At 29.8% G+C, this 72089-nt stretch overlaps 8 non-coding genes across 8 annotated transcripts; all 8 read right to left on the reverse strand.

Moving 5' to 3' along the window:
- Positions 1–33188: 33188 nt before the first annotated feature.
- TRNAR-UCU (transfer RNA arginine (anticodon UCU)) lies at positions 33189–33261 on the reverse strand. Its single transcript has one exon. It is a non-coding gene; the product is annotated as a tRNA-Arg (tRNA).
- A 1663-nt stretch (positions 33262–34924) lies between these two features.
- TRNAR-UCU (transfer RNA arginine (anticodon UCU)) lies at positions 34925–34997 on the reverse strand. Its single transcript has one exon. It is a non-coding gene; the product is annotated as a tRNA-Arg (tRNA).
- Positions 34998–40072: 5075 nt separating this feature from the next.
- On the reverse strand, positions 40073–40145 carry TRNAR-UCG (transfer RNA arginine (anticodon UCG)). Its single transcript has one exon. It is a non-coding gene; the product is annotated as a tRNA-Arg (tRNA).
- Positions 40146–42022: 1877 nt separating this feature from the next.
- On the reverse strand, positions 42023–42095 carry TRNAR-UCG (transfer RNA arginine (anticodon UCG)). The gene has a single exon. It is a non-coding gene; the product is annotated as a tRNA-Arg (tRNA).
- Positions 42096–46899: 4804 nt separating this feature from the next.
- On the reverse strand, positions 46900–46972 carry TRNAR-UCG (transfer RNA arginine (anticodon UCG)). The gene has a single exon. It is a non-coding gene; the product is annotated as a tRNA-Arg (tRNA).
- Positions 46973–59154: 12182 nt separating this feature from the next.
- On the reverse strand, positions 59155–59227 carry TRNAR-UCG (transfer RNA arginine (anticodon UCG)). Its single transcript has one exon. It is a non-coding gene; the product is annotated as a tRNA-Arg (tRNA).
- Positions 59228–61845: 2618 nt separating this feature from the next.
- Positions 61846–61918, reverse strand: TRNAR-UCG (transfer RNA arginine (anticodon UCG)). The gene has a single exon. It is a non-coding gene; the product is annotated as a tRNA-Arg (tRNA).
- Positions 61919–66056: 4138 nt separating this feature from the next.
- On the reverse strand, positions 66057–66129 carry TRNAR-UCG (transfer RNA arginine (anticodon UCG)). Its single transcript has one exon. It is a non-coding gene; the product is annotated as a tRNA-Arg (tRNA).
- Between the last annotated feature and the right edge of the window lie 5960 nt (positions 66130–72089).

Here is a 72089-nt window from a genome sequence, read left to right on the forward strand (position 1 = left end):
AGATGTTATTTTTATATGCAAATATGCAAATAACCATTATAGTATCAATTTGGTCAAAGAATTGCTTTGCAAAACAGATTACCAAAATCGAACAAGTTAATAGGTAAACACTTACATTTTCCAAAAGGATTTTGAAGTTTTATGAAAATATTAGGGATGTAGGCTTTATAGCAATTTCTCATTGGACTATGGGTGTTCTGATTTCATTGATTCCTTTTAAACATGTGAGAAGTTTTTTCTAGAGGTATGTTTTGGAAAAACTTGCATATGAATTACAAAATGAAATCCAACAACATATTTTAATGATTTATTTTGAGTGAACATTACAAAGTATAACTTTCACATAGCCTAGATTTTGTTAAATCCTTAACTTAGCTGAGAAATGACTTAAATTTTCTATAGGCATGCTATAAAGTTTTATGAAAAGATTAGGGATGTAGGCTTTAGAGCAATTTCTCATTGAACTATGGGTGTTCTGATTTCATTGATTCCTTCTAAACATGTGAGATGTAATTTTTATATGCAAATATGCAAATAACCATTATAGTATCAATTTGGTCAAAGAATTGTTTTTAACACAGATTACCAAAATTGAACAAGTTAACAGGTAAATACTTACCTTTTCCAAAAGGATACCTTTTACTATCCACCAAAAACCTAAAAAAACTGTAACTATGTGTACGTCATACACATCATTGTTTATGTTGTATTTATTTTCCTATAGGAATTACATTTAGAAATGTACATTCTTTACAACTTTGTCATCCATTGAATTCATGCAGAGTTTGAAGATTTCAAATAGTGACAGAAAGATAACTTGGACCACGAAGGGACTCGAACCCTCAATCTTCTGATCTGAAGTCAGACGCCTCATCCATTAGACCACGTGGTCATCTATGTAGAAGTTCTCAAACCTGTGGAAGGTGTGGTAATAGAAACCTCAAGTATAACATTCAAAATTTAGAAGTTTTTTCTAGAGGTAAGATTTGGAAAAACTTTCATATGAATTACAAAATGAAATCCAACAATATATTTTAATGATATATTTTGAGTGAACATTACAAAGTATACCTTTCACATAGCCTAGATTTTGTAAAATCCTTAACTTAGCAGAGAAATAACATAACTTTTCTATAGGCATGCTATAAAGTTTTACAAAAAGATTAGGGATGTAGGCATTAGAGCAATTTCTCATTGAACTATGGGTGTTCTGATTTCATTGATTCCTTCTAAACATGTGAGATGTAATTTTTATATGCAGATATGCAAATAACCATTATAGTATCAATTTGGTCAAAGAATTGCTTTGCAACACAGATTACCAAAATCAAACAAGTTAACAGGTAAACACTTACATTTTCCAAAAGGATTTTTAAGTTTTATGAAAATATTAGGGATGTAGGCTTTATAGCAATTTCTCATTGGACTATGGGTGTTCTGATTTCATTGATTCCTTTAAACATGTGAGAAGTTTTTTCTAGAAGTATGTTTTGGAAAAACTTGCATATGAATTACAAAATGAAATCCAACAACATATTTTAATGATTTATTTTGAGTGAACATTACAAAGTATAACTTTCACATAGCCTAGATTTTGTTAAATCCTTAACTTAGCTGAGAGATAACTTATTTTTTCTATATGCATGCTATAAAGTTTTACGAAAAGATTAGGGATGTAGGCTTTAGAGCAATTTCTCATTGGACTATGGGTGTTCTGATTTCATTGATTCCTTTTAAACATGTGAGATATAATTTTTATATGCAGATATGCAAATATCCTTTATTGTATCAATTTGGTCAAAGAATTTTTTGCAACACAGATTACCAAAATTGAACAAGTTAACAGGTAAATACTTATCTTTTCCAAAAGGATAACTTTTACTATCCACCTAAAATCTAAAAAAACTGTAACTATATGTACATCATACACATCATTGTTTATGTTGTATTTATTTTCCTATAGGAATTACATTTAGAAATGTACATTCTTTACAACATTGTCATCCATTTATTTCATGAATAGTTTAAATAGTGATCGAAATGAAAACCTCGACCACGAAGGGACTCGATGCCTCAATCTTCTGATCCGAAGTCAGAGGCCTTATCCATTAGGCCACGCAGTCAACTATGTAGAAGATGTCGAACCTGTGGAAGGTGTGGTAATAGCAACCTCAAGTATAACATTCAAAATTTGGAAGTTTTTTCTAGAGGAATGTTTTGGAAAAACTTGCATATGAATTAAAAAATGAAATCCAACAACATATTTTAATGATTTATTTTGAGTGAACATTACAAAGTATACCTTTCACATAGCCTAAATTTTGTTAAATCCTTAACTTAGCTGAGAAATAACTTAACTTTTCTATATGCATGCTATAAAGTTTTATGAAAAGATTAGGGATGTAGGCATTAGAGCAATTTCTAATTGAACTATGGGTATTCTGATTTCATTGATTCCTTCTAAACATGTGAGATGTTATTTTTATATGCAAATATGCAAATAACCATTATAGTATCAATTTGGTCAATGAATTGCTTTGCAACACAGATTACCAAAATCGAACAAGTTAACAGGTAAACACTTACATTTTCCAAAAGGTTTTTGAAGTTTTATGAAAATATTAGGGATGTAGTCCTTATAGCAATTTCTCATTGGACTATGGGTGTTCTGATTTCATTGATTCCTTTTAAACATGTGAGAAGTTTTTTCTAGAGGTATGTTTTGGAAAAACTTGCATATGAATTACAAAATGAAATCCAACAACATATTTTAATGATTTATTTTCAGTGAACATTACAAAGTATACCTTTCACATAGCCTAGATTTTGTTAAATCCTTAATTTAGCTGAGAAATAACTTAACTTTTCTATAGCCATGCTATAAAGTTTTATGAAAAGAATAGGGATGTAGGCTTTAGAGCAATTTCTCATTGAACTATGGGTGTTCTGATTTCAGTGATTACTTATAAACATGTGAGATGTTATTTTTATATGCAAATATGCAAATAACCATTATAGTATCAATTTGGTCAAAGAATTGCTTTGCAAAACAGTTTACCAAAATCGAACAAGTTAATAGATAAACACTTACATTTTCCAAAAGGATTTTGAAGTTTTATGAAAATATTAGGGATGTAGGCTTTATAGCAATTTCTCATTGGACTATGGGTGTTCTGATTTCATTGATTCCTTTTAAACATGTGAGAAGTTTTTTCTAGAGGTATGTTTTGGAAAAACTTGCATATGAATTACAAAATGAAATCCAACAACATATTTTAATGATTTATTTTGAGTGAACATTACACAGTATACCTTTCACATAGCCTAGATTTTGTTAAATCCTTAATTTAGCTGAGAAATAACATAACTTTTTTATAGCCATGCTATAAAGTTTTATGAAAAGATTAGGGATGTAGGCTTTAGAGCAATTTCTCATTGAACTATGGGTGTTTTGATTTCATTGATTACTTCTAAACATGTGAGATGTTATTTTTATATGCAAATATGCAAATAACCATTATAGTATCAAGTTGGTCAAAGAATTGCTTTGCAAAACAGATTACCAAAATCGAACAAGTTAATAGGTAAACACTTACATTTTCCAAAAGGATTTTGAAGTTTTATGAAAATATTAGGGATGTAGGCTTTATAGCAATTTCTCATTGGACTATGGGTGTTCTGATTTCATTGATTCCTTTTAAACATGTGAGAAGTTTTTTCTAGAGGTATGTTTTGGAAAAACTTGCATATGAATTACAAAATGAAATCCAACAACATATTTTAATGATTTATTTTGAGTGAACATTACAAAGTATAACTTTTACATAGCCTAGATTTTGTTAAATCCTTAATTTAGCTGAGAAATAACATAACTTTTTTATAGCCATGCTATAAAGTTTTATGAAAAGATTAGGGATGTAGGCTTTAGAGCAATTTCTCATTGAACTATGGGTGTTTTGATTTCATTGATTACTTCTAAACATGTGAGATGTTATTTTTATATGCAAATATGCAAATAACCATTATAGTATCAATTTGGTCAAAGAATTGCTTTGCAAAACAGATTACCAAAATCGAACAAGTTAATAGGTAAACACTTACATTTTCCAAAAGGATTTTGAAGTTTTATGAAAATATTAGGGATGTAGGCTTTATAGCAATTTCTCATTGGACTATGGGTGTTCTGATTTCATTGATTCCTTTAAACATGTGAGAAGTTTTTTCTAGAAGTATATTTTGGAAAAACTTGCATATGAATTACAAAATGAAATCCAACAACATATTTTAATGATTTATTTTGAGTGAACATTACAAAGTATAACTTTCACATAGCCTAGATTTTGTTATAACCTTAACTTAGCTGAGAGATAACTTATTTTTTCTATATGCATGCTATAAAGTTTTACGAAAAGATTAGGGATGTAGGCTTTAGAGCAATTTCTCATTGCACTATGGGTGTTCTGATTTCATTGATTCCTTTTAAACATGTGAGATATAATTTTTATATGCAGATATGCAAATATCCTTTATTGTATCAATTTGGTCAAAGAATTTTTTGCAACACAGATTACCAAAATTGAACAAGTTAACAGGTAAATACTTATCTTTTCCAAAAGGATAACTTTTACTATCCACCTAAAATCTAAAAAAACTGTAACTATATGTACATCATACACATCATTGTTTATGTTGTATTTATTTTCCTATAGGAATTACATTTAGAAATGTACATTCTTAACAACATTGTCATCCATTTATTTCATGAATAGTTTAAATAGTGATCGAAATGAAAACCTCGACCACGAAGGGACTCGAAGCCTCAAGCTTCTGATCCGAAGTCAGACGCCTTATCCATTAGGCCACGCAGTCAACTATGTAGAAGATGTCGAACCTGTGGAAGGTGTGGTAATAGCAACCTCAAGTATAACATTCAAAATTTAGACGTTTTTTCTAGAGGAATGTTTTGGAAAAATTTGCATATGAATTACAAAATGAAATCCAACAACATATTTTAATGATTTCTTTTGAGTGAACATTACAAAGTATACCTTTCACATAGCCTAGATTTTGTTAAATCCTTAACTTAGCTGAGAAATAACTTAACTTTTCTATATGCATGCTATAAAGTTTTATGAAAAGATTAGGGATGTAGGCATTAGAGCAATTTCTCATTGAACTATGGGTGTTCTGATTTCATTGATTCCTTCTAAACATGTGAGATGTTATTTTTATATGCAAATATGCAAATAACCATTATAGTATCAATTTGGTCAAAGAATTGCTTTGCAAAACAGTTTACCAAAATCGAACAAGTTAATAGATAAACACTTACATTTTCCAAAAGGATTTTGAAGTTTTATGAAAATATTAGGGATGTAGGCTTTATAGCAATTTCTCATTGGACTATGGGTGTTCTGATTTCATTGATTCCTTTTAAACATGTGAGAAGTTTTTTCTAGAGGTATGTTTTGGAAAAACTTGCATATGAATTACAAAATGAAATCCAACAACATATTTTAATGATTTATTTTGAGTGAACATTACACAGTATACCTTTCACATAGCCTAGATTTTGTTAAATCCTTAATTTAGCTGAGAAATAACATAACTTTTTTATAGCCATGCTATAAAGTTTTATGAAAAGATTAGGGATGTAGGCTTTAGAGCAATTTCTCATTGAACTATGGGTGTTTTGATTTCATTGATTACTTCTAAACATGTGAGATGTTATTTTTATATGCAAATATGCAAATAACCATTATAGTATCAAGTTGGTCAAAGAATTGCTTTGCAAAACAGATTACCAAAATCGAACAAGTTAATAGGTAAACACTTACATTTTCCAAAAGGATTTTGAAGTTTTATGAAAATATTAGGGATGTAGGCTTTATAGCAATTTCTCATTGGACTATGGGTGTTCTGATTTCATTGATTCCTTTTAAACATGTGAGAAGTTTTTTCTAGAGGTATGTTTTGGAAAAACTTGCATATGAATTACAAAATGAAATCCAACAACATATTTTAATGATTTATTTTGAGTGAACATTACAAAGTATAACTTTTACATAGCCTAGATTTTGTTAAATCCTTAATTTAGCTGAGAAATAACATAACTTTTTTATAGCCATGCTATAAAGTTTTATGAAAAGATTAGGGATGTAGGCTTTAGAGCAATTTCTCATTGAACTATGGGTGTTTTGATTTCATTGATTACTTCTAAACATGTGAGATGTTATTTTTATATGCAAATATGCAAATAACCATTATAGTATCAATTTGGTCAAAGAATTGCTTTGCAAAACAGATTACCAAAATCGAACAAGTTAATAGGTAAACACTTACATTTTCCAAAAGGATTTTGAAGTTTTATGAAAATATTAGGGATGTAGGCTTTATAGCAATTTCTCATTGGACTATGGGTGTTCTGATTTCATTGATTCCTTTAAACATGTGAGAAGTTTTTTCTAGAAGTATATTTTGGAAAAACTTGCATATGAATTACAAAATGAAATCCAACAACATATTTTAATGATTTATTTTGAGTGAACATTACAAAGTATAACTTTCACATAGCCTAGATTTTGTTATAACCTTAACTTAGCTGAGAGATAACTTATTTTTTCTATATGCATGCTATAAAGTTTTACGAAAAGATTAGGGATGTAGGCTTTAGAGCAATTTCTCATTGCACTATGGGTGTTCTGATTTCATTGATTCCTTTTAAACATGTGAGATATAATTTTTATATGCAGATATGCAAATATCCTTTATTGTATCAATTTGGTCAAAGAATTTTTTGCAACACAGATTACCAAAATTGAACAAGTTAACAGGTAAATACTTATCTTTTCCAAAAGGATAACTTTTACTATCCACCTAAAATCTAAAAAAACTGTAACTATATGTACATCATACACATCATTGTTTATGTTGTATTTATTTTCCTATAGGAATTACATTTAGAAATGTACATTCTTAACAACATTGTCATCCATTTATTTCATGAATAGTTTAAATAGTGATCGAAATGAAAACCTCGACCACGAAGGGACTCGAAGCCTCAAGCTTCTGATCCGAAGTCAGACGCCTTATCCATTAGGCCACGCAGTCAACTATGTAGAAGATGTCGAACCTGTGGAAGGTGTGGTAATAGCAACCTCAAGTATAACATTCAAAATTTAGACATTTTTTCTAGAGGAATGTTTTGGAAAAATTTGCATATGAATTACAAAATGAAATCCAACAACATATTTTAATGATTTCTTTTGAGTGAACATTACAAAGTATACCTTTCACATAGCCTAGATTTTGTTAAATCCTTAACTTAGCTGAGAAATAACTTAACTTTTCTATATGCATGCTATAAAGTTTTATGAAAAGATTAGGGATGTAGGCATTAGAGCAATTTCTCATTGAACTATGGGTGTTCTGATTTCATTGATTCCTTCTAAACATGTGAGATGTTATTTTTATATGCAAATATGCAAATAACCATTATAGTATGAATTTGGTCAATGAATTGGTTTGCAACACAGATTACCAAAATCAAACAAGTTAACAGGTAAACACTTACATTTTCCAAAAGGATTTTGAAGTTTTATGAAAATATTAGGGATGTAGTCCTTATAGCAATTTCTCATTGGACTATGGGTGTTCTGATTTCATTGATTCCTTTTAAACATGTGAGAAGTTTTTTCTAGAGGTATGTTTTAGAAAAACTTGCATATGAATTACAAAATGAAATCCAACAACATATTTTAATGATTTATTTTGAGTGAACATTACAAAGTATACCTTTCACATAGCCTAGATTTTGTTAAATCCTTAATTTAGCTGAGAAATAACATAACTTTTCTATAGCCATGCTATAAAGTTTTATGAAAAGATTAGGGATGTAGGCATTAGAGCAATTTCTCATTGAACTATGGGTGTTCTGATTTCATTGATTCCTTCTAAACATGTGAGATGTAATTTTTATATGCAAATATGCAAATAACCATTATAGTATCAATTTGGTCAAAGAATTGCTTTGCAACACAGATTACCAAAATCAAACAAGTTAACAGGTAAACACTTACATTTTCCAAAAGGATTTTTAAGTTTTATGAAAATATTAGGGAGGTAGGCTTTATAGCAATTTCTCATTGGACTATGGGTGTTCAGATTTCATTGATTCCTTTTAAACATGTGAGATGTAATTTTTATATGCAGATATGCAAATATCCTTTATTGTATCAATTTGGTCAAAGAATTTTTTGCAACACAGATTACTAAAATTGAACAAGTTAACAGGTAAACATTTACCTTTTCCAAAAGAATAACTTTTACTATCCACCTAAAACCTAAAAAAACTGTAACTATGTGTACATCATACACATCATTGTTTATGTTGTATTTATATTCCTATAGTATTACATTCTTTACAACATTGTCATCCATTTCTTTCATGAAGAGTTCAAATAGTGATCAAAAAGGAGACCTCGACCATAAAGGGACTCGAACCCCCAATCTTCTGATCTGAAGTCAGATGCCTTATCCATTAGGCCAAGCAGTCAACTATGTAGGAGTTGTCGAACCTGTGGAAGGTGTGGTAATAGTAACCTCATGTATAGCATTCAAAATGTAGAAGTTTTTTCTAGAGGTATGTTTTGGAAAAACTTGCATATGAATTACAAAATGAAATCCAACAACATATTTTAATGATTTGTTTTGAGTGAACATTACAAAGTATACCTTTCACATAGCCTAGATTTTGTTAAATCCTTAACTTAGCTGAGAAATAACTTAACTTATCTATATGCATGCTATAAAGTTTTATGAAAAGATTAGGGATGTAGGCATTAGAGCAATTTCTCATTGGACTATGGGTGTTCGGATTTCATTGATTCCTTCTAAACATGTGAGATGTATTTTTTATATGCAGATATGCAAATAACCAATATAGTATCAATTTGGTCAAAGAATTGCTTTGCAACACACATTACCAAAATCCAACAAGTTAACAGGTAAACACTTACTTTTTCCAAAAGGATTTTTAAGTTTTATGAAAATATTAGGGATGTAGGCTTTATAGCAATTTCTCATTGGACTATGGGTGTTCTGATTTCATTGATTCCTTTAAACATGTGAGAAGTTTTTTCTAGAAGTATGTTTTGGAAAAACTTGCATATGAATTACAAAATGAAATCCAACAACATATTTTAATGATTTATTTTGAGTGAACATTACAAAGTATAACTTTCACATAGTCTAGATTTTGTTATATCCTTAACTTAGCTGAGAGATAACTTATTTTTTCTATATGCATGCTATAAAGTTTTACGAAAAGATTAGGGATGTAGGCTTTAGAGCAATTTCTCATTGGACTATGGGTGTTCTGATTTCATTGATTCCTTTTAAACATGTGAGATATAATTTTTATATGCAGATATGCAAATATCCTTTATTGTATCAATTTGGTCAAAGAATTTTTTGCAACACAGATTACCAAAATTGAACAAGTTAACAGGTAAATACTTATCTTTTCCAAAAGGATAACTTTTACTATCCATCTAAAATCTAAAAAAACTGTAACTATATGTACATCATACACATCATTGTTTATGTTGTATTTATTTTCCTATAGGAATTACATTTAGAAATGTACATTCTTTACAACATTGTTATCCATTTATTTCATGAATAGTTTAAATAGTGATTGAAATGAAAACCTCGACCACGAAGGGACTCGAAGCCTAAATCTTCTGATCCGAAGTCAGACGCCTTATTCATTAGGCCACGCAGTCAACTATGTAGAAGATGTCGAACCTGTGGAAGGTGTGGTAATAGCAAACTCAAGTATAACATTCAAAATTTAGAAGTTTTTTCTAGAGGAATGTTTTGGAAAAACTTGCATATGAATTACAAAATGAAATCCAACAACATATTTTAATGATATATTTTGAGTGAACATTACAAAGTATACCTTTCAAATAGCCTAGATTTTGTTAAATCCTTAACTTAGCTGAGAAATAACTTAACTTTTCTATATGCATGCTATAAAGTTTTATGAAAAGATTAGGGATGTAGGCATTAGAGCAATTTCTCATTGAACTATGGGTATTCTGATTTCATTGATTCCTTCTAAACATGTGAGATGTTATTTTTATATGCAAATATGCAAATAACCATTATAGTATCAATTTGGTCAATGAATTGCTTTGCAACACAGATTACCAAAATCGAACAAGTTAACAGGTAAACACTTACATTTTCCAAAAGGATTTTGAAGTTTTATGAAAATATTAGGGATGTAGTCCTTATAGCAATTTCTCATTGGACTATGGGTGTTCTGATTTCATTGATTCCTTTTAAACATGTGAGAAGTTTTTTCTAGAGGTATGTTTTAGAAAAACTTGCATATGAATTACAAAATGAAATCCAACAACATATTTTAATGATTTATTTTGAGTGAACATTACAAAGTATACCTTTCACATAGCCTAGATTTTGTTAAATCCTTAATTTAGCTGAGAAATAACATAACTTTTTTATAGCCATGCTATAAAGTTTTATGAAAAGAATAGGGATGTAGGCTTTAGAGCAATTTCTCATTGAACTATGGGTGTTCTGATTTCAGTGATTACTTATAAACATGTGAGATGTTATTTTTATATGCAAATATGCAAATAACCATTATAGTATCAATTTGGTCAAAGAATTGCTTTGCAAAACAGATTACCAAAATCGAACAAGTTAATAGGTAAACACTTACATTTTCCAAAAGGATTTTGAAGTTTTATGAAAATATTAGGGATGTAGGCTTTATAGCAATTTCTCATTGGACTATGGGTGTTCTGATTTCATTGATTCCTTTTAAACATGTGAGAAGTTTTTTCTAGAGGTATGTTTTGGAAAAACTTGCATATGAATTACAAAATGAAATCCAACAACATATTTTAATGATTTATTTTGAGTGAACATTACAAAGTATAACTTTCACATAGCCTAGATTTTGTTAAATCCTTAACTTAGCTGAGAAATGACTTAACTTTTCTATAGGCATGCTATAAAGTTTTATGAAAAGATTAGGGATGTAGGCTTTAGAGCAATTTCTCATTGAACTATGGGTGTTCTGATTTCATTGATTCCTTCTAAACATGTGAGATGTAATTTTTATATGCAAATATGCAAATAACCATTATAGTATCAATTTGGTCAAAGAATTGTTTTTAACACAGATTACCAAAATTGAACAAGTTAACAGGTAAATACTTACCTTTTCCAAAAGGATACCTTTTACTATCCACCAAAAACCTAAAAAAACTGTAACTATGTGTACGTCATACACATCATTGTTTATGTTGTATTTATTTTCCTATAGGAATTACATTTAGAAATGTACATTCTTTACAACATTGTCATCCATTGAATTCATGCAGAGTTTGAAGATTTCAAATAGTGACAGAAAGATAACTTCGACCACGAAGGGACTCGAACCCTCAATCTTCTGATCTGAAGTCAGACGCCTTATCCATTAGGCCACGCAGTCAACTATGTAGAAGATGTCGAACCTGTGGAAGGTGTGGTAATAGCAACCTCAAGTATAACATTCAAAATTTAGAAGTTTTTTCTAGAGGAATGTTTTGGAAAAACTTGCATATGAATTAAAAAATGAAATCCAACAACATATTTTAATGATTTGTTTTGAGTGAACATTACAAAGTATACCTTTCACATAGCCTAGATTTTGTTAAATCCTTAACTTAGCTGAGAAATAACTTAACTTATCTATATGCATGCTATAAAGTTTTATGAAAAGATTAGGGATGTAGGCATTAGAGCAATTTCTCATTGGACTATGGGTGTTCGGATTTCATTGATTCCTTCTAAACATGTGAGATGTATTTTTTATATGCAGATATGCAAATAACCAATATAGTATCAATTTGGTCAAAGAATTGCTTTGCAACACACATTACCAAAATCCAACAAGTTAACAGGTAAACACTTACATTTTCCAAAAGGATTTTTAAGTTTTATGAAAATATTAGGGATGTAGGCTTTATAGCAATTTCTCATTGGACTATGGGTGTTCTGATTTCATTGATTCCTTTAAACATGTGAGAAGTTTTTTCTAGAAGTATGTTTTGGAAAAACTTGCATATGAATTACAAAATGAAATCCAACAACATATTTTAATGATTTATTTTGAGTGAACATTACAAAGTATAACTTTCACATAGTCTAGATTTTGTTATATCCTTAACTTAGCTGAGAGATAACTTATTTTTTCTATATGCATGCTATAAAGTTTTACGAAAAGATTAGGGATGTAGGCTTTAGAGCAATTTCTCATTGGACTATGGGTGTTCTGATTTCATTGATTCCTTTTAAACATGTGAGATATAATTTTTATATGCAGATATGCAAATATCCTTTATTGTATCAATTTGGTCAAAGAATTTTTTGCAACACAGATTACCAAAATTGAACAAGTTAACAGGTAAATACTTATCTTTTCCAAAAGGATAACTTTTACTATCCACCTAAAATCTAAAAAAACTGTAACTATATGTACATCATACACATCATTGTTTATGTTGTATTTATTTTCCTATAGGAATTACATTTAGAAATGTACATTCTTTACAACATTGTCATCCATTTATTTCATGAATAGTTTAAATAGTGATCGAAATGAAAACCTCGACCACGAAGGGACTCGAAGCCTAAATCTTCTGATCCGAAGTCAGACGCCTTATTCATTAGGCCACGCAGTCAACTATGTAGAAGATGTCGAACCTGTGGAAGGTGTGGTAATAGCAACCTCAAGTATAACATTCAAAATTTAGAAGTTTTTTCTAGAGGAATGTTTTGGAAAAACTTGCATATGAATTACAAAATGAAATCCAACAACATATTTTAATGATTTATTTTGAGTGAACATTACAAAGTATACCTTTCACATAGCCTAGATTTTGTTAAATCCTTAACTTAGCTGAGAAATAACTTAACATTTCTATATGCATGCTATAAAGTTTTATGAAAAGATTAGGGATGTAGGCATTAGAGCAATTTCTCATTGAACTATGGGTGTTCTGATTTCATTGATTCCTTCTAAACATGTGAGATGTTATTTTTATATGCAAATATGCAAATAACCATTATAGTATCAATTTGGTCAAAGAATTGCTTTGCAAAACAGATTACCAAAATCGAACAAGTTAATAGGTAAACACTTACATTTTCCAAAAGGATTTTGAAGTTTTATGAAAATATTAGGGATGTAGGCTTTATAGCAATTTCTCATTGGACTATGGGTGTTCTGATTTCATTGATTCCTTTTAAACATGTGAGAAGTTTTTTCTAGAGGTATGTTTTGGAAAAACTTGCATATGAATTACAAAATGAAATCCAACAACATATTTTAATGATTTATTTTGAGTGAACATTACAAAGTATAACTTTCACATAGCCTAGATTTTGTTAAATCCTTAACTTAGCTGAGAAATGACTTAACTTTTCTATAGGCATGCTATAAAGTTTTATGAAAAGATTAGGGATGTAGGCTTTAGAGCAATTTCTCATTGAACTATGGGTGTTCTGATTTCATTGATTCCTTCTAAACATGTGAGATGTAATTTTTATATGCAAATATGCAAATAACCATTATAGTATCAATTTGGTCAAAGAATTGTTTTTAACACAGATTACCAAAATTGAACAAGTTAACAGGTAAATACTTACCTTTTCCAAAAGGATACCTTTTACTATCCACCAAAAACCTAAAAAAACTGTAACTATGTGTATGTCATACACATCATTGTTTATGTTGTATTTATTTTCCTATAGGAATTACATTTAGAAATGTACATTCTTTACAACTTTGTCATCCATTGAATTCATGCAGAGTTTGAAGATTTCAAATAGTGACAGAAAGATAACTTCGACCACGAAGGGACTCGAACCCTCAATCTTCTGATCTGAAGTCAGACGCCTTATCCATTAGGCCACGCAGTCAACTATGTAGAAGATGTCGAACCTGTGGAAGGTGTGGTAATAGCAACCTCAAGTATAACATTCAAAATTTAGAAGTTTTTTCTAGAGGAATGTTTTGGAAAAACTTGCATATGAATTACAAAATGAAATCCAACAACATATTTTAATGATTTATTTTGAGTGAACATTACAAAGTATAACTTTCACATAGTCTAGATTTTGTTATATCCTTAACTTAGCTGAGAGATAACTTATTTTTTCTATATGCATGCTATAAAGTTTTACGAAAAGATTAGGGATGTAGGCTTTAGAGCAATTTCTCATTGGACTATGGGTGTTCTGATTTCATTGATTCCTTTTAAACATGTGAGATATAATTTTTATATGCAGATATGCAAATATCCTTTATTGTATCAATTTGGTCAAAGAATTTTTTGCAACACAGATTACCAAAATTGAACAAGTTAACAGGTAAATACTTATCTTTTCCAAAAGGATAACTTTTACTATCCACCTAAAATCTAAAAAAACTGTAACTATATGTACATCATACACATCATTGTTTATGTTGTATTTATTTTCCTATAGGAATTACATTTAGAAATGTACATTCTTTACAACATTGTTATCCATTTATTTCATGAATAGTTTAAATAGTGATTGAAATGAAAACCTCGACCACGAAGGGACTCGAAGCCTAAATCTTCTGATCCGAAGTCAGACGCCTTATTCATTAGGCCACGCAGTCAACTATGTAGAAGATGTCGAACCTGTGGAAGGTGTGGTAATAGCAAACTCAAGTATAACATTCAAAATTTAGAAGTTTTTTCTAGAGGAATGTTTTGGAAAAACTTGCATATGAATTACAAAATGAAATCCAACAACATATTTTAATGATATATTTTGAGTGAACATTACAAAGTATACCTTTCAAATAGCCTAGATTTTGTTAAATCCTTAACTTAGCTGAGAAATAACTTAACTTTTCTATATGCATGCTATAAAGTTTTATGAAAAGATTAGGGATGTAGGCATTAGAGCAATTTCTCATTGAACTATGGGTATTCTGATTTCATTGATTCCTTCTAAACATGTGAGATGTTATTTTTATATGCAAATATGCAAATAACCATTATAGTATCAATTTGGTCAATGAATTGCTTTGCAACACAGATTACCAAAATCGAACAAGTTAACAGGTAAACACTTACATTTTCCAAAAGGATTTTGAAGTTTTATGAAAATATTAGGGATGTAGTCCTTATAGCAATTTCTCATTGGACTATGGGTGTTCTGATTTCATTGATTCCTTTTAAACATGTGAGAAGTTTTTTCTAGAGGTATGTTTTAGAAAAACTTGCATATGAATTACAAAATGAAATCCAACAACATATTTTAATGATTTATTTTGAGTGAACATTACAAAGTATACCTTTCACATAGCCTAGATTTTGTTAAATCCTTAATTTAGCTGAGAAATAACATAACTTTTTTATAGCCATGCTATAAAGTTTTATGAAAAGAATAGGGATGTAGGCTTTAGAGCAATTTCTCATTGAACTATGGGTGTTCTGATTTCAGTGATTACTTATAAACATGTGAGATGTTATTTTTATATGCAAATATGCAAATAACCATTATAGTATCAATTTGGTCAAAGAATTGCTTTGCAAAACAGATTACCAAAATCGAACAAGTTAATAGGTAAACACTTACATTTTCCAAAAGGATTTTGAAGTTTTATGAAAATATTAGGGATGTAGGCTTTATAGCAATTTCTCATTGGACTATGGGTGTTCTGATTTCATTGATTCCTTTTAAACATGTGAGAAGTTTTTTCTAGAGGTATGTTTTGGAAAAACTTGCATATGAATTACAAAATGAAATCCAACAACATATTTTAATGATTTATTTTGAGTGAACATTACAAAGTATAACTTTCACATAGCCTAGATTTTGTTAAATCCTTAACTTAGCTGAGAAATGACTTAACTTTTCTATAGGCATGCTATAAAGTTTTATGAAAAGATTAGGGATGTAGGCTTTAGAGCAATTTCTCATTGAACTATGGGTGTTCTGATTTCATTGATTCCTTCTAAACATGTGAGATGTAATTTTTATATGCAAATATGCAAATAACCATTATAGTATCAATTTGGTCAAAGAATTGTTTTTAACACAGATTACCAAAATTGAACAAGTTAACAGGTAAATACTTACCTTTTCCAAAAGGATACCTTTTACTATCCACCAAAAACCTAAAAAAACTGTAACTATGTGTACGTCATACACATCATTGTTTATGTTGTATTTATTTTCCTATAGGAATTACATTTAGAAATGTACATTCTTTACAACATTGTCATCCATTGAATTCATGCAGAGTTTGAAGATTTCAAATAGTGACAGAAAGATAACTTCGACCACGAAGGGACTCGAACCCTCAATCTTCTGATCTGAAGTCAGACGCCTTATCCATTAGGCCACGCAGTCAACTATGTAGAAGATGTCGAACCTGTGGAAGGTGTGGTAATAGCAACCTCAAGTATAACATTCAAAATTTAGAAGTTTTTTCTAGAGGAATGTTTTGGAAAAACTTGCATATGAATTAAAAAATGAAATCCAACAACATATTTTAATGATTTGTTTTGAGTGAACATTACAAAGTATACCTTTCACATAGCCTAGATTTTGTTAAATCCTTAACTTAGCTGAGAAATAACTTAACTTATCTATATGCATGCTATAAAGTTTTATGAAAAGATTAGGGATGTAGGCATTAGAGCAATTTCTCATTGGACTATGGGTGTTCGGATTTCATTGATTCCTTCTAAACATGTGAGATGTATTTTTTATATGCAGATATGCAAATAACCAATATAGTATCAATTTGGTCAAAGAATTGCTTTGCAACACACATTACCAAAATCCAACAAGTTAAAAGGTAAACACTTACATTTTCCAAAAGGATTTTTAAGTTTTATGAAAATATTAGGGATGTAGGCTTTATAGCAATTTCTCATTGGACTATGGGTGTTCTGATTTCATTGATTCCTTTAAACATGTGAGAAGTTTTTTCTAGAAGTATGTTTTGGAAAAACTTGCATATGAATTACAAAATGAAATCCAACAACATATTTTAATGATTTATTTTGAGTGAACATTACAAAGTATAACTTTCACATAGTCTAGATTTTGTTATATCCTTAACTTAGCTGAGAGATAACTTATTTTTTCTATATGCATGCTATAAAGTTTTACGAAAAGATTAGGGATGTAGGCTTTAGAGCAATTTCTCATTGGACTATGGGTGTTCTGATTTCATTGATTCCTTTTAAACATGTGAGATATAATTTTTATATGCAGATATGCAAATATCCTTTATTGTATCAATTTGGTCAAAGAATTTTTTGCAACACAGATTACCAAAATTGAACAAGTTAACAGGTAAATACTTATCTTTTCCAAAAGGATAACTTTTACTATCCACCTAAAATCTAAAAAAACTGTAACTATATGTACATCATACACATCATTGTTTATGTTGTATTTATTTTCCTATAGGAATTACATTTAGAAATGTACATTCTTTACAACATTGTCATCCATTTATTTCATGAATAGTTTAAATAGTGATCGAAATGAAAACCTCGACCACGAAGGGACTCGAAGCCTAAATCTTCTGATCCGAAGTCAGACGCCTTATTCATTAGGCCACGCAGTCAACTATGTAGAAGATGTCGAACCTGTGGAAGGTGTGGTAATAGCAACCTCAAGTATAACATTCAAAATTTAGAAGTTTTTTCTAGAGGAATGTTTTGGAAAAACTTGCATATGAATTACAAAATGAAATCCAACAACATATTTTAATGATTTATTTTGAGTGAACATTACAAAGTATACCTTTCACATAGCCTAGATTTTGTTAAATCCTTAACTTAGCTGAGAAATAACTTAACATTTCTATATGCATGCTATAAAGTTTTATGAAAAGATTAGGGATGTAGGCATTAGAGCAATTTCTCATTGAACTATGGGTGTTCTGATTTCATTGATTCCTTCTAAACATGTGAGATGTTATTTTTATATGCAAATATGCAAATAACCATTATAGTATCAATTTGGTCAAAGAATTGCTTTGCAAAACAGATTACCAAAATCGAACAAGTTAATAGGTAAACACTTACATTTTCCAAAAGGATTTTGAAGTTTTATGAAAATATTAGGGATGTAGGCTTTATAGCAATTTCTCATTGGACTATGGGTGTTCTGATTTCATTGATTCCTTTTAAACATGTGAGAAGTTTTTTCTAGAGGTATGTTTTGGAAAAACTTGCATATGAATTACAAAATGAAATCCAACAACATATTTTAATGATTTATTTTGAGTGAACATTACAAAGTATAACTTTCACATAGCCTAGATTTTGTTAAATCCTTAACTTAGCTGAGAAATGACTTAACTTTTCTATAGGCATGCTATAAAGTTTTATGAAAAGATTAGGGATGTAGGCTTTAGAGCAATTTCTCATTGAACTATGGGTGTTCTGATTTCATTGATTCCTTCTAAACATGTGAGATGTAATTTTTATATGCAAATATGCAAATAACCATTATAGTATCAATTTGGTCAAAGAATTGTTTTTAACACAGATTACCAAAATTGAACAAGTTAACAGGTAAATACTTACCTTTTCCAAAAGGATACCTTTTACTATCCACCAAAAACCTAAAAAAACTGTAACTATGTGTATGTCATACACATCATTGTTTATGTTGTATTTATTTTCCTATAGGAATTACATTTAGAAATGTACATTCTTTACAACTTTGTCATCCATTGAATTCATGCAGAGTTTGAAGATTTCAAATAGTGACAGAAAGATAACTTCGACCACGAAGGGACTCGAACCCTCAATCTTCTGATCTGAAGTCAGACGCCTTATCCATTAGGCCACGCAGTCAACTATGTAGAAGATGTCGAACCTGTGGAAGGTGTGGTAATAGCAACCTCAAGTATAACATTCAAAATTTAGAAGTTTTTTCTAGAGGAATGTTTTGGAAAAACTTGCATATGAATTACAAAATGAAATCCAACAACATATTTTAATGATTTATTTTGAGTGAACATTACAAAGTATAACTTTCACATAGTCTAGATTTTGTTATATCCTTAACTTAGCTGAGAGATAACTTATTTTTTCTATATGCATGCTATAAAGTTTTACGAAAAGATTAGGGATGTAGGCTTTAGAGCAATTTCTCATTGGACTATGGGTGTTCTGATTTCATTGATTCCTTTTAAACATGTGAGATATAATTTTTATATGCAGATATGCAAATATCCTTTATTGTATCAATTTGGTCAAATAATTTTTTGCAACACAGATTACCAAAATTGAACAAGTTAACAGGTAAATACTTATCTTTTCCAAAAGGATAACTTTTACTATCCACCTAAAATCTAAAAAAACTGTAACTATATGTACATCATACACATCATTGTTTATGTTGTATTTATTTTCCTATAGGAATTACATTTAGAAATGTACATTCTTTACAACATTGTCATCCATTTATTTCATGAATAGTTTAAATAGTGATCGAAATGAAAACCTCGACCACGAAGGGACTCGAAGCCTAAATCTTCTGATCCGAAGTCAGACGCCTTATTCATTAGGCCACGCAGTCAACTATGTAGAAGATGTCGAACCTGTGGAAGGTGTGGTAATAGCAACCTCAAGTATAACATTCAAAATTTAGAAGTTTTTTCTAGAGGAATGTTTTGGAAAAACTTGCATATGAATTACAAAATGAAATCCAACAACATATTTTAATGATTTATTTTGAGTGAACATTACAAAGTATACCTTTCACATAGCCTAGATTTTGTTAAATCCTTAACTTAGCTGAGAAATAACTTAACATTTCTATATGCATGCTATAAAGTTTTATGAAAAGATTAGGGATGTAGGCATTAGAGCAATTTCTCATTGAACTATGGGTGTTCTGATTTCATTGATTCCTTCTAAACATGTGAGATGTTATTTTTATATGCAAATATGCAAATAACCATTATAGTATCAATTTGGTCAAAGAATTGCTTTGCAAAACAGATTACCAAAATCGAACAAGTTAATAGGTAAACACTTACATTTTCCAAAAGGATTTTGAAGTTTTATGAAAATATTAGGGATGTAGGCTTTATAGCAATTTCTCATTGGACTATGGGTGTTCTGATTTCATTGATTCCTTTTAAACATGTGAGAAGTTTTTTCTAGAGGTATGTTTTGGAAAAACTTGCATATGAATTACAAAATGAAATCCAACAACATATTTTAATGATTTATTTTGAGTGAACATTACAAAGTATAACTTTCACATAGCCTAGATTTTGTTAAATCCTTAACTTAGCTGAGAAATGACTTAACTTTTCTATAGGCATGCTATAAAGTTTTATGAAAAGATTAGGGATGTAGGCTTTAGAGCAATTTCTCATTGAACTATGGGTGTTCTGATTTCATTGATTCCTTCTAAACATGTGAGATGTAATTTTTATATGCAAATATGCAAATAACCATTATAGTATCAATTTGGTCAAAGAATTGTTTTTAACACAGATTACCAAAATTGAACAAGTTAACAGGTAAATACTTACCTTTTCCAAAAGGATACCTTTTACTATCCACCAAAAACCTAAAAAAACTGTAACTATGTGTATGTCATACACATCATTGTTTATGTTGTATTTATTTTCCTATAGGAATTACATTTAGAAATGTACATTCTTTACAACTTTGTCATCCATTGAATTCATGCAGAGTTTGAAGATTTCAAATAGTGACAGAAAGATAACTTCGACCACGAAGGGACTCGAACCCTCAATCTTCTGATCTGAAGTCAGACGCCTTATCCATTAGGCCACGCAGTCAACTATGTAGAAGATGTCGAACCTGTGGAAGGTGTGGTAATAGCAACCTCAAGTATAACATTCAAAATTTAGAAGTTTTTTCTAGAGGAATGTTTTGGAAAAACTTGCATATGAATTACAAAATGAAATCCAACAACATATTTTAATGATTTATTTTGAGTGAACATTACAAAGTATAACTTTCACATAGTCTAGATTTTGTTATATCCTTAACTTAGCTGAGAGATAACTTATTTTTTCTATATGCATGCTATAAAGTTTTACGAAAAGATTAGGGATGTAGGCTTTAGAGCAATTTCTCATTGGACTATGGGTGTTCTGATTTCATTGATTCCTTTTAAACATGTGAGATATAATTTTTATATGCAGATATGCAAATATCCTTTATTGTATCAATTTGGTCAAAGAATTTTTTGCAACACAGATTACCAAAATTTAACAAGTTAACAGGTAAATACTTATCTTTTCCAAAAGGATAACTTTTACTATCCACCTAAAATCTAAAAAAACTGTAACTATATGTACATCATACACATCATTGTTTATGTTGTATTTATTTTCCTATAGGAATTACATTTAGAAATGTACATTCTTTACAACATTGTCATCCATTTATTTCATGAATAGTTTAAATAGTGATCGAAATGAAAACCTCGACCACGAAGGGACTCGAAGCCTAAATCTTCTGATCCGAAGTCAGACGCCTTATTCATTAGGCCACGCAGTCAACTATGTAGAAGATGTCGAACCTGTGGAAGGTGTGGTAATAGCAACCTCAAGTATAACATTCAAAATTTAGAAGTTTTTTCTAGAGGAATGTTTTGGAAAAACTTGCATATGAATTACAAAATGAAATCCAACAACATATTTTAATGATTTATTTTGAGTGAACATTACAAAGTATACCTTTCACATAGCCTAGATTTTGTTAAATCCTTAACTTAGCTGAGAAATAACTTAACATTTCTATATGCATGCTATAAAGTTTTATGAAAAGATTAGGGATGTAGGCATTAGAGCAATTTCTCATTGAACTATGGGTGTTCTGATTTCATTGATTCCTTCTAAACATGTGAGATGTTATTTTTATATGCAAATATGCAAATAACCATTATAGTATCAATTTGGTCAAAGAATTGCTTTGCAAAACAGATTACCAAAATCGAACAAGTTAATAGGTAAACACTTACATTTTCCAAAAGGATTTTGAAGTTTTATGAAAATATTAGGGATGTAGGCTTTATAGCAATTTCTCATTGGACTATGGGTGTTCTGATTTCATTGATTCCTTTTAAACATGTGAGAAGTTTTTTCTAGAGGTATGTTTTGGAAAAACTTGCATATGAATTACAAAATGAAATCCAACAACATATTTTAATGATTTATTTTGAGTGAACATTACAAAGTATAACTTTCACATAGCCTAGATTTTGTTAAATCCTTAACTTAGCTGAGAAATGACTTAACTTTTCTATAGGCATGCTATAAAGTTTTATGAAAAGATTAGGGATGTAGGCTTTAGAGCAATTTCTCATTGAACTATGGGTGTTCTGATTTCATTGATTCCTTCTAAACATGTGAGATGTAATTTTTATATGCAAATATGCAAATAACCATTATAGTATCAATTTGGTCAAAGAATTGTTTTTAACACAGATTACCAAAATTGAACAAGTTAACAGGTAAATACTTACCTTTTCCAAAAGGATACCTTTTACTATCCACCAAAAACCTAAAAAAACTGTAACTATGTGTATGTCATACACATCATTGTTTATGTTGTATTTATTTTCCTATAGGAATTACATTTAGAAATGTACATTCTTTACAACATTGTCATCCATTTATTTCATGAATAGTTTAAATAGTGATCGAAATGAAAACCTCGACCACGAAGGGACTCGAAGCCTAAATCTTCTGATCCGAAGTCAGACGCCTTATTCATTAGGCCACGCAGTCAACTATGTAGAAGATGTCGAACCTGTGGAAGGTGTGGTAATAGCAACCTCAAGTATAACATTCAAAATTTAGAAGTTTTTTCTAGAGGAATGTTTTGGAAAAACTTGCATATGAATTACAAAATGAAATCCAACAACATATTTTAATGATTTATTTTGAGTGAACATTACAAAGTATACCTTTCACATAGCCTAGATTTTGTTAAATCCTTAACTTAGCTGAGAAATAACTTAACATTTCTATATGCATGCTATAAAGTTTTATGAAAAGATTAGGGATGTAGGCATTAGAGCAATTTCTCATTGAACTATGGGTGTTCTGATTTCATTGATTCCTTCTAAACATGTGAGATGTTATTTTTATATGCAAATATGCAAATAACCATTATAGTATCAATTTGGTCAAAGAATTGCTTTGCAAAACAGATTACCAAAATCGAACAAGTTAATAGGTAAACACTTACATTTTCCAAAAGGATTTTGAAGTTTTATGAAAATATTAGGGATGTAGGCTTTATAGCAATTTCTCATTGGACTATGGGTGTTCTGATTTCATTGATTCCTTTTAAACATGTGAGAAGTTTTTTCTAGAGGTATGTTTTGGAAAAACTTGCATATGAATTACAAAATGAAATCCAACAACATATTTTAATGATTTATTTTGAGTGAACATTACAAAGTATAACTTTCACATAGCCTAGATTTTGTTAAATCCTTAACTTAGCTGAGAAATGACTTAACTTTTCTATAGGCATGCTATAAAGTTTTATGAAAAGATTAGGGATGTAGGCTTTAGAGCAATTTCTCATTGAACTATGGGTGTTCTGATTTCATTGATTCCTTCTAAACATGTGAGATGTAATTTTTATATGCAAATATGCAAATAACCATTATAGTATCAATTTGGTCAAAGAATTGTTTTTAACACAGATTACCAAAATTGAACAAGTTAACAGGTAAATACTTACCTTTTCCAAAAGGATACCTTTTACTATCCACCAAAAACCTAAAAAAACTGTAACTATGTGTATGTCATACACATCATTGTTTATGTTGTATTTATTTTCCTATAGGAATTACATTTAGAAATGTACATTCTTTACAACTTTGTCATCCATTGAATTCATGCAGAGTTTGAAGATTTCAAATAGTGACAGAAAGATAACTTCGACCACGAAGGGACTCGAACCCTCAATCTTCTGATCTGAAGTCAGACGCCTTATCCATTAGGCCACGCAGTCAACTATGTAGAAGATGTCGAACCTGTGGAAGGTGTGGTAATAGCAACCTCAAGTATAACATTCAAAATTTAGAAGTTTTTTCTAGAGGAATGTTTTGGAAAAACTTGCATATGAATTACAAAATGAAATCCAACAACATATTTTAATGATTTATTTTGAGTGAACATTACAAAGTATAACTTTCACATAGTCTAGATTTTGTTATATCCTTAACTTAGCTGAGAGATAACTTATTTTTTCTATATGCATGCTATAAAGTTTTACGAAAAGATTAGGGATGTAGGCTTTAGAGCAATTTCTCATTGGACTATGGGTGTTCTGATTTCATTGATTCCTTTTAAACATGTCAGATATAATTTTTATATGCAGATATGCAAATATCCTTTATTGTATCAATTTGGTCAAAGAATTTTTTGCAACACAGATTACCAAAATTTAACAAGTTAACAGGTAAATACTTATCTTTTCCAAAAGGATAACTTTTACTATCCACCTAAAATCTAAAAAAACTGTAACTATATGTACATCATACACATCATTGTTTATGTTGTATTTATTTTCCTATAGGAATTACATTTAGAAATGTACATTCTTTACAACATTGTCATCCATTTATTTCATGAATAGTTTAAATAGTGATCGAAATGAAAACCTCGACCACGAAGGGACTCGAAGCCTAAATCTTCTGATCCGAAGTCAGACGCCTTATTCATTAGGCCACGCAGTCAACTATGTAGAAGATGTCGAACCTGTGGAAGGTGTGGTAATAGCAACCTCAAGTATAACATTCAAAATTTAGAAGTTTTTTCTAGAGGAATGTTTTGGAAAAACTTGCATATGAATTACAAAATGAAATCCAACAACATATTTTAATGATTTATTTTGAGTGAACATTACAAAGTATACCTTTCACATAGCCTAGATTTTGTTAAATCCTTAACTTAGCTGAGAAATAACTTAACATTTCTATATGCATGCTATAAAGTTTTATGAAAAGATTAGGGATGTAGGCATTAGAGCAATTTCTCATTGAACTATGGGTGTTCTGATTTCATTGATTCCTTCTAAACATGTGAGATGTTATTTTTATATGCAAATATGCAAATAACCATTATAGTATCAATTTGGTCAATGAATTGCTTTGCAACACAGATTACCAAAATCGAACAAGTTAACAGGTAAACACTTACATTTTCCAAAAGGATTTTGAAGTTTTATGAAAATATTAGGGATGTAGTCCTTATAGCAATTTCTCATTGGACTATGGGTGTTCTGATTTCATTGATTCCTTTTAAACATGTGAGAAGTTTTTTCTAGAGGTATGTTTTAGAAAAACTTGCATATGAATTACAAAATGAAATCCAACAACATATTTTAATGATTTATTTTGAATGAACATTACAAAGTATACCTTTCACATAGCCTAGATTTTGTTAAATCCTTAATTTAGCTGAGAAATAACATAACTTTTTTATAGCCATGCTATAAAGTTTTATGAAAAGAATAGGGATGTAGGCTTTAGAGCAATTTCTCATTGAACTATGGGTGTTCTGATTTCAGTGATTACTTATAAACATGTGAGATGTTATTTTTATATGCAAATATGCAAATAACCATTATAGTATCAATTTGGTCAAAGAATTGCTTTGCAAAACAGATTACCAAAATCGAACAAGTTAATAGGTAAACACTTACATTTTCCAAAAGGATTTTGAAGTTTTATGAAAATATTAGGGATGTAGGCTTTATAGCAATTTCTCATTGGACTATGGGTGTTCTGATTTCATTGATTCCTTTTAAACATGTGAGAAGTTTTTTCTAGAGGTATGTTTTGGAAAAACTTGCATATGAATTACAAAATGAAATCCAACAACATATTTTAATGATTTATTTTGAGTGAACATTACAAAGTATAACTTTCACATAGCCTAGATTTTGTTAAATCCTTAACTTAGCTGAGAAATGACTTAACTTTTCTATAGGCATGCTATAAAGTTTTATGAAAAGATTAGGGATGTAGGCTTTAGAGCAATTTCTCATTGAACTATGGGTGTTCTGATTTCATTGATTCCTTCTAAACATGTGAGATGTAATTTTTATATGCAAATATGCAAATAACCATTATAGTATCAATTTGGTCAAAGAATTGTTTTTAACACAGATTACCAAAATTGAACAAGTTAACAGGTAAATACTTACCTTTTCCAAAAGGATACCTTTTACTATCCACCAAAAACCTAAAAAAACTGTAACTATGTGTACGTCATACACATCATTGTTTATGTTGTATTTATTTTCCTATAGGAATTACATTTAGAAATGTACATTCTTTACAACTTTGTCATCCATTGAATTCATGCAGAGTTTGAAGATTTCAAATAGTGACAGAAAGATAACTTCGACCACGAAGGGACTCGAACCCTCAATCTTCTGATCTGAAGTCAGACGCCTTATCCATTAGGCCACGCAGTCAACTATGTAGAAGATGTCGAACCTGTGGAAGGTGTGGTAATAGCAACCTCAAGTATAACATTCAAAATTTAGAAGTTTTTTCTAGAGGAATGTTTTGGAAAAACTTGCATATGAATTACAAAATGAAATCCAACAACATATTTTAATGATTTATTTTGAGTGAACATTACAAAGTATAACTTTCACATAGTCTAGATTTTGTTATATCCTTAACTTAGCTGAGAGATAACTTATTTTTTCTATATGCATGCTATAAAGTTTTACGAAAAGATTAGGGATGTAGGCTTTAGAGCAATTTCTCATTGGACTATGGGTGTTCTGATTTCATTGATTCCTTTTAAACATGTGAGATATAATTTTTATATGCAGATATGCAAATATCCTTTATTGTATCAATTTGGTCAAAGAATTTTTTGCAACACAGATTACCAAAATTTAACAAGTTAACAGGTAAATACTTATCTTTTCCAAAAGGATAACTTTTACTATCCACCTAAAATCTAAAAAAACTGTAACTATATGTACATCATACACATCATTGTTTATGTTGTATTTATTTTCCTATAGGAATTACATTTAGAAATGTACATTCTTTACAACATTGTCATCCATTTATTTCATGAATAGTTTAAATAGTGATCGAAATGAAAACCTCGACCACGAAGGGACTCGAAGCCTAAATCTTCTGATCCGAAGTCAGACGCCTTATCCATTAGGCCACGCAGTCAACTATGTAGAAGATGTCGAACCTGTGGAAGGTGTGGTAATAGCAACCTCAAGTATAACATTCAAAATTTAGAAGTTTTTTCTGAGGAATGTTTTGGAAAAACTTGCATATGAATTACAAAATGAAATCCAACAACATATTTTAATGATTTATTTTGAGTGAACATTACAAAGTATACCTTTCACATAGCCTAGATTTTGTTAAATCCTTAACTTAGCTGAGAAATAACTTAACATTTCTATATGCATGCTATAAAGTTTTATGAAAAGATTAGGGATGTAGGCATTAGAGCAATTTCTCATTGAACTATGGGTGTTCTGATTTCATTGATTCCTTCTAAACATGTGAGATGTTATTTTTATATGCAAATATGCAAATAACCATTATAGTATCAATTTGGTCAATGAATTGCTTTGCAACACAGATTACCAAAATCGAACAAGTTAACAGGTAAACACTTACATTTTCCAAAAGGATTTTGAAGTTTTATGAAAATATTAGGGATGAAGTCCTTATAGCAATTTCTCATTGGACTACGGGTGTTCTGATTTCATTGATTCCTTTTAAACATGTGAGAAGTTTTTTCTAGAGGTATGTTTTAGAAAAACTTGCATATGAATTACAAAATGAAATCCAACAACATATTTTAATGATTTATTTTGAGTGAACATTACAAAGTATACCTTTCACATAGCCTAGATTTTGTTAAATCCTTAATTTAGCTGAGAAATAACATAACTTTTTTATAGCCATGCTATAAAGTTTTATGAAAAGAATAGGGATGTAGGCTTTAGAGCAATTTCTCATTGAACTATGGGTGTTCTGATTTCAGTGATTACTTATAAACATGTGAGATGTTATTTTTATATGCAAATATGCAAATAACCATTATAGTATCAATTTGGTCAAAGAATTGCTTTGCAAAACAGATTACCAAAATCGAACAAGTTAATAGGTAAACACTTACATTTTCCAAAAGGATTTTGAAGTTTTATGAAAATATTAGGGATGTAGGCTTTATAGCAATTTCTCATTGGACTATGGGTGTTCTGATTTCATTGATTCCTTTTAAACATGTGAGAAGTTTTTTCTAGAGGTATGTTTTGGAAAAACTTGCATATGAATTACAAAATGAAATCCAACAACATATTTTAATGATTTATTTTGAGTGAACATTACAAAGTATAACTTTCACATAGCCTAGATTTTGTTAAATCCTTAACTTAGCTGAGAAATGACTTAACTTTTCTATAGGCATGCTATAAAGTTTTATGAAAAGATTAGGGATGTAGGCTTTAGAGCAATTTCTCATTGAACTATGGGTGTTCTGATTTCATTGATTCCTTCTAAACATGTGAGATGTAATTTTTATATGCAAATATGCAAATAACCATTATAGTATCAATTTGGTCAAAGAATTGTTTTTAACACAGATTACCAAAATTGAACAAGTTAACAGGTAAATACTTACCTTTTCCAAAAGGATACCTTTTACTATCCACCAAAAACCTAAAAAAACTGTAACTATGTGTACGTCATACACATCATTGTTTATGTTGTATTTATTTTCCTATAGGAATTACATTTAGAAATGTACATTCTTTACAACTTTGTCATCCATTGAATTCATGCAGAGTTTGAAGATTTCAAATAGTGACAGAAAGATAACTTCGACCACGAAGGGACTCGAACCCTCAATCTTCTGATCTGAAGTCAGACGCCTTATCCATTAGGCCACGCAGTCAACTATGTAGAAGATGTCGAACCTGTGGAAGGTGTGGTAATAGCAACCTCAAGTATAACATTCAAAATTTAGAAGTTTTTTCTAGAGGAATGTTTTGGAAAAACTTGCATATGAATTACAAAATGAAATCCAACAACATATTTTAATGATTTATTTTGAGTGAACATTACAAAGTATAACTTTCACATAGTCTAGATTTTGTTATATCCTTAACTTAGCTGAGAGATAACTTATTTTTTCTATATGCATGCTATAAAGTTTTACGAAAAGATTAGGGATGTAGGCTTTAGAGCAATTTCTCATTGGACTATGGGTGTTCTGATTTCATTGATTCCTTTTAAACATGTGAGATATAATTTTTATATGCAGATATGCAAATATCCTTTATTGTATCAATTTGGTCAAAGAATTTTTTGCAACACAGATTACCAAAATTTAACAAGTTAACAGGTAAATACTTATCTTTTCCAAAAGGATAACTTTTACTATCCACCTAAAATCTAAAAAAACTGTAACTATATGTACATCATACACATCATTGTTTATGTTGTATTTATTTTCCTATAGGAATTACATTTAGAAATGTACATTCTTTACAACATTGTCATCCATTTATTTCATGAATAGTTTAAATAGTGATCGAAATGAAAACCTCGACCATGAAGGGACTCGAAGCCTAAATCTTCTGATCCGAAGTCAGACGCCTTATCCATTAGGCCACGCAGTCAACTATGTAGAAGATGTCGAACCTGTGGAAGGTGTGGTAATAGCAACCTCAAGTATAACATTCAAAATTTAGAAGTTTTTTCTAGAGGAATGTTTTGGAAAAACTTGCATATGAATTACAAAATGAAATCCAACAACATATTTTAATGATTTATTTTGAGTGAACATTACAAAGTATACCTTTCACATAGCCTAGATTTTGTTAAATCCTTAACTTAGCTGAGAAATAACTTAACATTTCTATATGCATGCTATAAAGTTTTATGAAAAGATTAGGGATGTAGGCATTAGAGCAATTTCTCATTGAACTATGGGTGTTCTGATTTCATTGATTCCTTCTAAACATGTGAGATGTTATTTTTATATGCAAATATGCAAATAACCATTATAGTATCAATTTGGTCAATGAATTGCTTTGCAACACAGATTACCAAAATCGAACAAGTTAACAGGTAAACACTTACATTTTCCAAAAGGATTTTGAAGTTTTATGAAAATATTAGGGATGTAGTCCTTATAGCAATTTCTCATTGGACTACGGGTGTTCTGATTTCATTGATTCCTTTTAAACATGTGAGAAGTTTTTTCTAGAGGTATGTTTTAGAAAAACTTGCATATGAATTACAAAATGAAATCCAACAACATATTTTAATGATTTATTTTGAGTGAACATTACAAAGTATACCTTTCACATAGCCTAGATTTTGTTAAATCCTTAATTTAGCTGAGAAATAACATAACTTTTTTATAGCCATGCTATAAAGTTTTATGAAAAGAATAGGGATGTAGGCTTTAGAGCAATTTCTCATTGAACTATGGGTGTTCTGATTTCAGTGATTACTTATAAACATGTGAGATGTTATTTTTATATGCAAATATGCAAATAACCATTATAGTATCAATTTGGTCAAAGAATTGCTTTGCAAAACAGATTACCAAAATCGAACAAGTTAATAGGTAAACACTTACATTTTCCAAAAGGATTTTGAAGTTTTATGAAAATATTAGGGATGTAGGCTTTATAGCAATTTCTCATTGGACTATGGGTGTTCTGATTTCATTGATTCCTTTTAAACATGTGAGAAGTTTTTTCTAGAGGTATGTTTTGGAAAAACTTGCATATGAATTACAAAATGAAATCCAACAACATATTTTAATGATTTATTTTGAGTGAACATTACAAAGTATAACTTTCACATAGCCTAGATTTTGTTAAATCCTTAACTTAGCTGAGAAATGACTTAACTTTTCTATAGGCATGCTATAAAGTTTTATGAAAAGATTAGGGATGTAGGCTTTAGAGCAATTTCTCATTGAACTATGGGTGTTCTGATTTCATTGATTCCTTCTAAACATGTGAGATGTAATTTTTATATGCAAATATGCAAATAACCATTATAGTATCAATTTGGTCAAAGAATTGTTTTTAACACAGATTACCAAAATTGAACAAGTTAACAGGTAAATACTTACCTTTTCCAAAAGGATACCTTTTACTATCCACCAAAAACCTAAAAAAACTGTAACTATGTGTACGTCATACACATCATTGTTTATGTTGTATTTATTTTCCTATAGGAATTACATTTAGAAATGTACATTCTTTACAACTTTGTCATCCATTGAATTCATGCAGAGTTTGAAGATTTCAAATAGTGACAGAAAGATAACTTCGACCACGAAGGGACTCGAACCCTCAATCTTCTGATCTGAAGTCAGACGCCTTATCCATTAGGCCACGCAGTCAACTATGTAGAAGATGTCGAACCTGTGGAAGGTGTGGTAATAGCAACCTCAAGTATAACATTCAAAATTTAGAAGTTTTTTCTAGAGGAATGTTTTGGAAAAACTTGCATATGAATTACAAAATGAAATCCAACAACATATTTTAATGATTTATTTTGAGTGAACATTACAAAGTATACCTTTCACATAGCCTAGATTTTGTTAAATCCTTAACTTAGCTGAGAAATAACTTAACTTTTCTATATGCATGCTATAAAGTTTTATGAAAAGATTAGGGATGTAGGCATTAGAGCAATTTCTCATTGAACTATGGGTGTTCTGATTTCATTGATTCCTTCTAAACATGTGAGATGTTATTTTTATATGCAAATATGCAAATAACCATTATGGTATCAATTTGGTCAAAGAATTGCTTTGCAACACAGATTACCAAAATCGAACAAGTTAACAGGTAAACACTTACATTTTCCAAAAGGATTTTGAAGTTTTATGAAAATATTAGGGATGTAGTCCTTATAGCAATTTCTCATTGGACTATGGGTGTTCTGATTTCATTGATTCCTTTTAAACATGTGAGAAGTTTTTTCTAGAGGTATGTTTTAGAAAAACTTGCATATGAATTACAAAATGAAATCCAACAACATATTTTAATGATTTATTTTGAGTGAACATTACAAAGTATAACTTTCACATAGCCTAGATTTTGTTAAATCCTTAACTTAGCTGAGAAATAACTTAACTTTTATATATGCATGCTATAAAGTTTTATGAAAAGATTAGGGATGTAGGCATTAGAGCAATTTCTCATTGAACTATGGGTGTTCTGATTTCATTGATTCCTTCTAAACATGTGAGATGTATTTTTTATATGCAGATATGCAAATAACCATTATAGTATCAATTTGGTCAATGAATTGCTTTGCAACACAGATTACCAAAATCGAACATGTTAACAGGTAAACTCTTACATTTTCCAAAAGGATTTTTAAGTTTTATGAAAATATTAGGGATGTAGGCTTTATAGCAAATTCTCATTGGACTATGGGTGTTCTGATTTCATTGATTCCTTTAAACATGTGAGAAGTTTTTTCTAGAAGTATGTTTTGGAAAAACTTGCATATGAATTACAAAATGAAATCCAACAACATATTTTAATGATTTATTTTGAGTGAACATTACAAAGTATAACTTTCACATAGCCTAGATTTTGTTAAATCCTTAACTTAGCTGAGAGATAACTTATTTTTTCTATATGCATGCTATAAAGTTTTACGAAAAAATTAGGGATGTAGGCTTTAGAGCAATTTCTCATTGGACTATGGGTGTTCTGATTTCATTGATTCCTTTTAAACATGTGAGATATAATTTTTATATGCAGATATGCAAATATCCTTTATTGTATCAATTTGGTCAAAGAATTTTTTGCAACACAGATTACCAAAATTGAACAAGTTAACAGGTAAATACTTATCTTTTCCAAAAGGATAACTTTTACTATGCACCTAAAATCTAAAAAAACTGTAACTATATGTATATCATACACATCATTGTTTATGTTGTATTTATTTTCCTATAGGAATTACATTTAGAAATGTACATTCTTTACAACATTGTCATCCATTTATTTCATGAATAGTTTAAATAGTGATTGAAAAGAAAACCTCGACCACGAAGGGACTCGAACCCTCAATCTTCTGATTAGAAGTCAGACGCCTTATCCATTAGGCCACGATGTCAACTATGTAGAAGGTGTCGAACCTGTGGAAGGTGTGGTAATAGCAACTTCAAGTATAACATTCAAAATTTAGAAGATTTTTCTAGAAGAATGTTTTGGAAAAACTTGCATATGAATTACAAAATGAAATCCAACAACATATGTTAATGATTTATTTTGAGTGAACATTACAAAGTATACCTTTCACATAGCCTAGATTTTGTTAAATCCTTAATTTAGCTGAGAAATAACATAACTTTTTTATAGCCATGCTATAAAGTTTTATGAAAAGATTAGGGATGTAGGCTTTAGAGCAATTTCTCATTGAACTATGGGTGTTTTGATTTCATTGATTACTTCTAAACATGTGAGATGTTATTTTTATATGCAAATATGCAAATAACCATTATAGTATCAATTTGGTCAAAGAATTGCTTTGCAAAACAGATTACCAAAATCGAACAAGTTAATAGGTAAACACTTACATTTTCCAAAAGGATGTAGAAGTTTTATGAAAATATTAGGGATGTAGGCTTTATAGCAATTTCTCATTGGACTATGGGTGTTCTGATTTCATTGATTCCTTTTAAACATGTGAGAAGTTTTTTCTAGAGGTATGTTTTGGAAAAACTTGCATATGAATTACAAAATGAAATCCAACAACATATTTTAATGATTTATTTTGAGTGAACATTACAAAGTATAACTTTCACATAGCCTAGATTTTGTTAAATCCTTAACTTAGCTGAGAAATGACTTAACTTTTCTATATGCATGCTATAAAGTTTTATGAAAAGATTAGGGATGTAGGCATTAGAGCAATTTTTCATTGAACTATGGGTGTTCTGATTTCATTGATTCCTTCTAAACATGTGAGATGTATTTTTTATATGCAGATATGCAAATAACCATTATAGTATCAATTTGGTCAATGAATTGCTTTGCAACACAGATTACCAAAATCGAACATGTTAACAGGTAAACTCTTACATTTTCCAAAAGGATTTTTAAGTTTTATGAAAATATTAGGGATGTAGGCTTTATAGCAAATTCTCATTGGACTATGGGTGTTCTGATTTCATTGATTCCTTTAAACATGTGAGAAGTTTTTTCTAGAAGTATGTTTTGGAAAAACTTGCATATGAATTACAAAATGAAATCCAACAACATATTTTAATGATTTATTTTGAGTGAACATTACAAAGTATAACTTTCACATAGCCTAGATTTTGTTAAATCCTTAACTTAGCTGAGAGATAACTTATTTTTTCTATATGCATGCTATAAAGTTTTACGAAAAAATTAGGGATGTAGGCTTTAGAGCAATTTCTCATTGGACTATGGGTGTTCTGATTTCATTGATTCCTTTTAAACATGTGAGATATAATTTTTATATGCAGATATGCAAATATCCTTTATTGTATCAATTTGGTCAAAGAATTTTTTGCAACACAGATTACCAAAATTGAACAAGTTAACAGGTAAATACTTATCTTTTCCAAAAGGATAACTTTTACTATGCACCTAAAATCTAAAAAAACTGTAACTATATGTATATCATACACATCATTGTTTATGTTGTATTTATTTTCCTATAGGAATTACATTTAGAAATGTACATTCTTTACAACATTGTCATCCATTTATTTCATGAATAGTTTAAATAGTGATTGAAAAGAAAACCGAGACCACGAAGGGACTCGAACCCTCAATCTTCTGATTAGAAGTCAGACGCCTTATCCATTAGGCCACGCTGTCAACTATGTAGAAGGTGTCGAACCTGTGGAAGGTGTGGTAATAGCAACTTCAAGTATAACATTCAAAATTTAGAAGATTTTTCTAGAAGAATGTTTTGGAAAAACTTGCATATGAATTACAAAATGAAATCCAACAACATATGTTAATGATTTATTTTGAGTGAACATTACAAAGTATACCTTTCACATAGCCTAGATTTTGTTAAATCCTTAATTTAGCTGAGAAATAACATAACTTTTTTATAGCCATGCTATAAAGTTTTATGAAAAGATTAGGGATGTAGGCTTTAGAGCAATTTCTCATTGAACTATGGGTGTTTTGATTTCATTGATTACTTCTAAACATGTGAGATGTTATTTTTATATGCAAATATGCAAATAACCATTATAGTATCAATTTGGTCAAAGAATTGCTTTGCAAAACAGATTACCAAAATCGAACAAGTTAATAGGTAAACACTTACATTTTCCAAAAGGATTTAGAAGTTTTATGAAAATATTAGGGATGTAGGCTTTATAGCAATTTCTCATTGGACTATGGGTGTTCTGATTTCATTGATTCCTTTTAAACATGTGAGAAGTTTTTTCTAGAGGTATGTTTTGGAAAAACTTGCATATGAATTACAAAATGAAATCCAACAACATATTTTAATGATTTATTTTGAGTGAACATTACAAAGTATAACTTTCACATAGCCTAGATTTTGTTAAATCCTTAACTTAGCTGAGAAATGACTTAACTTTTCTATAGGCATGCTATAAAGTTTTATGAAAAGATTAGGGATGTAGGCTTTAGAGCAATTTCTCATTGAACTATGGGTGTTCTGATTTCATTGATTCCTTCTAAACATGTGAGATGTAATTTTTATATGCAAATATGCAAATAACCATTATAGTATCAATTTGGTCAAAGAATTGTTTTTAACACAGATTACCAAAATTGAACAAGTTAACAGGTAAATACTTACCTTTTCCAAAAGGATACCTTTTACTATCCACCAAAAACCTAAAAAAACTGTAACTATGTGTACGTCATACACATCATTGTTTATGTTGTATTTATTTTCCTATAGGAATTACATTTAGAAATGTACATTCTTTACAACATTGTCATCCATTGAATTCATGCAGAGTTTGAAGATTTCAAATAGTGACAGAAAGATAACTTCAACCACGAAGGGACTCGAACCCTCAATCTTCTGATCTGAGGTCAGACGCCTTATCCATTAGACCATGTGGTCATCTATGAAAAAGTTCTCGAACCTGTGGAAGGTGTGGTAATAGAAACCTCAAGTATAACATTCAAAATTTAGAAGTTTTTTCTAGAGGTAAGTTTTGGAAAAACTTTCATATGAATTACAAAATGAAATCCAACAATATATTTTAATGATATATTTTGAGTGAACATTACAAAGTATACCTTTCACATAGCCTAGATTTTGTAAAATCCTTAACTTAGCAGAGAAATAACTTAACTTTTCTATATGCATGCTATAAAGTTTTATGAAAAGATTAGGGATGTAGGCATTAGAGCAATTTCTCATTGAACTATGGGTGTTCTGATTTCATTGATTCCTTCTAAACATGTGAGATGTAATTTTTATATGCAGATATGCAAATAACCATTATAGTATCAGTTTGGTCAAAGAATTGCTTTGCAACACAGATTACCAAAATCAAACAAGTTAACAGGTAAACACTTACATTTTCCAAAAGAATAACTTTTACTATCCACCTAAAACCTAAAAAAACTGTAACTATGTGTACATCATACACATCATTGTTTATGTTGTATTTATATTCCTATAGTATTACATTCTTTACAACATTGTCATCCTTTTATTTCATGAAGAGTTCAAATAGTGATCAAAAAGAAGACCTCGACCACGAAGGGACTCGAACCCCCAATCTTCTGATCTGAAGTCAGATGCCTTATCCATTAGGCCAAGCAGTCAACTAAGTAGGAGCTGTCGAACCTGTGGAAGGTGTGGTAATAGTAACCTCATGTATAGCATTCAAAATGTAGAAGTTTTTTCTAGAGGTATGTTTTGGAAAAACTTGCATATGAATTACAAAATGAAATCCAACAACATATTTTAATGATTTGTTTTGAGTGAACATTACAAAGTATACCTTTCACATAGCCTAGATTTTGTTAAATCCTTAACTTAGCTGAGAAATAACTTAATTTATCTATATGCATGCTATAAAGTTTTATGAAAAGATTAGGGATGTAGGCATTAGAGCAATTTCTCATTGGACTATGGGTGTTCGGATTTCATTGATTCCTTCTAAACATGTGAGATGTATTTTTTATATGCAGATATGCAAATAACCAATATAGTATCAATTTGGTCAAAGAATTGCTTTGCAACACACATTACCAAAATCCAACAAGTTAACAGGTAAACACTTACATTTTCCAAAAGGATTTTTAAGTTTTATGAAAATATTAGGGATGTAGGCTTTATAGCAATTTCTCATTGGACTATGGGTGTTCTGATTTCATTGATTCCTTTAAACATGTGAGAAGTTTTTTCTAGAAGTATGTTTTGGAAAAACTTGCATATGAATTACAAAATGAAATCCAACAACATATTTTAATGATTTATTTTGAGTGAACATTACAAAGTATACCTTTCACATAGCCTAGATTTTGTTAAATCCTTAACTTAGCTGAGAAATAACTTAACTTTTCTATATGCATGCTATAAAGTTTTATGAAAAGATTAGGGATGTAGGCATTAGAGCAATTTCTCATTGAACTATGGGTATTCTGATTTCATTGATTCCTTCTAAACATGTGAGATGTTATTTTTATATGCAAATATGCAAATAACCATTATAGTATCAATTTGGTCAATGAATTGCTTTGCAACACAGATTACCAAAATCGAACAAGTTAACAGGTAAACACTTACATTTTCCAAAAGGATTTTGAAGTTTTATGAAAATATTAGGGATGTAGTCCTTATAGCAATTTCTCATTGGACTATGGGTGTTCTGATTTCATTGATTCCTTTTAAACATGTGAGAAGTTTTTTCTAGAGGTATGTTTTAGAAAAACTTGCATATGAATTACAAAATGAAATCCAACAACATATTTTAATGATTTATTTTCAGTCAACATTACAAAGTATACCTTTCACATAGCCTAGATTTTGTTAAATCCTTAATTTAGCTGAGAAATAACTTAACTTTTCTTAAGCCATGCTATAAAGTTTTATGAAAAGAATAGGGATGTAGGCTTTAGAGCAATTTCTCATTGAACTATTGGTGTTCTGATTTCAGTGATTACTTATAAACATGTGAGATGTTATTTTTATATGCAAATATGCAAATAACCATTATAGTATCAATTTGGTCAAAGAATTGCTTTGCAAAACAGATTACCAGAATCGAACAAGTTAATAGGTAAACACTTACATTTTCCAAAAGGATTTTGAAGTGTTATGAAAATATTAGGGATGTAGGCTTTATAGCAATTTCTCATTGGACTATGGGTGTTCTGATTTCATTGATTCCTTTTAAACATGTGAGAAGTTTTTTCTAGAGGTATGTTTTGGAAAAACTTGCATATGAATTACAAAATGAAATCCAACAACATATTTTAATGATTTATTTTGAGTGAACATTACAAAGTATAACTTTCACATAGCCTAGATTTTGTTAAATCCTTAACTTAGCTGAGAAATGACTTAACTTTTCTATAGGCATGCTATAAAGTTTTATGAAAAGTTTAGGGATGTAGGCTTTAGAGCAATTTCTCATTGAACTATGGGTGTTCTGATTTCATTGATTCCTTCTAAACATGTGAGATGTAATTTTTATATGCAAATATGCAAATAACCATTATAGTATCAATTTGGTCAAAGAATTGTTTTTAACACAGATTACCAAAATTGAACAAGTTAACAGGTAAATACTTACCTTTTCCAAAAGGATACCTTTTACTATACACCAAAAACCTAAAAAAAACTGTAACTATGTGTACGTCATACACATCATTGTTTATGTTGTATTTATTTTCCTATAGGAATTACATTTAGAAATGTACATTCTTTACAACTTTGTCATTCATTGAATTCATGCAGAGTTTGAAGTCACTATTTCAAATAGTGACAAAAAGATAACTTCGACCACGAAGGGACTCGAACCCTCAATCTTCTGATCTGAAGTCAGACGCCTTATGCATTAGACCACGTGGTCATCTATGTAGAAGTTCTCGAACCTGTGGAAGGTGTGGTAATAGAAACCTCAAGTATAACATTCAAAATTTAGAAGTTTTTTCTAGAGGTAAGTTTTGGAAAAACTTGCATATGAACTACAAAATGAAATCCAACAATATATTTTAATGATATATTTTGAGTGAACATTACAAAGTATACCTTTCACATAGCCTAGATTTTGTTAAATCCTTAACTTAGCAGAGAAATAACATAACTTTTCTATATGCATGCTATAAAGTTTTACAAAAAGATTAGGGATGTAGGCATTAGAGCAATTTCTCATTGAACTATGGGTGTTCTGATTTCATTGATTCCTTCTAAACATGTGAGATGTAATTTTTATATGCAGATATGCAAATAACCATTATAGTATCAATTTGGTCAAAGAATTGCTTTGCAACACAGATTACCAAAATCAAACAAGTTAACAGGTAAACACTTACATTTTCCAAAAGGATTTTTAAGTTTTATGAAAATATTAGGGATGTAGGCTTTATAGCAATTTCTCATTGGACTATGGGTGTTCAGATTTCATTGATTCCTTTTAAACATGTGAGATGTAATTTTTATATGCAGATATGCAAATATCCTTTATTGTATCAATTTGGTCAAAGAATTTTTTGCAACACAGATTACCAAAATTGAACAAGTTAACAGGTAAACATTTACCTTTTCCAAAAGGATTACTTTTACTATCCACCTAAAACCTAAAAAAACTGTAACTATGTGTACATCATACACATCATTGTTTATGTTGTATTTATATTCCTATAGTAATTACATTCTTTACAACATTGTCATCCATTTATTTCATGAAGAGTTCAAATAGTGATCAAAAAGAAGACCTCGACCACGAAGGGAATCGAAGCCTCAATCCTCTGATCCGAAGTCAGACGCCTTATCCATTAGGCCACGCAGTCAACTATGTAGAAGATGTCGAACCTGTGGAAGGTGTGGTCATAGCAACCTCAAGTATAACATTCAAAATTTAGAAGTTTTTTCTAGAAGAATGTTTTGGAAAAACTTGCATATGTATTACAAAATGAAATCCAACAACATATTTTAATGATTTATTTTGAGTGAACATTACAAAGTATACCTTTCACATAGCCTAGATTTTGTTAAATCCTTAACTTAGCTGAGAAATAACTTAACTTTTCTATATGCATGCTATAAAGTTTTATGAAAAGATTAGGGATGTAGGCATTAGAGCAATTTCTCATTGAACTATGGGTGTTCTGATTTCATTGATTCCTTCTAAACATGTGAGATGTTATTTTTATATGCAAATATGCAAATAACCATTATGGTATCAATTTGGTCAAAGAATTGCTTTGCAACACAGATTACCAAAATCGAACAAGTTAACAGGTAAACACTTACATTTTCCAAAAGGATTTTGAAGTTTTATGAAAATATTAGGGATGTAGTCCTTATAGCAATTTCTCATTGGACTATGGGTGTTCTGATTTCATTGATTCCTTTTAAACATGTGAGAAGTTTTTTCTAGAGGTATGTTTTAGAAAAACTTGCATATGAATTACAAAATGAAATCCAACAACATATTTTAATGATTTATTTTGAGTGAACATTACAAAGTATAACTTTCACATAGCCTAGATTTTGTTAAATCCTTAATTTAGCTGAGAAATAACTTAACTTTTCTATAGCCATGCTATAAAGTTTTATGAAAAGAATAGGGATGTAGGCTTTAGAGCAATTTCTCATTGAACTATGGGTGTTCTGATTTCAGTGATTACTTATAAACATATGAGATGTTATTTTTATATGCAAATATGCAAATAACCATTATAGTATCAATTTGGTCAAAGAATTGCTTTGCAAAACAGATTACCAAAATCGATCAAGTTAATAGGTAAACACTTACATTTTCCAAAAGGATTTTGAAGTTTTATGAAAATATTAGGGATGTAGGCTTTATAGCAATTTCTCATTGGACTATGGGTGTTCTGATTTCATTGATTCCTTTTAAACATGTGAGAAGTTTTTTCTAAAGGTATGTTTTGGAAAAACTTGCATATGAATTACAAAATGAAATCCAACAACATATTTTAATGATTTATTTTGAGTGAACATTACAAAGTATAACTTTCACATAGCCTAGATTTTGTTAAATCCTTAACTTAGCTGAGAAATGACTTAACTTTTCTATAGGCATGCTATAAAGTTTTATGAAAAGTTTAGGGATGTAGGCTTTAGCGCAATTTCTCATTGAACTATGGGTGTTCTGATTTCATTGATTCCTTCTAAACATGTGAGATGTAATTTTTATATGCAGATATGCAAATAACCATTATAGTATCAATTTGGTCAAAGAATTGCTTTGCAACACAGATTACCAAAATCAAACAAGTTAACAGGTAAACACTTACATTTTCCAAAAGGATTTTTAAGTTTTATGAAAATATTAGGGATGTAGGCTTTATAGCAATTTCTCATTGGACTATGGGTGTTCAGATTTCATTGATTCCTTTTAAACATGTGAGATGTAATTTTTATATGCAGATATGCAAATATCCTTTATTGTATCAATTTGGTCAAAGAATTTTTTGCAACACAGATTACCAAAATTGAACAAGTTAACAGGTAAACATTTACCTTTTCCAAAAGGATTACTTTTACTATCCACCTAAAACGTAAAAAAACTGTAACTATGTGTACATCATACACATCATTGTTTATGTTGTATTTATATTCCTATAGTAATTACATTCTTTACAACATTGTCATCCATTTATTTCATGAAGAGTTCAAATAGTGATCAAAAAGAAGACCTCGACCACGAAGGGAATCGAAGCCTCAATCCTCTGATCCGAAGTCAGACGCCTTATCCATTAGGCCACGCAGTCAACTATGTAGAAGATGTCGAACCTGTGGAAGGTGTGGTAATAGCAACCTCAAGTATAACATTCAAAATTTAGAAGTTTTTTCTAGAAGAATGTTTTGGAAAAACTTGCATATGAATTACAAAATGAAATCCAACAACATATTTTAATGATTTATTTTGAGTGAACATTACAAAGTATACCTTTCACATAGCCTAGATTTTGTTAAATCCTTAACTTAGCTGAGAAATAACTTAACTTTTCTATATGCATGCTATAAAGTTTTATGAAAAGATTAGGGATGTAGGCATTAGAGCAATTTCTCATTGAACTATGGGTGTTCTGATTTCATTGATTCCTTCTAAACATGTGAGATGTTATTTTTATATGCAAATATGCAAATAACCATTATGGTATCAATTTGGTCAAAGAATTGCTTTGCAAAACAGATTACCAGAATCGAACAAGTTAATAGGTAAACACTTACATTTTCCAAAAGGATTTTGAAGTGTTATGAAAATATTAGGGATGTAGGCTTTATAGCAATTTCTCATTGGACTATGGGTGTTCTGATTTCATTGATTCCTTTTAAACATGTGAGAAGTTTTTTCTAGAGGTATGTTTTGGAAAAACTTGCATATGAATTACAAAATGAAATCCAACAACATATTTTAATGATTTATTTTGAGTGAACATTACAAAGTATAACTTTCACATAGCCTAGATTTTGTTAAATCCTTAACTTAGCTGAGAAATGACTTAACTTTTCTATAGGCATGCTATAAAGTTTTATGAAAAGTTTAGGGATGTAGGCTTTAGCGCAATTTCTCATTGAACTATGGGTGTTCTGATTTCATTGATTCCTTCTTTACATGTGAGATGTAATTTTTATATGCAAATATGCAAATAACCATTATAGTATCAAATTGGTCAAAGAATTGTTTTTAACACAGATTACCAAAATTGAACAAGTTAACAGGTAAATACTTACCTTTTCCAAAAGGATACCTTTTACTATACACCAAAAACCTAAAAAAAACTGTAACTATGTGTACGTCATACACATCATTGTTTATGTTGTATTTATTTTCCTATAGGAATTACATTTAGAAATGTACATTCTTTACAACTTTGTCATCCATTGAATTCATGCAGAGTTTGAAGTCACTATTTCAAATAGTGACAAAAAGATAACTTCGACCACGAAGGGACTCGAACCCTCAATCTTCTGATCTGAAGTCAGACGCCTTATGCATTAGACCACGTGGTCATCTATGTAGAAGTTCTCGAACCTGTGGAAGGTGTGGTAATAGAAACCTCAAGTATAACATTCAAAATTTAGAAGTTTTTTCTAGAGGTAAGTTTTGGAAAAACTTGCATATGAATTACAAAATGAAATCCAACAATATATTTTAATGATATATTTTGAGTGAACATTACAAAGTATACCTTTCACATAGCCTAGATTTTGTTAAATCCTTAACTTAGCAGAGAAATAACATAACTTTTCTATAGGCATGCTATAAAGTTTTACAAAAAGATTAGGGATGTAGGCATTAGAGCAATTTCTCATTGAACTATGGGTGTTCTGATTTCATTGATTCCTTCTAAACATGTGAGATGTAATTTTTATATGCAGATATGCAAATAACCATTATAGTATCAATTTGGTCAAAGAATTGCTTTGCAACACAGATTACCAAAATCAAACAAGCTAACAGGTAAACACTTACATTTTCCAAAAGGATTTTTAAGTTTTATGAAAATATTAGGGATGTAGGCTTTATAGCAATTTCTCATTGGACTATGGGTGTTCAGATTTCATTGATTCCTTTTAAACATGTGAGATGTAATTTTTATATGCAGATATGCAAATATCCTTTATTGTATCAATTTGGTCAAAGAATTTTTTGCAACACAGATTACCAAAATTGAACAAGTTAACAGGTAAACATTTACCTTTTCCAAAAGGATTACTTTTACTATCCACCTAAAACCTAAAAAAATTGTAACTATGTGTACGTCATACACATCATTGTTTATGTTGTATTTATATTCCTATAGTAATTACATTCTTTACAACATTGTCATCCATTTATTTCATGAAGAGTTCAAATAGTGATCAAAAAGAAGACCTCGACCACGAAGGGAATCGAAGCCTCAATCCTCTTATCCGAAGTCAGACGCCTTATCCATTAGGCCACGCAGTCAACTATGTAGAAGATGTCGAACCTGTGGAATGTGTGGTAATAGCAACCTCAAGTATAACATTCAAAATTTAGAAGTTTTTTCTAGAAGAATGTTTTGGAAAAACTTGCATATGAATTACAAAATGAAATCCAACAACATATTTTAATGATTTATTTTGAGTGAACATTACAAAGTATACCTTTCACATAGCCTAGATTTTGTTAAATCCTTAACTTAGCTGAGAAATAACTTAACTTTTCTATATGCATGCTATAAAGTTTTATGAAAAGATTAGGGATGTAGGCATTAGAGCAATTTCTCATTGAACTATGGGTGTTCTGATTTCATTGATTCCTTCTAAACATGTGAGATGTTATTTTTATATGCAAATATGCAAATAACCATTATGGTATCAATTTGGTCAAAGAATTGCTTTGCAACACAGATTACCAAAATCGAACAAGTTAACAGGTAAACACTTACATTTTCCAAAAGGATTTTGAAGTTTTATGAAAATATTAGGGATGTAGTCCTTATAGCAATTTCTCATTGGACTATGGGTGTTCTGATTTCATTGATTCCTTTTAAACATGTGAGAAGTTTTTTCTAGAGGTATGTTTTAGAAAAACTTGCATATGAATTACAAAATGAAATCCAACAACATATTTTAATGATTTATTTTGAGTGAACATTACAAAGTATAACTTTCACATAGCCTAGATTTTGTTAAATCCTTAACTTAGCTGAGAAATAACTTAACTTTTCTATAGCCATGCTATAAAGTTTTATGAAAAGAATAGGGATGTAGGCTTTAGAGCAATTTCTCATTGAACTATGGTTGTTCTGATTTCAGTGATTACTTATAAACATGTGAGATGTTATTTTTATATGCAAATATGCAAATAACCATTATAGTATCAATTTGGTCAAAGAATTGCTTTGCAAAACAGATTACCAGAATCGAACAAGTTAATAGGTAAACACTTACATTTTCCAAAAGGATTTTGAAGTGTTATGAAAATATTAGGGATGTAGGCTTTATAGCAATTTCTCATTGGACTATGGGTGTTCTGATTTCATTGATTCCTTTTAAACATGTGAGAAGTTTTTTCTAGAGGTATGTTTTGGAAAAACTTGCATATGAATTACAAAATGAAATCCAACAACATATTTTAATGATTTATTTTGAGTGAACATTACAAAGTATAACTTTCACATAGCCTAGATTTTGTTAAATCCTTAACTTAGCTGAGAAATGACTTAACTTTTCTATAGGCATGCTATAAAGTTTTATGAAAAGTTTAGGGATGTAGGCTTTAGAGCAATTTCTCATTGAACTATGGGTGTTCTGATTTCATTGATTCCTTCTAAACATGTGAGATGTAATTTTTATATGCAAATATGCAAATAACCATTATAGTATCAATTTGGTCAAAGAATTGTTTTTAACACAGATTACCAAAATTGAACAAGTTAACAGGTAAATACTTACCTTTTCCAAAAGGATACCTTTTACTATACACCAAAAACCTAAAAAAAACTGTAACTATGTGTACGTCATACACATCATTGTTTATGTTGTATTTATTTTCCTATAGGAATTACATTTAGAAATGTACATTCTTTACAACTTTGTCATCCATTGAATTCATGCACAGTTTGAAGTCACTATTTCAAATAGTGACAAAAAGATAACTTCGACCACGAAGGGACTCGAACCCTCAATCTTCTGATCTGAAGTCAGACGCCTTATGCATTAGACCACGTGGTCATCTATGTAGAAGTTCTTGAACCTGTGGAAGGTGTGGTAATAAAAACCTCAAGTATAACATTCAAAATTTAGAAGTTTTTTCTAGAGGTAAGTTTTGGAAAAACTTGCATATGAACTACAAAATGAAATCCAACAATATATTTTAATGATATATTTTGAGTGAACATTACAAAGTATACCTTTCACATAGCCTAGATTTTGTTAAATCCTTAACTTAGCAGAGAAATAACATAACTTTTCTATAGGCATGCTATAAAGTTTTACAAAAAGATTAGGGATGTAGGCATTAGAGCAATTTCTCATTGAACTATGGGTGTTCTGATTTCATTGATTCCTTCTAAACATGTGAGATGTAATTTTTATATGCAGATATGCAAATAACCATTATAGTATCAATTTGGTCAAAGAATTGCTTTGCAACACAGATTACCAAAATCAAACAAGTTAACAGGTAAACACTTACATTTTCCAAAAGGATTTTTAAGTTTTATGAAAATATTAGGGATGTAGGCTTTATAGCAATTTCTCATTGGACTATGGGTGTTCAGATTTCATTGATTCCTTTTAAACATGTGAGATGTAATTTTTATATGCAGATATGCAAATATCCTTTATTGTATCAATTTGGTCAAAGAATTTTTTGCAACACAGATTACCAAAATTGAACAAGTTAACAGGTAAACATTTACCTTTTCCAAAAGGATTACTTTTACTATCCACCTAAAACGTAAAAAAACTGTAACTATGTGTACATCATACACATCATTGTTTATGTTGTATTTATATTCCTATAGTAATTACATTCTTTACAACATTGTCATCCATTTATTTCATGAAGAGTTCAAATAGTGATCAAAAAGAAGACCTCGACCACGAAGGGAATCGAAGCCTCAATCCTCTGATCCGAAGTCAGACGCCTTATCCATTAGGCCACGCAGTCAACTATGTAGAAGATGTCGAACCTGTGGAAGGTGTGGTAATAGCAACCTCAAGTATAACATTCAAAATTTAGAAGTTTTTTCTAGAAGAATGTTTTGGAAAAACTTGCATATGAATTACAAAATGAAATCCAACAACATATTTTAATGATTTATTTTGAGTGAACATTACAAAGTATACCTTTCACATAGCCTAGATTTTGTTAAATCCTTAACTTAGCTGAGAAATAACTTAACTTTTCTATATGCATGCTATAAAGTTTTATGAAAAGATTAGGGATGTAGGCATTAGAGCAATTTCTCATTGAACTATGGGTGTTCTGATTTCATTGATTCCTTCTAAACATGTGAGATGTTATTTTTATATGCAAATATGCAAATAACCATTATGGTATCAATTTGGTCAAAGAATTGCTTTGCAACACAGATTACCAAAATCGAACAAGTTAACAGGTAAACACTTACATTTTCCAAAAGGATTTTGAAGTTTTATGAAAATATTAGGGATGTAGTCCTTATAGCAATTTCTCATTGGACTATGGGTGTTCTGATTTCATTGATTCCTTTTAAACATGTGAGAAGTTTTTTCTAGAGGTATGTTTTAGAAAAACTTGCATATGAATTACAAAATGAAATCCAACAACATATTTTAATGATTTATTTTGAGTGAACATTACAAAGTATAACTTTCACATAGCCTAGATTTTGTTAAATCCTTAATTTAGCTGAGAAATAACTTAACTTTTCTATAGCCATGCTATAAAGTTTTATGAAAAGAATAGGGATGTAGGCTTTAGAGCAATTTCTCATTTAACTATGGGTGTTCTGATTTCAGTGATTACTTATAAACATGTGAGATGTTATTTTTATATGCAAATATGCAAATAACCATTATAGTATCAATTTGGTCAAAGAATTGCTTTGCAAAACAGATTACCAAAATCGAACAAGTTAATAGGTAAACACTTACATTTTCCAAAAGGATTTTGAAGTTTTATGAAAATATTAGGGATGTAGGCTTTATAGCAATTTCTCATTGGACTATGGGTGTTCTGATTTCATTGATTCCTTTTAAACATGTGAGAAGTTTTTTCTAGAGGTATGTTTTGGAAAAACTTGCATATGAATTACAAAATGAAATCCAACAACATATTTTAATGATTTATTTTGAGTGAACATTACAAAGTATAACTTTCACATAGCCTAGATTTTGTTAAATCCTTAACTTAGCTGAGAAATGACTTAACTTTTCTATAGGCATGCTATAAAGTTTTATGAAAAGTTTAGGGATGTAGGCTTTAGCGCAATTTCTCATTGAACTATGGGTGTTCTGATTTCATTGATTCCTTCTAAACATGTGAGATGTAATTTTTATATGCAAATATGCAAATAACCATTATAGTATCAATTTGGTCAAAGAATTGTTTTTAACACAGATTACCAAAATTGAACAAGTTAACAGGTAAATACTTACCTTTTCCAAAAGGATACCTTTTACTATACACCAAAAACCTAAAAAAAACTGTAACTATGTGTACGTCATACACATCATTGTTTATGTTGTATTTATTTTCCTATAGGAATTACATTTAGAAATGTACATTCTTTACAACTTTGTCATCCATTGAATTCATGCAGAGTTTGAAGTCACTATTTCAAATAGTGACAAAAAGATAACTTCGACCACGAAGGGACTCGAACCCTCAATCTTCTGATCTGAAGTCAGACGCCTTATGCATTAGACCACCTGGTCATCTATGTAGAAGTTCTCGAACCTGTGGAAGGTGTGGTAATAGAAACCTCAAGTATAACATTCAAAATTTAGAAGTTTTTTCTAGAGGTAAGTTTTGGAAAAACTTGCATATGAATTACAAAATGAAATCCAACAATATATTTTAATGATATATTTTGAGTGAACATTACAAAGTATACCTTTCACATAGCCTAGATTTTGTTAAATCCTTAACTTAGCAGAGAAATAACATAACTTTTCTATAGGCATGCTATAAAGTTTTACAAAAAGATTAGGGATGTAGGCATTAGAGCAATTTCTCATTGAACTATGGGTGTTCTGATTTCATTGATTCCTTCTAAACATGTGAGATGTAATTTTTATATGCAGATATGCAAATAACCATTATAGTATCAATTTGGTCAAAGAATTGCTTTGCAACACAGATTACCAAAATCAAACAAGTTAACAGGTAAACACTTACATTTTCCAAAAGGATTTTTAAGTTTTATGAAAATATTAGGGATGTAGGCTTTATAGCAATTTCTCATTGGACTATGGGTGTTCAGATTTCATTGATTCCTTTTAAACATGTGAGATGTAATTTTTATATGCAGATATGCAAATATCCTTTATTGTATCAATTTGGTCAAAGAATTTTTTGCAACACAGATTACCAAAATTGAACAAGTTAACAGGTAAACATTTACCTTTTCCAAAAGGATTACTTTTACTATCCACCTAAAACCTAAAAAAACTGTAACTATGTGTACGTCATACACATCATTGTTTATGTTGTATTTATATTCCTATAGTAATTACATTCTTTACAACATTGTCATCCATTTATTTCATGAAGAGTTCAAATAGTGATCAAAAAGAAGACCTCGACCACGAAGAGAATCGAAGCCTCAATCCTCTGATCCGAAGTCAGACGCCTTATCCATTAGGCCACGCAGTCAACTATGTAGAAGATGTCGAACCTGTGGAATGTGTGGTAATAGCAACCTCAAGTATAACATTCAAAATTTAGAAGTTTTTTCTAGAAGAATGTTTTGGAAAAACTTGCATATGAATTACAAAATGAAATCCAACAACATATTTTAATGATTTATTTTGAGTGAACATTACAAAGTATACCTTTCACATAGCCTAGATTTTGTTAAATCCTTAACTTAGCTGAGAAATAACTTAACTTTTCTATATGCATGCTATAAAGTTTTATGAAAAGATTAGGGATGTAGGCATTAGAGCAATTTCTCATTGAACTATGGGTGTTCTGATTTCATTGATTCCTTCTAAACATGTGAGATGTTATTTTTATATGCAAATATGCAAATAACCATTATGGTATCAATTTGGTCAAAGAATTGCTTTGCAACACAGATTACCAAAATCGAACAAGTTAACAGGTAAACACTTACATTTTCCAAAAGGATTTTGAAGTTTTATGAAAATATTAGGGATGTAGTCCTTATAGCAATTTCTCATTGGACTATGGGTGTTCTGATTTCATTGATTCCTTTTAAACATGTGAGAAGTTTTTTCTAGAGGTATGTTTTAGAAAAACTTGCATATGAATTACAAAATGAAATCCAACAACATATTTTAATGATTTATTTTGAGTGAACATTACAAAGTATAACTTTCACATAGCCTAGATTTTGTTAAATCCTTAACTTAGCTTAGAAATAACTTAACTTTTCTATATGCATGCTATAAAGTTTTATGAAAAGATTAGGGATGTAGGCATTAGAGCAATTTCTCATTGAACTATGGGTGTTCTGATTTCATTGATTCCTTCTAAACATGTGAGATGTATTTTTTATATGCAGATATGCAAATAACCATTATAGTATCAATTTGTTCAAAGAATTGCTTTGCAACACAGATTACCAAAATCGAACATGTTAACAGGTAAACTCTTACATTTTCCAAAAGGATTTTTAAGTTTTATGAAAATATTAGGGATGTAGGCTTTATAGCAAATTCTCATTGGACTATGGGTGTTCTGATTTCATTGATTCCTTTAAACATGTGAGAAGTTTTTTCTAGAAGTATGTTTTGGAAAAACTTGCATATGAATTACAAAATGAAATCCAACAACATATTTTAATGATTTATTTTGTGTGAACATTACAAAGTATAATTTTCACATAGCCTAGATTTTGTTAAATCCTTAACTTAGCTGAGAGATAACTTATTTTTTCTATATGCATGCTATAAAGTTTTACGAAAAAATTAGGGATGTAGGCTTTAGAGCAATTTCTCATTGGACTATGGGTGTTCTGATTTCATTGATTCCTTTTAAACATGTGAGATATAATTTTTATATGCAGATATGCAAATATCCTTTATTGTATCAATTTGGTCAAAGAATTTTTTGCAACACAGATTACCAATATTGAACAAGTTAACAGGTAAATACTTATCTTTTCCAAAAGGATAACTTTTACTATGCACCTAAAATCTAAAAAAACTGTAACTATATGTATATCATACACATCATTGTTTATGTTGTATTTATTTTCCTATAGGAATTACATTTAGAAATGTACATTCTTTACAACATTGTCATCCATTTATTTCATGAATAGTTTAAATAGTGATTGAAAAGAAAACCTCGACCACGAAGGGACTCGAACCCTCAATCTTCTGATCCGAAGTCAGATGCCTTATCCATTAGGGCACGCTGTCAACTATGTAGAAGGTGTCGAACCTGTGGAAGGTGTGGTAATAGCAACTTCAAGTATAACATTCAAAATTTAGAAGATTTTTCTAGAAGAATGTTTTGGAAAAACTTGCATATGAATTACAAAATGAAATCCAACAACATATTTTAATGATTTATTTTGAGTGAACATTACAAAGTATACCTTTCACATAGCCTAGATTTTGTTAAATCCTTAATTTAGCTGAGAAATAACATAACTTTTTTATAGCCATGCTATAAAGTTTTATGAAAAGATTAGGGATGTAGGCTTTAGAGCAATTTCTCATTGAACTATGGGTGTTTTGATTTCATTGATTACTTCTAAACATGTGAGATGTTATTTTTATATGCAAATATGCAAATAACCATTATAGTATCAATTTGGTCAAAGAATTGCTTTGCAAAACAGATTACCAAAATCGAACAAGTTAATAGGTAAACACTTACATTTTCCAAAAGGATTTTGAAGTTTTATGAAAATATTAGGGATGTAGGCTTTATAGCAATTTCTCATTGGACTATGGGTGTTCTGATTTCATTGATTCCTTTTAAACATGTGAGAAGTTTTTTCTAGAGGTATGTTTTGGAAAAACTTGCATATGAATTACAAAATGAAATCCAACAACATATTTTAATGATTTATTTTGAGTGAACATTACAAAGTATAACTTTCACATAGCCTAGATTTTGTTAAATCCTTAACTTAGCTGAGAAATGACTTAACTTTTCTATAGGCATACTATAAAGTTTTATGAAAAGATTAGGGATGTAGGCTTTAGAGCAATTTCTCATTGAACTATGGGTGTTCTGATTTCATTGATTCCTTCTAAACATGTGAGATGTAATTTTTATATGCAAATATGCAAATAACCATTATAGTATCAATTTGGTCAAAGAATTGTTTTTAACACAGATTACCAAAATTGAACAAGTTAACAGGTAAATACTTACCTTTTCCAAGAGGATACCTTTTACTATCCACCAAAAACCTAAAAAAACTGTAACTATGTGTACATCATACACATCATTGTTTATGTTGTATTTATTTTCCTATAGGAATTACATTTAGAAATGTACATTCTTTACAACTTTGTCATCCATTGAATTCATGCAGAGTTTGAAGTCACTATTTCAAATAGTGACAAAAAGATAACTTCGACCACGAAGGGACTCGAACCCTCAATCTTCTGATCTGAAGTCAGACGCCTTATGCATTAGACCACCTGGTCATCTATGTAGAAGTTCTCGAACCTGTGGAAGGTGTGGTAATAGAAACCTCAAGTATAACATTCAAAATTTAGAAGTTTTTTCTAGAGGTAAGTTTTGGAAAAACTTGCATATGAATTACAAAATGAAATCCAACAATATATTTTAATGATATATTTTGAGTGAACATTACAAAGTATACCTTTCACATAGCCTAGATTTTGTTAAATCCTTAACTTAGCAGAGAAATAACATAACTTTTCTATAGGCATGCTATAAAGTTTTACAAAAAGATTAGGGATGTAGGCATTAGAGCAATTTCTCATTGAACTATGGGTGTTCTGATTTCATTGATTCCTTCTAAACATGTGAGATGTAATTTTTATATGCAGATATGCAAATAACCATTATAGTATCAATTTGGTCAAAGAATTGCTTTGCAACACAGATTACCAAAATCAAACAAGTTAACAGGTAAACACTTACATTTTCCAAAAGGATTTTTAAGTTTTATGAAAATATTAGGGATGTAGGCTTTATAGCAATTTCTCATTGGACTATGGGTGTTCAGATTTCATTGATTCCTTTTAAACATGTGAGATGTAATTTTTATATGCAGATATGCAAATATCCTTTATTGTATCAATTTGGTCAAAGAATTTTTTGCAACACAGATTACCAAAATTGAACAAGTTAACAGGTAAACATTTACCTTTTCCAAAAGGATTACTTTTACTATCCACCTAAAACCTAAAAAAACTGTAACTATGTGTACGTCATACACATCATTGTTTATGTTGTATTTATATTCCTATAGTAATTACATTCTTTACAAAATTGTAATCCATTTATTTCATGAAGAGTTCAAATAGTGATCAAAAAGAAGACCTCGACCACGAAGAGAATCGAAGCCTCAATCCTCTGATCCGAAGTCAGACGCCTTATCCATTAGGCCACGCAGTCAACTATGTAGAAGATGTCGAACCTGTGGAATGTGTGGTAATAGCAACCTCAAGTATAACATTCAAAATTTAGAAGTTTTTTCTAGAAGAATGTTTTGGAAAAACTTGCATATGAATTACAAAATGAAATCCAACAACATATTTTAATGATTTATTTTGAGTGAACATTACAAAGTATACCTTTCACATAGCCTAGATTTTGTTAAATCCTTAACTTAGCTGAGAAATAACTTAACTTTTCTATATGCATGCTATAAAGTTTTATGAAAAGATTAGGGATGTAGGCATTAGAGCAATTTCTCATTGAACTATGGGTGTTCTGATTTCATTGATTCCTTCTAAACATGTGAGATGTTATTTTTATATGCAAATATGCAAATAACCATTATGGTATCAATTTGGTCAAAGAATTGCTTTGCAACACAGATTACCAAAATCGAACAAGTTAACAGGTAAACACTTACATTTTCCAAAAGGATTTTGAAGTTTTATGAAAATATTAGGGATGTAGTCCTTATAGCAATTTCTCATTGGACTATGGGTGTTCTGATTTCATTGATTCCTTTTAAACATGTGAGAAGTTTTTTCTAGAGGTATGTTTTAGAAAAACTTGCATATGAATTACAAAATGAAATCCAACAACATATTTTAATGATTTATTTTGAGTGAACATTACAAAGTATAACTTTCACATAGCCTAGATTTTGTTAAATCCTTAACTTAGCTTAGAAATAACTTAACTTTTCTATATGCATGCTATAAAGTTTTATGAAAAGATTAGGGATGTAGGCATTAGAGCAATTTCTCATTGAACTATGGGTGTTCTGATTTCATTGATTCCTTCTAAACATGTGAGATGTATTTTTTATATGCAGATATGCAAATAACCATTATAGTATCAATTTGGTCAAAGAATTGCTTTGCAACACAGATTACCAAAATCGAACATGTTAACAGGTAAACTCTTACATTTTCCAAAAGGATTTTTAAGTTTTATGAAAATATTAGGGATGTAGGCTTTATAGCAAATTCTCATTGGACTATGGGTGTTCTGATTTCATTGATTCCTTTAAACATGTGAGAAGTTTTTTCTAGAAGTATGTTTTGGAAAAACTTGCATATGAATTACAAAATGAAATCCAACAACATATTTTAATGATTTATTTTGTGTGAACATTACAAAGTATAATTTTCACATAGCCTAGATTTTGTTAAATCCTTAACTTAGCTGAGAGATAACTTATTTTTTCTATATGCATGCTATAAAGTTTTACGAAAAAATTAGGGATGTAGGCTTTAGAGCAATTTCTCATTGGACTATGGGTGTTCTGATTTCATTGATTCCTTTTAAACATGTGAGATATAATTTTTATATGCAGATATGCAAATATCCTTTATTGTATCAATTTGGTCAAAGAATTTTTTGCAACACAGATTACCAATATTGAACAAGTTAACAGGTAAATACTTATCTTTTCCAAAAGGATAACTTTTACTATGCACCTAAAATCTAAAAAAACTGTAACTATATGTATATCATACACATCATTGTTTATGTTGTATTTATTTTCCTATAGGAATTACATTTAGAAATGTACATTCTTTACAACATTGTCATCCATTTATTTCATGAATAGTTTAAATAGTGATTGAAAAGAAAACCTCGACCACGAAGGGACTCGAACCCTCAATCTTCTGATCTGAAGTCAGACGCCTTATGCATTAGACCACCTGGTCATCTATGTAGAAGTTCTCGAACCTGTGGAAGGTGTGGTAATAGAAACCTCAAGTATAACATTCAAAATTTAGAAGTTTTTTCTAGAGGTAAGTTTTGGAAAAACTTGCATATGAATTACAAAATGAAATCCAACAATATATTTTAATGATATATTTTGAGTGAACATTACAAAGTATACCTTTCACATAGCCTAGATTTTGTTAAATCCTTAACTTAGCAGAGAAATAACATAACTTTTCTATAGGCATGCTATAAAGTTTTACAAAAAGATTAGGGATGTAGGCATTAGAGCAATTTCTCATTGAACTATGGGTGTTCTGATTTCATTGATTCCTTCTAAACATGTGAGATGTAATTTTTATATGCAGATATGCAAATAACCATTATAGTATCAATTTGGTCAAAGAATTGCTTTGCAACACAGATTACCAAAATCAAACAAGTTAACAGGTAAACACTTACATTTTCCAAAAGGATTTTTAAGTTTTATGAAAATATTAGGGATGTAGGCTTTATAGCAATTTCTCATTGGACTATGGGTGTTCAGATTTCATTGATTCCTTTTAAACATGTGAGATGTAATTTTTATATGCAGATATGCAAATATCCTTTATTGTATCAATTTGGTCAAAGAATTTTTTGCAACACAGATTACCAAAATTGAACAAGTTAACAGGTAAACATTTACCTTTTCCAAAAGGATTACTTTTACTATCCACCTAAAACCTAAAAAAACTGTAACTATGTGTACGTCATACACATCATTGTTTATGTTGTATTTATATTCCTATAGTAATTACATTCTTTACAACATTGTAATCCATTTATTTCATGAAGAGTTCAAATAGTGATCAAAAAGAAGACCTCGACCACGAAGAGAATCGAAGCCTCAATCCTCTGATCCGAAGTCAGACGCCTTATCCATTAGGCCACGCAGTCAACTATGTAGAAGATGTCGAACCTGTGGAATGTGTGGTAATAGCAACCTCAAGTATAACATTCAAAATTTAGAAGTTTTTTCTAGAAGAATGTTTTGGAAAAACTTGCATATGAATTACAAAATGAAATCCAACAACATATTTTAATGATTTATTTTGAGTGAACATTACAAAGTATACCTTTCACATAGCCTAGATTTTGTTAAATCCTTAACTTAGCTGAGAAATAACTTAACTTTTCTATATGCATGCTATAAAGTTTTATGAAAAGATTAGGGATGTAGGCATTAGAGCAATTTCTCATTGAACTATGGGTGTTCTGATTTCATTGATTCCTTCTAAACATGTGAGATGTTATTTTTATATGCAAATATGCAAATAACCATTATGGTATCAATTTGGTCAAAGAATTGCTTTGCAACACAGATTACCAAAATCGAACAAGTTAACAGGTAAACACTTACATTTTCCAAAAGGATTTTGAAGTTTTATGAAAATATTAGGGATGTAGTCCTTATAGCAATTTCTCATTGGACTATGGGTGTTCTGATTTCATTGATTCCTTTTAAACATGTGAGAAGTTTTTTCTAGAGGTATGTTTTAGAAAAACTTGCATATGAATTACAAAATGAAATCCAACAACATATTTTAATGATTTATTTTGAGTGAACATTACAAAGTATAACTTTCACATAGCCTAGATTTTGTTAAATCCTTAACTTAGCTTAGAAATAACTTAACTTTTCTATATGCATGCTATAAAGTTTTATGAAAAGATTAGGGATGTAGGCATTAGAGCAATTTCTCATTGAACTATGGGTGTTCTGATTTCATTGATTCCTTCTAAACATGTGAGATGTATTTTTTATATGCAGATATGCAAATAACCATTATAGTATCAATTTGGTCAAAGAATTGCTTTGCAACACAGATTACCAAAATCGAACATGTTAACAGGTAAACTCTTACATTTTCCAAAAGGATTTTTAAGTTTTATGAAAATATTAGGGATGTAGGCTTTATAGCAAATTCTCATTGGACTATGGGTGTTCTGATTTCATTGATTCCTTTAAACATGTGAGAAGTTTTTTCTAGAAGTATGTTTTGGAAAAACTTGCATATGAATTACAAAATGAAATCCAACAACATATTTTAATGATTTATTTTGTGTGAACATTACAAAGTATAATTTTCACATAGCCTAGATTTTGTTAAATCCTTAACTTAGCTGAGAGATAACTTATTTTTTCTATATGCATGCTATAAAGTTTTACGAAAAAATTAGGGATGTAGGCTTTAGAGCAATTTCTCATTGGACTATGGGTGTTCTGATTTCATTGATTCCTTTTAAACATGTGAGATATAATTTTTATATGCAGATATGCAAATATCCTTTATTGTATCAATTTGGTCAAAGAATTTTTTGCAACACAGATTACCAATATTGAACAAGTTAACAGGTAAATACTTATCTTTTCCAAAAGGATAACTTTTACTATGCACCTAAAATCTAAAAAAACTGTAACTATATGTATATCATACACATCATTGTTTATGTTGTATTTATTTTCCTATAGGAATTACATTTAGAAATGTACATTCTTTACAACATTGTCATCCATTTATTTCATGAATAGTTTAAATAGTGATTGAAAAGAAAACCTCGACCACGAAGGGACTCGAACCCTCAATCTTCTGATCCGAAGTCAGACGCCTTATCCATTAGGGCACGCTGTCAACTATGTAGAAGGTGTCGAACCTGTGGAAGGTGTGGTAATAGCAACTTCAAGTATAACATTCAAAATTTAGAAGATTTTTCTAGAAGAATGTTTTGGAAAAACTTGCATATGAATTACAAAATGAAATCCAACAACATATTTTAATGATTTATTTTGAGTGAACATTACAAAGTATACCTTTCACATAGCCTAGATTTTGTTAAATCCTTAATTTAGCTGAGAAATAACATAACTTTTTTATAGCCATGCTATAAAGTTTTATGAAAAGATTAGGGATGTAGGCTTTAGAGCAATTTCTCATTGAACTATGGGTGTTTTGATTTCATTGATTACTTCTAAACATGTGAGATGTTATTTTTATATGCAAATATGCAAATAACCATTATAGTATCAATTTGGTCAAAGAATTGCTTTGCAAAACAGATTACCAAAATCGAACAAGTTAATAGGTAAACACTTACATTTTCCAAAAGGATTTTTAAGTTTTATGAAAATATTAGGGATGTAGGCTTTATAGCAATTTCTCATTGGACTATGGGTGTTCTGATTTCATTGATTCCTTTAAACATGTGAGAAGTTTTTTCTAGAAGTATGTTTTGGAAAAACTTGCATATGAATTACAAAATGAAATCCAACAACATATTTTAATGATTTATTTTGAGTGAACATTACAAAGTATAACTTTCACATAGCCTAGATTTTGTTAAATCCTTAACTTAGCTGAGAGATAACTTATTTTTTCTATATGCATGCTATAAAGTTTTACGAAAAGATTAGGGATGTAGGCTTTAGAGCAATTTCTCATTGGACTATGGGTGTTCTGATTTCATTAATTCCTTTTAAACATGTGAGATATAATTTTTATATGCAGATATGCAAATATCCTTTATTGTATCAATTTGGTCAAAGAATTTTTTGCAACACAGATTACCAAAATTGAACAAGTTAACAGGTAAATACTTATCTTTTCCAAAAGGATAACTTTTACTATCCACCTAAAATCTAAAAAAACTGTAACTATATGTACATCATACACATCATTGTTTATGTTGTATTTATTTTCCTATAGGAATTACATTTAGAAATGTACATTCTTTACAACATTGTCATCCATTTATTTCATGAATAGTTTAAATAGTGATCGAAATGAAAACCTCGACCACGAAGGGATTCGAAGCCTCAATCTTCTGATCCGAAGTCAGACGCCTTATCCATTAGGCCACGCAGTCAACTATGTAGAAGATGTCGAACCTGTGGAAGGTGTGGTAATAGCAACCTCAAGTATAACATTCAAAATTTAGAAGTTTTTTCTAGAGGAATGTTTTGGATAAACGTGCATATGAATTAAAAAATGAAATCCAACAACATATTTTAATGATTTATTTTGAGTGAACATTACAAAGTATACCTTTCACATAGCCTAGATTTTGTTAAATCCTTAACTTAGCTGAGAAATAACTTAACTTTTCTATATGCATGCTATAAAGTTTTATGAAAAGATTAGGGATGTAGGCATTAGAGCAATTTCTCATTGAACTATGGGTATTCTGATTTCATTGATTCCTTCTAAACATGTGAGATGTTATTTTTATATGCAAATATGCAAATAACCATTATAGTATCAATTTGGTCAATGAATTGCTTTGCAACACAGATTACCAAAATCGAACAAGTTAACAGGTAAACACTTACATTTTCCAAAAGGATTTTGAAGTTTTATGAAAATATTAGGGATGTAGTCCTTATAGCAATTTCTCATTGGACTATGGGTGTTCTGATTTCATTGATTCCTTTTAAACATGTGAGAAGTTTTTTCTAGAGGTATGTTTTAGAAAAACTTGCATATGAATTACAAAATGAAATCCAACAACATATTTTAATGATTTATTTTGAGTGAACATTACAAAGTATACCTTTCACATAGCCTAGATTTTGTTAAATCCTTAATTTAGCTGAGAAATAACTTAACTTTTCTATAGCCATGCTATAAAGTTTTATGAAAAGAATAGGGATGTAGGCTTTAGAGCAATTTCTCATTGAACTATGGGTGTTCTGATTTCAGTGATTACTTATAAACATGTGAGATGTTATTTTTATATGCAAATATGCAAATAACCATTATAGTATCAATTTGGTCAAAGAATTGCTTTGCAAAACAGATTACCAAAATCGAACAAGTTAATAGGTAAACACTTACATTTTACAAAAGGATTTTGAAGTTTTATGAAAATATTAGGGATGTAGGCTTTATAGCAATTTCTCATTGGACTATGGGTGTTCTGATTTCATTGATTCCTTTTAAACATGTGAGAAGTTTTTTCTAGAGGTATGTTTTGGAAAAACTTGCATATGAATTACAAAATGAAATCCAACAACATATTTTAATGATTTATTTTGAGTGAACATTACAAAGTATAACTTTCACATAGCCTAGATTTTGTTAATTCCTTAACTTAGCTGAGAAATGACTTAACTTTTCTATAGGCATGCTATAAAGTTTTATGAAAAGTTTAGGGATGTAGGCTTTAGAGCAATTTCTCATTGAACTATGGGTGTTCTGATTTCATTGATTCCTTCTAAACATGTGAGATGTAATTTTTATATGCAAATATGCAAATAACCATTATAGTATCAATTTGGTCAAAGAATTGTTTTTAACACAGATTACCAAAATTGAACAAGTTAACAGGTAAATACTTACCTTTTCCAAAAGGATACCTTTTACTATACACCAAAAACTTAAAAAAAAATGTAACTATGTGTACGTCATACACATCATTGTTTATGTTGTATTTATTTTCCTATAGGAATTACATTTAGAAATGTACATTCTTTACAACTTTGTCATCCATTGAATTCATGCAGAGTTTGAAGTCACTATTTCAAATAGTGACAAAAAGATAACTTCGACCACAAAGGGACTCGAACCCTCAATCTTCTGATCTGAAGTCAGACGCCTTATGCATTAGACCACCTGGTCATCTATGTAGAAGTTCTCGAACCTGTGGAAGGTGTGGTAATAGAAACCTCAAGTATAACATTCAAAATTTAGAAGTTTTTTCTAGAGGTAAGTTTTGGAAAAACTTGCATATGAACTACAAAATGAAATCCAACAATATATTTTAATGATATATTTTGAGTGAACATTACAAAGTATACCTTTCACATAGCCTAGATTTTGTTAAATCCTTAACTTAGCAGAGAAATAACATAACTTTTCTATAGGCATGCTATAAAGTTTTACAAAAAGATTAGGGATGTAGGCATTAGAGCAATTTCTCATTGAACTATGGGTGTTCTGATTTCATTGATTCCTTCTAAACATGTGAGATGTAATTTTTATATGCAGATATGCAAATAACCATTATAGTATCAATTTGGTCAAAGAATTGCTTTGCAACACAGATTACCAAAATCAAACAAGTTAACAGGTAAACACTTACATTTTCCAAAAGGATTTTTAAGTTTTATGAAAATATTAGGGATGTAGGCTTTATAGCAATTTCTCATTGGACTATGGGTGTTCAGATTTCATTGATTCCTTTTAAACATGTGAGATGTAATTTTTATATGCAGATATGCAAATATCCTTTATTGTATCAATTTGGTCAAAGAATTTTTTGCAACACAGATTACCAAACTTGAACAAGTTAACAGGTAAACATTTACCTTTTCCAAAAGGATTACTTTTACTATCCACCTAAAACCTAAAAAAACTGTAACTATGTGTACATCATACACATCATTGTTTATGTTGTATTTATATTCCTATAGTAATTACATTCTTTACAACATTGTCATCCATTTATTTCATGAAGAGTTCAAATAGTGATCAAAAAGAAGACCTCGACCACGAAGGGAATCGAAGCCTCAATCCTCTGATCCGAAGTCAGACGCCTTATCCATTAGGCCACGCAGTCAACTATGTAGAAGATGTCGAACCTGTGGAAGGTGTGGTAATAGCAACCTCAAGTATAACATTCAAAATTTAGAAGTTTTTTCTAGAAGAATGTTTTGGAAAAACTTGCATATGAATTACAAAATGAAATCCAACAACATATTTTAATGATTTATTTTGAGTGAACATTACAAAGTATACCTTTCACATAGCCTAGATTTTGTTAAATCCTTAACTTAGCTGAGAAATAACTTAACTTTTCTATATGCATGCTATAAAGTTTTATGACAAGATTAGGGATGTAGGCATTAGAGCAATTTCTCATTGAACTATGGGTGTTCTGATTTCATTGATTCCTTCTAAACATGTGAGATGTTATTTTTATATGCAAATATGCAAATAACCATTATGGTATCAATTTGGTCAAAGAATTGCTTTGCAACACAGATTACCAAAATCGAACAAGTTAACAGGTAAACACTTACATTTTCCAAAAGGATTTTGAAGTTTTATGAAAATATTAGGGATGTAGTCCTTATAGCAATTTCTCATTGGACTATGGGTGTTCTGATTTCATTGATTCCTTTTAAACATGTGAGAAGTTTTTTCTAGAGGTATGTTTTAGAAAAAATTGCATATGAATTACAAAATGAAATCCAACAACATATTTTAATGATTTATTTTGAGTGAACATTACAAAGTATAACTTTCACATAGCCTAGATTTTGTTAAATCCTTAATTTAGCTGAGAAATAACTTAACTTTTCTATAGCCATGCTATAAAGTTTTATGAAAAGAATAGGGATGTAGGCTTTAGAGCAATTTCTCATTGAACTATGGGTGTTCTGATTTCAGTGATTACTTATAAACATGTGAGATGTTATTTTTATATGCAATATGCAAATAACCATTATAGTATCAATTTGGTCAAAGAATTGCTTTGCAAAACAGATTACCAAAATCGAACAAGTTAATAGGTAAACACTTACATTTTCCAAAAGGATTTTGAAGTTTTATGAAAATATTAGGGATGTAGGCTTTATAGCAATTTCTCATTGGACTATGGGTGTTCTGATTTCATTGATTCCTTTTAAACATGTGAGAAGTTTTTTCTAGAGGTATGTTTTGGAAAAACTTGCATATGAATTACAAAATGAAATCCAACAACATATTTTAATGATTTATTTTGAGTGAACATTACAAAGTATAACTTTCACATAGCCTAGATTTTGTTAAATCCTTAACTTAGCTGAGAAATAACTTAACTTTTCTATAGGCATGCTATAAAGTTTTATGAAAAGTTTAGGGATGTAGGCTTTAGAGCAATTTCTCATTGAACTATGGGTGTTCTGATTTCATTGATTCCTTCTAAACATGTGAGATGTAATTTTTATATGCAAATATGCAAATAACCATTATAGTATCAATTTGGTCAAAGAATTGTTTTTAACACAGATTACCAAAATTGAACAAGTTAACAGGTAAATATTTACCTTTTCCAAAAGGATACCTTTTACTATACACCAAAAACCTAAAAAAAACTGTAACTATGTGTACGTCATACACATCATTGTTTAAGTTGTATTTATTTTCCTATAGGAATTACATTTAGAAATGTACATTCTTTACAACTTTGTCATCCATTGAATTCATGCAGAGTTTGAAGTCACTATTTCAAATAGTGACAAAAAGATAACTTCGACCACGAAGGGACTCGAACCCTCAATCTTCTGATCTGAAGTCAGACGCCTTATGCATTAGACCACGTGGTCATCTATGTAGAAGTTCTCAAACCTGTGGAAGGTGTGGTAATAGAAACCTCAAGTATAACATTCAAAATTTAGAAGTTTTTCTAGAGGTAAGTTTTGGAAAAACTTGCATATGAATTACAAAATGAAATCCAACAATATATTTTAATGATATATTTTGTGTGAACATTACAAAGTATACCTTTCACATAGCCTAGATTTTGTTAAATCCTTAACTTAGCAGAGAAATAACATAACTTTTCTATAGGCATGCTATAAAGTTTTACAAAAAGATTAGGGATGTAGGCATTAGAGCAATTTCTCATTGAACTATGGGTGTTCTGATTTCATTGATTCCTTCTAAACATGTGAGATGTAATTTTTATATGCAGATATGCAAATAACCATTATAGTATCAATTTGGTCAAAGAATTGCTTTGCAACACAGATTACCAAAATCAAACAAGTTAGCAGGTAAACACTTACATTTTCCAAAAGGATTTTTAAGTTTTATGAAAATATTAGGGATGTAGGCTTTATAGCAATTTCTCATTGGACTATGGGTGTTCTGATTTCATTGATTCCTTTAAACATGTGAGAAGTTTTTTCTAGAAGTATGTTTTGGAAAAACTTGCATATGAATTACAAAATGAAATCCAACAACATATTTTAATGATTTATTTTGAGTGAACATTACAAAGTATAACTTTCACATAGCCTAGATTTTGTTAAATCCTTAACTTAGCTGAGAGATAACTTATTTTTTCTATATGCATGCTGTAAAGTTTTACGAAAAGATTAGGGATGTAGGCTTTAGAGCAATTTCTCATTGGACTATGGGTGTTCTGATTTCATTGATTCCTTTTAAACATGTGAGATATAATTTTTATATGCAGATATGCAAATATCCTTTATTGTATCAATTTGGTCAAAGAATTTTTTGCAACACAGATTACCAAAATTGAACAAGTTAACAGGTAAATACTTATCTTTTCCAAAAGGATAACTTTTACTATGCACCTAAAATCTAAAAAAACTGTAACTATATGTATATCATACACATCATTGTTTATGTTGTATTTATTTTCCTATAGGAATTACATTTAGAAATGTACATTCTTTACAACATTGTCATCCATTTATTTCATGAATAGTTTAAATAGTGATTGAAAAGAAAACCTCAACCACATAGGGACTCGAACCCTCAATCTTCTGATTCGAAGTCAGACGCCTTATCCATTAGGCCACACTGTCAACTATGTAGAATGTGTCGAACCTGTGGAAGGTGTGGTAATAGCAACCTCAAGTATAACATTCAAAATTTAGAAGATTTTTCTAGAAGAATGTTTTGGAAAAACTTGCATATGAATTACAAAATGATCTTCCAACAACATATTTTAATGATTTATTTTCAGTGAACATTACAAAGTATACCTTTCACATAGCCTAGATTTTGTTAAATCCTTAACTTAGCTGAGAAATAACTTAACTTTTCTATATGCATGCTATAAAGTTTGATGAAAAGATTAGGGATGTAGGCATTAGAGCAATTTCTCATTGAACTATGGATGTTCTGATTTCATTGATTCCTTCTAAAGATGTGAGATGTATTTTTTATATGCAGATATGCAAATAACCATTATAGTATCAATTTGGTCAAAGAATTGCTTTGCAACACAGATTACCAAAATCGAACAAGTTAACAGGTAAACACTTACATTTTCCAAAAGGATTTTTAAGTTTTATGAAAATATTAGGGATGTAGGCTTTATAGCAATTTCTCATTGGACTATGGGTGTTCTGATTTCAATGATTCCTTTAAACATGTGAGAAGTTTTTTCAAGAAGTATGTTTTGGAAAAACTTGCATATGAATTACAAAATGAAATCCAACAACATATTTTAATGATTTATTTTGAGTGAACATTACAAAGTATAACTTTCACATAGCCTAGATTTTGTTAAATCCTTAACTTAGCTGAGAGATAACTTATTTTTTCAATATGCATGCTATAAAGTTTTATGAAAAGATTAGGGATGTAGGCTTTAGAGCAATTTCTCATTGGACTATGGGTGTTCTAATTTCATTGATTCCTTTTAAACATGTGAGATATAATTTTTATATGCAGATATGCAAATATCCTTTATTGTATCAATTTGGTCAAAGAATATTTGCAACACAGATTACCAAAATTGAACACGTTAACAGGTAAATACTTATCTTTTCCAAAAGGATAACTTTTACTATCCACCTAAAAGCTAAAAAAACTGTAACTATATGTACATCATACACATCATTGTTTATGTTGTATTTATTTTCCTATAGGAATTACATTTAGAAATGTACATTCTTTACAACATTGTCATCCATTTATTTCATGAATAGTTTAAATAGTGATCGAAAAGAAAACCTCGACCACGAAGGGAATCGAAGCCTCAATCCTCTGATCCGAAGTCAGACGCCTTATCCATTAGGCCACGCAGTCAACTATGTAGAAAATGTCGAACCTGTGGAAGGTGTGGTAATAGCAACCTCAAGTATAACATTCAAAATTTAGAAGTTTTTTCTAGAGGAATGTTTTGGAAAAACTTGCATATGAATTACAAAATGAAATCCAACAACATATTTTAATGATTTATTTTGAGTGAACATTACAAAGTATACCTTTCACATAGCCTAGATTTTGTTAAATCCTTAACTTAGCTGAGAAATAACTTAACTTTTCTATATGCATGCTATAAAGTTTGATGAAAAGATTAGGGATGTAGGCATTAGAGCAATTTCTCATTGAACTATGGGTGATCTGATTTCATTGATTCCTTCTAAACATGTGAGATGTTATTTTTATATGCAAATATGCAAATAACCATTATGGTATCAATTTGGTCAAAGAATTGCTTTGCAACACAGATTACCAAAATCGAACAAGTTAACAGGTAAACACTTACATTTTCCAAAAGGATTTTGAAGTTTTATGAAAATATTAGGGATGTACTTCTTATAGCAATTTCTCATTGGACTATGGGTGTTCTGATTTCATTGATTCCTTTTAAACATGTGAGAAGTTTTTTCTAGAGGTATGTTTTAGAAAAACTTGCATATGAATTACAAAATGAAATCCAACAACATATTTTAATGATTTATTTTGAGTGAACATTACAAAGTATACCTTTCACATAGCCTAGATTTTGTTAAATCCTTAACTTAGCTGAGAAATAACTTAACTTTTCTATATGCATGCTATAAAGTTTTATGAAAAGATTAGGGATGTAGGCTTTAGAGCAATTTCTCATTGAACTATGGGTGTTCTGATTTCATTGATTCCTTCTAAACATGTGAGATGTAATTTTTATATGCAAATATGCAAATAACCATTATAGTATCAATTTGGTCAAAGAATTGTTTTTAACACAGATTACCAAAATTGAACAAGTTAACAGGTAAATACTTACCTTTTCCAAAAGGATACCTTTTACTATCCACCAAAAACCTAAAAAAACTGTAACTATGTGTACATCATACACATCATTGTTTATGTTGTATTTATTTTCCTATAGGAATTACATTTAGAAACGTACATTCTTTACAACTTTGTCATCCATTGAATTCATGCAGAGTTTGAAGATTTCAAATAGTGACAAGAAGATAACTTCGACCACGAAGGGACTCGAACCCTCAAACTTCTGATCTGAAGTCAGATGCCTTATCCATTAGACAACGTGGTCATCTATGTAGAAGTTCTCGAACCTGTGGAAGGTGTGGTAATAGAAACCTCAAGTATAACATTCAAAATTTTGAAGTTTTTTCTAGAGGTAAGTTTTGGAAAAACTTTCATATGAATTACAAAATGAAATCCAACAATATATTTTAATGATATATTTTGAGAGAACATTACATAGTATACCTTTCACATAGCCTAGATTTTGTAAAATCCTTAACTTAGCAGAGAAATAACATAACTTTTCTATAGGCATGCTATAAAGTTTTATAAAAAGATTAGGGATGTAGGCATTAGAGCAATTTCTCATTGAACTATGGGTGTTCTGATTTCATTGATTCCTTCTAAACATGTGAGATGTAATTTTTATATGCAGATATGCAAATAACCATTATAGTATCAATTTGGTCAAAGAATTGCTTTGCAACACAGATTACCAAAATCAAACAAGTTAACAGGTAAACACTTACATTTTCCAAAAGGATTTTTAAGTTTTATGAAAATATTGGGGATGTATGCTTTATAGCAATTTCTCATTGGACTATGGGTGTTCAGATTTCATTGATTCCTTTTAAACATGTGAGATGTAATTTTTATATGCAGATATGCAATTATCCTTTATTGTATCAATTTGGTCAAAGAATATTTTGCAACACAGATTACCAAAATTGAACAAGTTAACAGGTAAACATTTACCTTTTCCAAAAGAATAACTTTTACTATCCACCTAAAACCTAAAAAAACTGTAACTATGTGTACATCATACACATCATTGTTTATGCTGTATTTATATTCCTATAGTATTACATTCTTTACAACATTGTCATCCATTTATTTCATGAAGAGTTCAAATAGTGATCAAAAAGAAGACCTCGACCACAAAGGGACTCGAACCCCCAATCTTCAAATCTGAAGTCAGATGCCTTATCCATTAGGCCAAGCAGTCAACTATGTAGGAGTTGTCGAACCTGTGGAAGGTGTGGTAATAGTAACCTCATGTATAGCATTCAAAATGTAGAAGTTTTTTCTAGAGGTATGTTTTGGAAAAACTTGCACATGAATTACAAAATGAAATCCAACAACATATTTTAATGATTTGTTTTGAGTGAACATTACAAAGTATACCTTTCACATAGCCTAGATTTTGTTAAATCCTTAACTTAGCTGAGAAATAACTTAACTTATCTATATGCATGCTATAAAGTTTTATGAAAAGATTAGGGATGTAGGCATTAGAGCAATTTCTCATTGGACTATGGGTGTTCGGATTTCATTGATTCCTTCTAAACATGTGAGATGTATTTGTTATATGCAGATATGCAAATAAGCAATATAGTATCAATTTGGTCAAAGAATAGCTTTGCAACACACATTACCAAAATCCAACAAGTTAACAGGTAAACACTTACATTTTCCAAAAGGATTTTTAAGTTTTATGAAAATATTAGGGATGTAGGCTTTATAGCAATTTCTCATTGGACTATGGGTGTTCTGATTTCATTGATTCCTTTAAACATGTGAGAAGTTTTTTCTAGAAGTATGTTTTGGAAAAACGTGCATATGAATTACAAAATGAAATCCAACAATATATGTTAATGATTTATTTTGAGTGAACATTACAAAGTATAACTTTCACATAGCCTAGATTTTGTTAAATCTTAACTTAGCTGAGAGATAACTTATTTTTTCTATATGCATGCTATAAAGTTTTACGAAAAGATTTGGGATGTAGGCTTTAGAGCAATTTCTCATTGGACTATGGGTGTTCTGATTTCATTGATTCCTTTTAAACATGTGAGATATAATTTTTATATGCAGATATGCAAATATCCTTTATTGTATCAATTTGGTCAAAGAATTTTTTGCAACACAGATTACCAAAATTGAACAAGTTAACAGGTAAATACTTATCTTTTCCAAAAGGATAACTTTTACTATCCACCTAAAATAACTGTAACTATATGTACATCATACACATCATTGTTTATGTTGTATTTATTTTCCTATAGGAATTACATTTAGAAATGTACATTCTTTACAACATTGTCATCCATTTATTTCATGAATAGTTTAAATAGTGATCGAAATGAAAACCTCGACCACGAAGGGACTCGAAGCCTCAAGCTTCTGATCCGAAGTCAGACGCCTTATCCATTAGGCCACGCAGTCAACTATGTAGAAGATGTCGAACCTGTGGAAGGTGTGGTAATAGCAACCTCAAGTATAACATTCAAAATTTAGACGTTTTTTTCTAGAGGAATGTTTTGGAAAAATTTGCATATGAATTACAAAATGAAATCCAACAACATATTTTAATGATTTATTTTGAGTGAACATTACAAAGTATACCTTTCACATAGCCTAGATTTTGTTAAATCCTTAACTTAGCTGAGAAATAACTTAACTTTTCTATAAGCATGCTATAAAGTTTTATGAAAAGTTTAGGGATGTAGGCATTAGAGCAATTTCTCATTGAACTATGGGTGTTCTGATTTCATTGATTCCTTCTAAACATGTGAGATGTTATTTTTATATGCAAATATGCAAATAACCATTATAGTATGAATTTGGTCAATGAATTGCTTTGCAACACAGATTTCCAAAATCGAACAAGTTAACAGGTAAACACTTACATTTTCCAAAAGGATTTTGAAGTTTTATGAAAATATTAGGGATGTAGTCCTTATAGCATTTTCTCATTGGACTATGGGTGTTCTGATTTCATTGATTCCTTTTAAACATGTGAGAAGTTTTTTCTAGAGGTATGTTTTAGAAAAACTTGTATATGAATTACAAAATGAAATCCAACAACATATTTTAATGATTTATTTTGAGTGAACATTACAAAGTATACCTTTCACATAGCCTAGATTTTGTTAAATCCTTAATTTAGCTGAGAAATAACTTAACTTTTCTATAGCCATGCTATAAAGTTTTATGAAAAGATTAGGGATGTAGGCTTTAGAGCAATTTCTCATTGAACTATGGGTGTTCTGATTTCATTGATTCCTTCTAAACATGTGAGATGTAATTTTTATATGCAAATATGCAAATAACCATTATAGTATCAATTTGGTCAAAGAATTGTTTTTAACACAGATTACCAAAATTGAACAAGTTAACAGGTAAATACTTACCTTTTCCAAAAGGATACCTTTTACTATCCACCAAAAACCTAAAAAAACTGTAACTATGTGTACGTCATACACATCATTGTTTATGTTGTATTTATTTTCCTATAGGAACTACATTTAGAAATGTACATTCTTTACAACTTTGTCATCCATTGAATTCATGCAGAGTTTGAAGATTTCAAATAGTGACAAAAAGATAACTTCGACCACGAAGGGACTCGAACCCTCAATCTTCTGATCTGAAGTCAGACGCCTTATCCATTAGACCACGTGGTCATCAATGTAGAAGTTCTCGAACCTGTGGAAGGTGTGGTAATAGAAACCTCAAGTATAACATTCAAAATTTAGAAGTTTTTTCTAGAGGTAAGTTTTGGAAAAATTTTCATATGATTAAGAAAATGAAATCCAACAATATATTTTAATGATATATTTTGAGTGAACATTACAAAGTATACCTTTCACATAGCCTAGATTTTGTAAAATCCTTAACTTAGCAGAGAAATAACATAACTTTTCTATAGGCATGCTATAAAGTTTTACAAAAAGATTAGGGATGTAGGCATTAGAGCAATTTCTCATTGAACTATGGGTGTTCTGATTTCATTGATTCCTTCTAAACATGTGAGATGTAATTTTTATATGCAGATATGCAAATAACCATTATAGTATCAGTTTGGTCAAAGAATTGCTTTGCAACACAGATTACCAAAATCAAACAAGTTAACAGGTAAAAACTTACATTTTCCAAAAGGATTTTTAAGTTTTATGAAAATATTAGGGATGTAGGCTTTATAGCAATTTCTCATTGGACTATGGGTGTTCAGATTTCATTGATTCCTTTTAAACATGTGAGATGTAATTTTTATATGCAGATATGCAAATATCCTTTATTGTATCAATTTGGTCAAAGAATTTTTTGCAACACAGATTACCAAAATTGAACAAGTTAACAGGTAAACATTTACCTTTTCCAAAAGAATAACTTTTACTATCCACCTAAAACCTAAAAAAACTGTAACTATGTGTACATCATACACATCATTGTTTATGTTGTATTTATATTCCTATAGTATTACATTCTTTACAACATTGTCATCCATTTATTTCATGAAGAGTTCAAATAGTGATCAAAAAGAAGACCTCGACCATGAAGGGACTCGAACCCCCAATCTTCTGATCTGAAGTCAGATGCCTTATCCATTAGGCCAAGCAGTCAACTATGTAGGAGTTGTCAAACCTGTGGAAGGTGTGGTAATAGTAACCTCATGTATAGCATTCAAAATGTAGAAGTTTTTTCTAGAGGTATGTTTTGGAAAAACTTGCATATGAATTACAAAATGAAATCCAAAAACATATTTTAATGATTTGTTTTGAGTGAACATTACAAAGTATACCTTTCACATAGCCTAGATTTTGTTAAATCCTTAACTTAGCTGAGAAATAACTTAACTTATCTATATGCATGCTATAAAGTTTTATGAAAAGATTAGGGATGTAGGCATTAGAGCAATTTCTCATTGAACTATGGGTGTTCTGATTTCATTGATTCCTTCTAAACATGTGAGATGTTATTTTTATATGCAAATATGCAAA

The sequence above is a fragment of the Taudactylus pleione genome, unplaced genomic scaffold (genome assembly GCF_031769625.1).
Source record: "Taudactylus pleione unplaced genomic scaffold, aTauple2 ptg000914l, whole genome shotgun sequence".
Taxonomy (NCBI): domain Eukaryota; kingdom Metazoa; phylum Chordata; class Amphibia; order Anura; family Myobatrachidae; genus Taudactylus; species Taudactylus pleione.